Source organism: Poecilia mexicana, unplaced genomic scaffold, assembly GCF_051168715.1.
Source record: "Poecilia mexicana isolate PSO_F unplaced genomic scaffold, ASM5116871v1 scaffold_14, whole genome shotgun sequence".
In the NCBI taxonomy this organism is placed as follows: domain Eukaryota; kingdom Metazoa; phylum Chordata; class Actinopteri; order Cyprinodontiformes; family Poeciliidae; genus Poecilia; species Poecilia mexicana.
Window position 1 is genome coordinate 5,282,874 of NW_028263383.1, and position 52,168 is coordinate 5,335,041.

General features: G+C 38.0%; 3 protein-coding genes across 4 annotated transcripts; all 3 read right to left on the reverse strand.

Moving 5' to 3' along the window:
- Positions 1-373: 373 nt before the first annotated feature.
- On the reverse strand, positions 374-19,026 carry pitpnab (phosphatidylinositol transfer protein, alpha b). Its single transcript, XM_015010848.2, has 12 exons — positions 17,831-19,026; positions 11,868-11,898; positions 9,738-9,883; positions 8,390-8,481; positions 7,611-7,618; positions 7,234-7,308; positions 6,428-6,511; positions 6,257-6,334; positions 5,164-5,274; positions 4,762-4,884; positions 4,093-4,174; positions 374-3,958 (listed from the first exon to the last, which is right to left on the reverse strand). Exons 1-11 carry the CDS (start codon positions 17,845-17,847, stop codon positions 4,127-4,129), a joined length of 813 nt encoding a protein of 270 aa, XP_014866334.1. The 5' UTR covers positions 17,848-19,026; the 3' UTR covers positions 374-3,958; positions 4,093-4,126.
- A 1,769-nt stretch (positions 19,027-20,795) lies between these two features.
- On the reverse strand, positions 20,796-30,607 carry slc43a2b (solute carrier family 43 member 2b). Its single transcript, XM_015010852.2, has 13 exons — positions 30,340-30,607; positions 27,757-28,048; positions 27,518-27,573; positions 27,354-27,430; positions 25,236-25,328; positions 24,720-24,853; positions 24,399-24,595; positions 24,151-24,294; positions 23,391-23,523; positions 22,806-22,938; positions 22,530-22,603; positions 22,263-22,386; positions 20,796-22,183 (listed from the first exon to the last, which is right to left on the reverse strand). Exons 1-13 carry the CDS (start codon positions 30,497-30,499, stop codon positions 22,022-22,024), a joined length of 1,779 nt encoding a protein of 592 aa, XP_014866338.2. The 5' UTR covers positions 30,500-30,607; the 3' UTR covers positions 20,796-22,021.
- Positions 30,608-32,213: 1,606 nt separating this feature from the next.
- hephl1b (hephaestin-like 1b) lies at positions 32,214-49,215 on the reverse strand. 2 transcript variants are annotated; one of them, XM_014970394.2, is made up of 20 exons: positions 48,557-49,214; positions 46,189-46,433; positions 44,649-44,861; positions 44,230-44,421; positions 43,770-44,024; positions 42,214-42,382; positions 40,531-40,661; positions 40,292-40,423; positions 39,696-39,901; positions 39,375-39,519; positions 39,033-39,245; positions 38,552-38,768; positions 38,299-38,429; positions 38,094-38,219; positions 37,899-38,005; positions 37,572-37,806; positions 36,751-36,890; positions 36,473-36,626; positions 36,355-36,375; positions 32,214-34,564 (listed from the first exon to the last, which is right to left on the reverse strand). In XM_014970394.2, exons 1-20 carry the CDS (start codon positions 48,727-48,729, stop codon positions 34,479-34,481), a joined length of 3,291 nt encoding a protein of 1,096 aa, XP_014825880.2. In that variant the 5' UTR covers positions 48,730-49,214; the 3' UTR covers positions 32,214-34,478. The 2 variants fall into 2 exon arrangements, with proteins under 2 accessions (XP_014825880.2, XP_014825881.2); XM_014970395.2 differs by lacking the exon at positions 36,355-36,375 and having other exon boundaries at positions 48,557-49,215.
- Positions 49,216-52,168: the final 2,953 nt, after the last annotated feature.

The window sequence follows — 52,168 nt, forward strand, 5'->3', positions numbered from 1 at the left end:
ACTTAATATGTCTGTTGTATCTGATGCCAGTAACTTTATGTTCTTGAAAGGAAGACTGAGTTAGGTAATAATTGTAATGTCAACTTCAGTCTGGCCTACAAAAGTATTCATGTCCCTTGAACCGTTTTTACATTTTGTCACATTGCAAACACAAATCTTAGATTGATCTACCTCACTTGTTTCCCATGACCTTATTGAATAGTTATTTCACTTTTAGGTCTTTCAACATAACATTTGACAATGTGAATACTGTAAAGAACTTTCCGTTCGTAACCCATGGGGTTTATTACAATACATTGATTTTGTTATGAGTCTGACACCACAGAAACTCTAACAATGCTTCAGGACAAAGTAATCCACATCATGCTCTAAATTTGTATAGTCACTTTGAGTCTTTATTCATTTCGTTATGTCTCTGATGTACAGTAGTGTTATTAGAGAATAAGATGACAAAAAGGCACAAATTCACAATAAAAGAAAAAAAAATAGGAGACAAGGTAACAGGAGTGAGAGAAAAAGAGAGACAGAGAGATTTAAAAACAGTTCAAGATTATGGAATCATTTGGTTTCTTCATACTCCAATTAAAAATCAAGGAATCTAAAAAGAGATATATTAGATTGTCTCTGTTAAAATATGTTCTCTCATAACTTTTGTGTCTTTGAGCTCTTAAAATCACCCTTCTCTCAGCATCTGCTTGGAAACCACATTCCTTATCAGGGTTCTTCTGTGCTTCCGTTGAAGGCCATGTAGGATAATCACCCTTCACGTCTAACGACGGGAGCGCTACAATCCAACATGCATCGGGGATCCACTTCGATGACTTTGCCATGATGTGGATGAATGCACTGACCCAAGCTACAGTAACGTCTACCTTTTCAGTGAGAGAAGAGAGCGTAATCCAGAGACTGACAACAGAGGTACTACAACATTCAGAACAAAAATATATATTTATACACTGTCCTGCCAGTGAGAGGACGTCCCCTCTGAGGGTACAGTGAACGGGGTGCTTGCTTCACTTCAAATGTTCTCCGAATACAAATGGCAAAGCTCAGCTCCTAGCTGCTACTAAATTTTTTTATATGTAAAATTTGTTTTCCTAAATAAATACATTTCATAGTGTTCTTCACAATTTCTTACCTGCCCTAAATTTTAGCTATTATAACTCTACATTTTCACACTCAAATGTTTCTGTAGGAGTCTGTGAGGTTTTTGAATAATGGATCAGGAGTGTCTGAGAGGGTGTTGTGCACACTTGGCAGGACAGTCTCATCTATATATATGTGTTCATCTACATTAATTTATTTACTATTTACAAAGTCAGTACACACAGTACATCCACAAATCTCCATGACCCAGTTGACAAACCCAAACAGAGAGGGATGATGGACACAGACGTGGAGGGGTGGGACATCCATGTTCTCTTCAGAGGAGGTAAAAGACAGTGGGAAGCAATTTGGCTGTTGAGGGCCAAAAGTGCCACAAGTCAATGCATAAAAGAGATGTTAAACAAACATATGTACATGTGATTTAAATGAAATAAAATCCATTAATTTAACACAAAATACTTTATTGAAAATAAGCTAAACAAATAATCAAATATGTTGTTAAATTTGGAAATAATTACTTAAGTTGTCCATTCAATATGTTAAATGGATGCTTGAATGTGTCAGTATTTAATCCCATATTGCATGTCATCAAGAAGGTAAGTGGGCGGGGCTAACTGCCCTGCAGATGGCACTTACAGATGATTGGTCTGTAATTGAGCTGTGTGACTTGTGAGTACATGATTTATTCAACATATAACTGTTGATTTTCACTAGTTTTTTAAAATACATTTGTTTAATAAATAATTATATAAATACAAAACAAAATAACATATGTATATATATTGAATATATTTATTAACATTTTATTTAAAGTCTAACTGATATAGATAATTATTCATCAACTTATTAGTTCATTGGATTGTGTCACTTTTGACCCCTGGTAGGCCTATTGAATTACAGCGCTGTGAAAAAAAAAAGACTTCTAACATAATGAAAGAAGATTCTAAAAAGTATAGATAATAATAATTGTTCTAATGATTTTAACTCATATTGTTTGTTAAATTATTTAAATGATCAGTTCAGTTTCAGGGTTTACTGTGAAACACAACAAAACTAAGAAATGACTGAATTTGTCTAGACCTAATAAACTGGCCTAAACCTAATTTAGGATTAAAATTAAATCTGTGATGATGTGATGATGACTCATCCTTGCTCCAAACAAGCATTCCCGTAAGCACAATTTCTAACAACAGAGGGATCAGTAGAACTTTGTAAAATGTCAAATTAAACCTGTTTTTTTTTTTTAAATAATAAAACTATGACTGTACTTCATGTGGTTTATGTCTAATGAAGGCCAATCGGAAGCCCTTCCACTGAATTTTTTATTATTGCAAATAAATATTTATATAGACTCCACATATGTGTCCAGAATTAAGCCTTTGAAATTGTTGGACCTAAAGTTCCAAAAATAAATATAATTTTGTATTTATTGTCTCCAAAAAGATTGAAATTGATTAAAATCTATACCATTATGTAAGTTTATTGAATCAAACATCTGCTATAGCAACAACAATAACATACGCATGGATTTTTATTTTTTAATTTTGTGGCAGTTTTTTGTAGCGATCCAAATATAATCAATCTAAGCATCAATGTAATTGATTGGCTCCTATATGTGCTCCCTTGCACACTCTCCAGTTAAAGTACACGGAATAATAAAAGTGTATGAAATCTATAAAATAAGAAAAAGAACAATAACATAGGACAAAAGAGACGATAAAAACAGAGAACAATAATGCCGAGTGAGCTGTTCCTCACTTCTTCACCCAGTCGTTCATCAGCTCTCTGCAAACTGTCACACCACTAATCGTTACTCATTCCGTCCTAAGCACAATACCAGAGAAAATGAGTAAGAACAGTGAAATAAATAACAAGATAACACTCTATGGAAAGACTGACACTTAAAACCAGCACTTCTGTTAAACTAATGACATTCAGTTCAGGCTCTGCTTTCCTAAAACTGACCTCACAACAGAAACAAACTAAGGACTAAAACAGATTTGTGATGATAAAAAAGGAGACCAACACATCATGATAGTTATTGCTTTTGCTGGATAAGACCATTTATCCACTGGAAATGACACGTCAAGAAAAAAAAACCCAAAAGCGACAGTCCTCAAATCATTTATGGCTGTTTTCATTTACTGTAGCAACTGTGATTAATATTTTGTGTGCATCTTTTTAGACTATTTCTATCTAAATATTCATAGAGTTAGACATAATCTTCATATTACTGCATGTTCATCCAGAGCTCTTGAAACAATGTTTGAAGAAAAACCTGGCTGGAAACTTTGATGACCTATCAACACACACCGGCACACAACAGAAGCATGTACACACACAGACACACAAACTGACAAAGCAGCAGAAAAACTGACAAACGCCTTGAAGTCGGAAGGCAGGTACTGGGGATAAAACCTTACTGGCTGGTTAGAAGTACACAGCAGACTGCATTACACTCTACTGATGCGCCACTGTGACATTTTGTCTAAAATATGTCCTTAGTTGTAGAAATGAACAACAGTGTCCTCACTGTTCTCTGCAGTTTAGAACAAAAATTGAGAGAAAAAGATCGGAGTAACTCACAATATCAGTAACGGTGCTACTGGAGGCTTTAAAAAGTTTAAGCTAGATGGAAACAGCAAATGAGTAAAAACAACGAAACAAAATAAGACAAGAAGGACTCAAGGAAGGACAGACGATGTAGAGGAGATCAGCTAAAAACTGGGAGTGCACTGGGTCCAGGTCCGAGAAGACCAAAATGTACTGCGGAAAGTAGGATTTGGGCCGTCCAGTCAGACGTATCAGTTGAGACAAAAGGAGGAGTGAATCCGCTGGTTTCAGGTCTAATCTGGTGGGAAAGGGAGACATGAGTGAGAGAGAAAAAAACAAAAGCAAAGTTTGAACCATGAAGAAACAAAGCTAACGTGTAGACATGCTGACAGACATAACTACACATCTGTTTCCATTGCAACTCTGGTTTACCTGATGAGCGGCAGCATTTATGTCCAACAAAGTCTCAGTCCTCTAGAGCCACCATTCCTTTCACAGGATCTTTGACTCTCATCTGACAAGAATATACAACAACATCCTCATTAGAGATACACTGAGAAATCATTGAATGAAGGGTATTGGATGATAGATGTCAGACTAATCACAACCTGTGTTCAACTGCAATGGGGTTGTATCATAAGTGCTATTGTAAAGGTGTTTAAAAATGAAGTGAGGTGAAGCACCAAAAAGTGTGAGAAATTTTTAGAGGAAGCTGCTACCTTTGAATAGAGAGAAACCTCAGCAGATAACAGGAAGGCTCCTTTGCTCTCAGGGTTTCTTAGAAACTTAATTTTAATAAAGTTAAGACGTTTTGAAAAATGTTGTGCTTTAAATCTAAGAAGTTGTAATATTTAAAGTAGAGTAGAACAATCTTTTTAACTACGTCTTTGTGAAATATGAATTTACAAAAATCGCCATTAGCAGATTGGAACTTAAAAAACTGATAATCAGAACCTGGCCCCAAATTCTCAGGTCATCCTGCATCTGAAATGTCAGTCCAGTGGGTTTTAACTGAAGATAATTTAACATCCTGGGTTATAAGGAACAAGTTTTATATAAGTGTAAGAGATTTGGGAGTGTGTGGTATTTCTTTTGGCTTACTTCATCTAGCTCCCTACGAGTCTCCTCCTCCATGCGACGAATATCGTCCATGTTCAGTTCAATCCACTTATCAATCCAGCAAAACAGTTGGCGGTGGAAATTTGTGAACAAGCGCTTCTCTTGCTGTAAGACAACAACGGAAAAAATCAAATAGCTTATTGTGGCCCAAGGATAATAGATGCTTATTTCCTTAGGAATGGATATTAGTAGCATTATCATAATTATTTATGCTTTATTACCACACTTCAAGCTGCTGTACTGCCAGCTATTCTTAGCACATTAAACAAAAATAAGATCTGGAAATTCAGTAAGAAATGTATTTTATTCCCTGACTCGACCACTATCTTGTACAAAAGTTGAAAAGCATAACAATGCAAGAACAAACAACAACAGTCAACAAACCTTTTGGATAAAGTTCTCCACTTTATTCTGCAGACCCCACCACTTGAATTTGACAGTGACCAGTTTGTAGGCACACATGTGTGGGCAGTCTTTCTTGTTAGGAAGCTCCTTCTGCATGTAAACAGAAACACTAGCATTAGGGTTGTCATAGGCAACGGAGACCTACTGATACACTTTTGGACTCAGATTTAATGTTTAAATCAACTGCTTATAGATCTGTAGTAGAAATGAAACAAAGCCTAATATAATTACCACAGCTATTTCGACTGAGGGGCTGATTATCGGCTGTTTATGCATTAGGGTACAAGAAGGCTTTAAAGGTTATTGTTTCAAAAGCACAAAAACATGTTCTCATACTGTTCCCAAGTTGACGAGAAAGAGTCAGAGTAACAATTTTATGCAGCTTTTGGGAGCAATTGGTGCATTTTATTTATACATGGAAGTCATGTTTTCTATGTTCCAAGACAGAAATACGACATGGACATTCAAAGCTGAAATTATGCTTTGGGAAGTTGGAAATTAAAGGTGCAGGTGGTAACTATTACAGAAATGTGTGTCTTCTTCTTGTGTCTGATCCCCTCAGGACAAAATGTTAGCTTAGAGAACGCTCACTAGACGTCATAGCTGCTGGACAACACATGCCAGTGGGAGGGAGATTTTTTTTCATTTGGCAAATTAACAGAGACGAGGTCGCATGTGTGTTTTATGGACGCTAACAATGAGACATGGTCCAACACCAAATTAAAGTATTAAGGAACAGTACACGAAACATAGGAAAATGTATCTTTTTAGGTTAAGTTGCTAATATCTTTTAGAACAAAAAGTTGACAAAAACATGAAAGTACCCTTCCACCTTGAAAGATTTACAAGGGCTTTGTGCAGGATTAATCTTCAGCTGTTTCACAACATGTAAAAACCAAATGCTAGGAAAGCCACCGCAGAGAGTAACAACAAAAAAACATTCCAAAACCCTGTAATGAAACCTCTATGAATCTATTTTTTGACACCAGAATTTATAATATATTAACAGGAGGTAATTCATAATACAAAATGTAACATTTATTGTTAAGATGAAAATGTTGGTATTGTTTACCTTCCAGTCTGGTCCTAGAGGACCTCGTCCTGTCTTTGCTGACTTGAACTTGCAGGGATCCTCCTCTGGTTTGTAGTCCTGATACAGACAAGATGTATGTGGGGCCATGTAACAATACAAACAACATCTGTATTCATAATTCCAGCAGTAAAAATGGGCTGACTGATTTACCTTTGGCTCCACCTGGCTTCTGTCTGCAATATCAATATAGACTACATCCACCTTTTTCCAGGTTTCTGCATCCAAACCATGTACCTAAAACACAACCACAGGGCAAAATCAGAAAAAAATTGTCTACAAATTTAAATTACATGCAGAATTTTTATGCAACGTGTTCCTAATGTCATAGTTATAAGCCTAAGCTCAAGAAAAAATACAATTCAATAAATGTTTACCATGTAAAATGACACAGAAATGAAAGAGTTGATAAAAATCATGTTTGTGATCAACATTTTAAAATAATAAACTTCATGGCCCTTATGATTGTAAGTAATAGACCAGCATAAAATAAATAGATGTGGTGTAGGAGGAAAGTGATAAATGGCTTCGAATTTTTGTTATTAATAAAAATCTAACAATTGTAACATGCATGATATATTACCCTGCGAAGAACTGTCAAACAAAAAAAAAACCCACATTGCTAAACATACTCCAGAAAGATCTGTAGTTCTTATTTCTGTGAAAATAATTGTACACAATGCAAGCCGATGTAACGCCACACTTAACAGTATTTGATTTTATTAAATAACAAAAACTAAGACATTTTGAAAAACATGTATCGTTTTTCTTCCACTATACAATTATGCACTTTGTGTGGCTCTATCATAAAAACATCCCATTTAAACAGGCTTTTATGTAGTGTGACGAAACGTGATTTGTGTTGACAATTTATTAAAGTTCTCTCTTTCATACCTGAATTCATAATTTTGTTCAGACATGAAAATACACTCCCATAGTTTATGATCTTATTCACTAACATTTTCCTGGTGTCCCATGTCAGGTTTGTGCCACGTCTCAATCTTGATCAGGAAGTTATCTTTCATATACTCATTCTGCAAAGAAAAACACAGACAACCCAGAATGAAGGGAGTAAAGCACTTTGAAAGAATCCCTTGTAAAAATCCATAAAAGGTTCAGCTGACAGGGATCGGTATCTTGCTGTCGTTCACTAACACCCAGCTACACAAACACAGTCACAGTGTATTGCTATCCCTGTTACAGACTCACTAAAAAGATCACATTTCTTTCTCGGCTTTCAGGTTAGGCACCTTCTCCTTGTGCACCATAGCTTAGTGTGTCGCATGTGTTGATTTCTGAATTCTTCAAAGCAAACACAAGCAAAGGAAATACTCACAGTGATGACTGCAGAGCCAGGTGGGGAGGGGGGGGGGAGTGCAGCCCCAAACACACAGAGAAAGACACAATTAACGACAGCAAACAATATCTGAGAAAGCTATTAGCATTTGCACAAGCTGGCAATCTCAAAATGATACGAGAGCAGTGTTTGAGATGCAGAGTTGGTTTGTGCCTTTAAATGTGTTTGTGTGACAGATGGCGGTCTGGCAGCTGGCAGTGTGTACGGGTGGCGGGATCTTTGCCTGAACGGCTCAAGTGATTGCGCGGCTCTTCTCACAGGACATGTAGTAAATTATTCAACTACTCCTTGAAAGTGACAGAGACCCAAAGGCACAAGGAAAGAAGAGAGGAAGAGAAGAATCTAGAGCATGAAAGCACTTTTTTTTTACCTGAAGCGATTTAAAACGTTCATAAATACATCTTTTTGAAGACAACAACAAAGAAATCTGCATTGTTTCCTTTAGCTGACAAAGACGTCACACCGAAATGTGCACTGGGCATGTAAACAAAACTGTTAGCATTAGTAATTTAGCCGGGAGGTTAGCTCCATTGCAGGAACTTGTTCACAACTTATTCCCAGAAGGGATTTGGAATGTCCAGGGTCTGATCCAAAAGTAGATCATAATTAAAAAAATTAGGCTCAAATCTTCAATCAAGTCTAGACGAAATGACTGTACTTACTAGAAAAAAAACGCAATCAGGGTTTTGCAGAGCTCTAAAGTATGTTAGTCTGTAAATAGTTGTGTGTGCCCATCCACAGTGTGTAATTATACATACCTGTACGACAATAAGGGTATGCGTTCCAGGCTTTCTCATGGATGTTCAGAGCTGAAGATGGAGCCAACATTCTGACGAATGATGGCACTTTACTACAATAGAATAGAAAACAAACAACATGAGTTTAACTGCTATAATTCCAGCTGCAAGACTTTTGTTGTCCTTGATATACCAAGGTGGTAGAATTTTGGACATCCAGCAAACATAAATCACCAATTTGGGGATGAGAAAGTAGCAAGAAGATAGCCATTGTTGAAAGAAGTTTAAATGGCCACAATCCATGTAAGGGACACTGAAAACATGGAAGAATTAGACCTAAACATGATGTGGGAAGGCATTTTTTGAGCCAGGACAACTGACCTGGACAGAGTGACGGGAACATGGATGGAGCTAAGTACGGGTAAAGATAGGGTGAAAACCTTTTAGACTTGAAACTGGGGCAAAGGTTAATCCTTCAGCAAGATGACATAAAACCAGAACTTTAATCAGATTATTTAGATTGAAACATCTTAGAATGGCCCAGTCAAAGTCCAGACGTAGGTCCAATTGAGAATCAATGGCAAAAATTGAAAGTGTATGATCTGTGGTCTCCATTTAATCTGTTTCAGCCTCAGTTAATTTCTACCCAACAATTGGGGGTAAAAAGCATTTCTACATGTGAATGGCGATTCTATAGCTGAATAAAATAACATTCAAAATCTTTCAAATTAGTTACAGTAAGGAAGATTAAAAACTCTCACTTTTGTGCACTACTTTGTTCTAGTCCACTGGATTGGAATTTCAGGTACAAACTAAACAAAATGCAAACGAGTTATAGAGACATGACTACTTTTATATGGCATTACTAGTACAATAGTATCAATTGCACTATGTTAATGTGTAATTGCACCATCATTAATAGAAAAAAAAGAGTCACTGCAAAAAGGTCAATCATATAAAACTGATCTATGGACACGCAACAATCAAAGTGTTTAATGTTTGGCTTTGTTATTTATTTAACATACTTTTGGTTTGTGTCATCAGAATTTTAATATCTCCACCATTGACACACTAATAATAGGCAGTAGTACTGTAATCTGAATAACTGGAACAATATTATTAACCATAGTATATTTAAAAACTTTTCATTAGAGTCAAATAAAGACCAAACTGCTACACTATCTGGTTCAAATAGTGTAGCTAAAGTATTGAGTTCCTGGTGACTGAAAGATGTGGAAAAGGTCTGAGTGGCTATAAAAAAAAGAGAATGGACTGAAGACAGAAAATTATAAATTCATCCTGTGTGAATGTGATATGTGGACTCTCTACAAGACACATTTTCTGGAACACCTCTTGTGAAAATGCTTACCTCTGCAAATGGTAAATTTTGTGTGTGTACTGGCCCTTCTCTCCATCCTTCTCATAGGGTTCATTTTTTAGCACCTCTACTCCTTCGCCTCCGCCCGTCTCATTCTTACTGGCTTCAGCTACAGAGTACAGCTGGCCCACCTGGTACTGAGAAACACAGAACAATGGATTGGACTGTTAATGAAAATCGAGTAAAACAAAAGTCTATAATCGCAGGTTATATTTAAAATTAATACCTTGTTTTCTCTCTTATTTTTATTTAATGGAGCTCTGAATCATTTAATCTATTGTTGCAAATATCACAAACTCCTTTCTCGTTCTCCTCATTTTACCTCCTTCTCCATCTTAAGGCTTCGGGTTCAAGCGATTTTAAAACAGAAAACAATGGTTTCCTTTTTTTCTTAATTAGCTCTAATCCATCATATAACCTCAACAAATGTGAGCCTTGGCACAATTACAACACAGCAAGCATGGAGTGACTCAATAAAGGCTCATTTACTCTATTGTTTTCACAATTAAGATGTTTGTTTTCATTTTTCTAGCATTTTGAACAGCAAAGTTCAAACTATGTAAGCACAATTGAGTCAATGCTGGAAAAAGATGAAAATGGTAATAGATTATATACTTTTAGTTAGAAGGTGTGAGGTTGAAGGAATTAAAATAACTTTTCACCCATCCCTTTAATTACAGGCAATTCGAACTCAATGGATAATATCTGTTTTCTTTTTTTCACAGAGCAATTCTATTGAGTTTTCTCAAACTCAATCAAACTGTGGACATACACTGAAAGATTGAACTAATGGCAGAATGAATAAAGAGGTTGGGTAATTGGCAACATTTTCCACTTGGTTGCAAATAACAGAAGACAACAGTTTCCATGTCACTTACAAATAAAAGATGTTTCTCCCTGGCTCTTTTCCACTCCTGACTCATTCTAAGAGACTTAGTCTGCTGGAGGACAGACTGATCACTTCCTCTACTAATCTCAAATTAACATTATATGCTGTTATTTGCTGAGATAAATGAGCCCACAACTAAACTCTCTCCCTCCTGATATTGAGTTTTTACTTTTCATTAACATACATATACAGGCAATGAACAAACAAAATTGGAATCTGAAAGGTTGATCAGTTCTTGCTGACCTAGTTAGGCAAGACTTTATACAGTTGTGTGTAAAAAATATTATCACATTTAAGTGTGCAAAATGTAAGTGGTACACCATTCATTAGATCTTGATTGATTCAATCTTACAAACAGTCTTGAAATGTGTGTTTGCTAAAGGTTATGTGTGTTGCAGATAACAAAAATCTTTTTGTTTTCTAATAACTGGAAAAAAAATATCTGACTTAAATATTTAGTTTCTGGCACATTTTTATATTAGTTACTTCTTCTGACTGATGCATTTTAATTGAAATTTTGTGTCAGACATGACTAAATTATGAAAGTCAATATTATGAAGACCAATCAGACATTAGCGAAGCTTTTCTATCGCTAGTGGCATACTTCTAGTAAGTTTCACATGATAATAAAAATACTCAGCAATATAATGACAAAGATTACAAGGAACGAGATTTAATGACAATACAAGACAGCATCAATGGTCTCTGATTTAGAGGTTCCCATGTTGTTGATGTGATGTGGCACACTGCAGCATTTACTGGTGATTCACACTCATGCTTGAGACCACAGTGTGTGTGAGCAGTTTTTCAGATTAAACTGGAATATTTTGCCTCCCTAAAATGACTGTTTTTATACTGTGTATCAAGTGTTCAATTTAAAGTAGCATACATGGGTGGGTGAGCATGTGATGTCATGGAAGTAGTTTCAGATCACTCATCTGCGATGAAGGACTTAATAGAGGGGGAAACTACAGTTGAAATAATAATGGTGGATGATAATAAGCTGTTTGTTTTGAAAAGTCCTATTTAAAAGAACAGCTTTCAGGGTTCCTATACATTTTGCACGTCAACAAGTCCAACACTTGTCCAGTCTCAAATTTCCAGAATTATTACTGTGTTTAAGCTCATGGCCTAAAAGTGGAAGTGAATCGGTCGATGGATAGACGGATGTATGGATGGATGGAGTCAGCTGACTCACACACAGATATTGAAGAGTGTTAAACTGCACTTACCTCTTCCACAGAGATGGGAAGAATCACTCGACTACAAGAAAAAAAAGAAGTTATTCAAACAAGGACTCTGAAATTCTAGTTCTCCTAAACATAAATACCATACAAGAGAGCAAAACAACAAAACAGATATATCCATGTGGTCACATACTGAGCTGCTTTAGTCAAACCAGCAACCCAGATTGGCCTAGATTGCAAGTTTAGCCTTGTGAGAAACATGAAGTTGAATCCTAAAGTGTTGTTTCTCTACAAATTAATTTATGACAGTTATCGACCTAAAACATTACCAAAACTCAGAAACTGAGGAATCAATAGTTCTATCTTAGAACCAAACTGAATAAAAGCAATACATTGATAAATGAATCAGATCACTGCTTTGCAAAAGACAATGAGAATGTTCCTTGCTGAAGCAACATGAGGGTAAAAGAAGCTGAATCTTACAGGCATTTTAATGTTTCAATTAGATTTATGAATAGGTAATATTCACGCTTATGTTTCAGGCCTCATTTAGCAGAAGTCAATAACAAAGCTGTTGATGTGCTGCTTACTTTTTTTTTTAGCTTTTTACGATACGCCTGAAACTGTCAGTAATTCTCTGTTCCGCCTTTGTTTACAAGAGCATGAAGAAGGCTGCTGGCTAACAAATGATCCTAAACGTTACAGATCACCCACAAAATGATGATGTGGCTCTTAGCTAAATGTCCTCGCACAGAAATATATATGCAAAAATTAAGTTTTATGCACAAATGATGAATAACACACCTGCAAACAAAGTACATTGTTGGGTGCAGAATTTCTTTGAGAAGGAACAGGAAGGAAGATATATTTGCAAATCTGAAATGGTCAAAGTTTCAACTGCCACTAAAACAGGTGACTTATGCAGGATAATTTTACTTTGAGAAGCATTAAAACCCCTGTCACACCATTGAATATATGCTTTACATTTTAATAGTAGGGCTGTGTAATAATATTGATTTTGTGATATATATCGATATTTTCTTTCCTAGAAAAAAATCAATATTCATCCATAAGTATTGTAACATCCAACTGTCACCTTGCTCACTCACTGCTTGCTTCGCCGGGAGAGTGATTAGGTCATCAGGCTTAGAGTGATTCCTTCAGATGTTAAGTGTCAAGGTTAAAAAAGGTATCAAACTATTCAGAGCAGGTTACTTGGTGCACTTTATTTACTTTACAAATGCATGTAAGCTACAGTTTGTACTGTTTCAATTAAAAGAAACATGTTTTCTCACCACTTCTTTGATTAATTTTGTCCAGCTGTCGACTTTAAGTCTGTGTCCATGTCCAACCAGAGCCAGGTATTGTGTAGTTGGTGCTTTTAATCAGTTTTCAGTTAAATTAATTCAATCCAAGTCTATAACAGTCACAAAATGTCTCTAAAATCACTCTGACCCTCTAAAATCTTTCAGAAAATCACAAAAGTGTATTGAATTGTATCGTTTGCTGAATAGCGCAATATATATCGTATCGTGAGCAGAATATTGTGTATCATATCGTATCGTGAGATTATTGTATCACTACAGCCCTATTTAATAGTGTGAAGACATGGGTCTTAACATGCTAAATACTCAAGCATTGCCTTTCTATGCATGTTGTGCTGTCAATACTGCTTTGAAATTGTTTATTGCAACAAATAGAATATTGTTGCAATATTCCGATAATTCTTTTTTCTTTTATCACTAATTTAGTTTACCATTAAGATTTTAATAGGAAGACATTAAATGACTTTAAATAATATACATATTTCACAGACATGACAAAACTTGGTGTTTCACAAAATACACTTTAAGGGTGCGCTAGTTTATGGCAAAAGAGAAAACTGTGTGACAGCATGTTAAGTTTGCAAAAAATTGTACAAATGTAAATAATGACAGTTTAATTATGTTTGTCAATGTGTAGTTAGTAGAGTAGACTGTGTCAAACAATCCGTCCATCCATTTTATGTTTCTGCAGGTTCATGGTCACAGTGGGGTTGGAAATCTCTGCAGCCATTGATGACAGAAGCTGATTACAGCCTGGACAAGCTGGCAGGTCATTACATGGTCTGAACATATTTAAAAAAAAATGTCGGTGAGAAGGTACACGTTTTTGTTTTGGGGGTAAAATTTATGCCTCCGTCCATGAAGGTCTGAACTACAGGGAACAAATAGAATAAGAACTATAAATCCCACAGTGCATGGCATCAATGAATTGTTTTTTCTTTCATCTTTTCCTAGTAGGAAAAGATGAAAGAAGTTGGGTGATAACCAGTTGATAACCAGTAACACGTGTTACTGGTTATCACCCAACTTCTTTCAAGTGAGTCTATTGAATAAAGTATTTAAGTAGAAGGCTGGAGTTTTGTTAAATAAACTCTTATGTGCCAACAAACTACAAGAAATAATTACAAGTTTCCTCAATCTGTGTCAAGTTTGCTGTTTAAAAATCCCACTGCTGGACTTAGTCCTTCATTTGTTGTTATTTTAATACCCAAGACTTAATATTTAGTATTAACTGACACTGAACATTTTGGCTTTATTTTATTTTTTTATTTATTTGTTTTTTATTTATTTTATTGTTACGGAATTTTATGTGGCAAAAAGGTGATCTGGTACAGTTTTACACAAAATGTTGAAGGTTTTCTCTGTAAATTTTTTCATATTTTTCTAGTCAAAATTTTAACCCAAACAGAGTTAAGAAAAATGCATCTGTTCATTATAGATCTCAAGGAGAAATGTCAATTGCTATTACAAAAATAGACAATCAAGACAAAGTACGAAAACTCTATAACGCAACACAAGGGATAACCAAAACAAAAAACCCCCCTCTGAATTAAGTTCTTCTTTGAAACAGTTTTAAGATAAATTCCTGTTCAGTTTAGAAAACGTAACTAACTTCAGCAGCCACCACACTTTGGCTGCTGAAGGGAGGGATCTTAGTCTAGAATGGTAGCCCACATATTTACATCTAACAGCAATGAAACATGGATTCATTTATAACAGAATTTGCATTGAGCGTATTTCCAAATTCAGACACCTCATCCGATTATGTTCCTGCAATTCACAATGCTTCCACCGTTAAAACGCACTGCTCTGCTTCTGTTCTCTGACCTGTCTGCATCTCATACTACTGTATGCACGCATACAGTATGCAGCTTTGTTGATTTTGTTCTGTGAGCATGTGAAGTATGCCAAAATTCCCATAATCCTACACCCACCTGCCACTTAATGTAATCTGGGTCCAACAAAGGCACTCACTGAATAGTAGGCCATATGCTGCTGCAGTTTACAACTGTTCATTGCAAAAATATTTTATTGCTCTTTCTTAAAAGATGCACCTCATATAACACTTTTTGCAAAGTATCTGTTTCAAAACTCAGAATTTAATTCTAAAATGAAAAACAGGAACTGAAGATTTTTATTTCCTGCCTTTGGAAGTCTCCTTGGTCCAAAGGTCTTGAAGGATCATGTGTCTCTCTGTGGCTTCAGGAAACAAACACCCCTTCTGCATTGCTCATCTTATATGTCCTTGTAGCTTATTTCTCTTTCTCTTTTCATCCTCTTCCCTCTTTCAGCTTCTACATAATTCGCTTTATTGCTTCACATATTGCAAAGAGGATTATTTATTATTGTATAAGCACCAAAACCTACTGGGAAATAAGGAAATAAAAGGAGATCTTGGTCAGTGTCAGGTAAGGATCACTAGGTCACAAAGCACCTGTAAGACTTGACTCCTGGCCTCCATGATGGTTTCCTGTTATAGTGGATGCACAAGTCTCTTGCCTGTGTGTTGACAGCGTGTAGAAGCTTTTAGCCTTTAATCGTAACCAATTTAATTAATATCCAGGCTTACTGCAGAGGGCCTGACTCTCCCTAATCACTTCAGATCTTTGGCCATGCCACTACTCTGATCTGCGGCTTTTTGCTGACATTCATTGATTAAATACATGTGATAGGAAATCAATACAACGATTGTAGGTGATTAGTCTCCAACGCACGGAGCAGTGTTCACACCCACCGAACTTCCTCGGATTTTCCCACAAACGTCAATGGACTTACTTTGGATTTTGTGAGGGAGCATAAGTCAAAACATTACATGAAGTAGAATGATGATGAAATTATTGGTGTGCATGTGTAGTCAGTTGCAGAGTGAACATTTTGCCCATGGTAACTCGGAAGGAGCTCCAGAGATCCACAGCTCAGGTGGGAAAATCTGTTGCCAGGACAACTACCTGTGATACATCACAAAAATACTCAGTATTATAGAAGACTGACAAGAGGTCATTGTGAAAAACAAATGACTTCTGAACTTTGCCACATAGAAAGCACAAAAAATTTGAGTTAGAAGCTAATCTGGTCAGGTGAAGCCAAAGTCAAACTTGTTTGTCTTCATGCATAAGAAGACAAACAACTGTGTGGGGCGGAACACTATCATCCTGAATAAACCATCCCCACTGTGACACTTTGTGGTGGCAACCTCATGCTGTGGAAATGCCTTTTCAGGAGAAACGGGAAAGAGTTGTTTCCCGAATGGAGCTATTTGCAGGGCAGTACTGGATGAAACGTTGTTAGAAGTTGAAGTGGTGATCCATGCAGCACGCTGACCTTAAGCATCCAGTCAGAACTACAATGGAGTGGTTTAGAAAAAAGCTTATTCGTGTTAGATTGGCCCAGGCAAAGTCCAGACGTAAATACAGTTGAGGATCAGTGTAAAAATTCAGACTGACCTTAACCAATAATTCAAAAAAGAATGAGAAAAGATTGCAGCCTTTATTGACTAAAAATTGTAAAAAGTCTTAAACCATCAAAGTTATGCACAACTTTGTCTTGGTATGTCGCAAAAAAGCCGAATGAAAAACTTTTTGCTTATGAAAGGAGAAAATGTGAAAAGATTCAGAGAGCTTTAATACTTTCCAAGGCATGGTAAGCCTATTGGAAGTGGATTTTTTTTTTGTAGCTTGGTGTTCAGAAAGTAGCTGTGACCTTGCCAAAGTTGCAACGGGAAAAAATATAGTGTTTTAAATACAATATTTAGAAGAAGGTCCTTTATATAAAGGTTATCAGAGTGACATTTTCTTCAGTTGCAAAAAGAATTTGCTGTAATGAAAACATAAATATAATTTTGGATGTCTTCAGTATTAATATCTGAGTATTTTAATTTCAATTCCAGTAACATCCTACTTTGCCAGCATTGCATCCTTCTTGCCCTTCTGATTCTGAGCAAAGGCCTCAATCCGTTCTTCTATAAAGAACAGAAAGTCCTTGTGAGGGGTGGAGGGGTAACATTGTGTTAAAACAATGCAAAACAATGAATTAAAAATATCCTTCCTCTTAGCAGGCACAGATTAATATGCCACTGCTTCCCTTCGGCCCAACATCTGACACACACCTCTCCATTTGCCCTTTACGCCGCCTCCTCTACACCTGCCCACCCCGCACCTTATCCTCTCCAAGCATCCCCTCCACCCCGGGCCATCCAACACCTTCTTCATTCCTCCAGAGCTAAACGCCGGAATGCTCCATCGCTAGTTTCACCTTCACCAGAGCGCATCAATAACATGGCCACAGCGGCGCGGGCACGGCGCAGCGCGGCAGAGCACGGCACGGAGCGGCTTATGCCAGCCATTTCTGCCCCATCACCAGCATCCGTCATTTTAGCAACACTGACAGAGAGAATTAAGAGCTAGAACTTGTGATGAAGGATGTGAAGGGCACAGGGAAGCACCGGCTGCAGTTGCATCAGCTGCCGACACTATTCTATCCCTCAGTTGACTCTGCGTGATGGAAGGAATCTGATCGTGGACATAAAGTCCTTTGGATGTCGACATCCCTCCGGACGCGCTCTCCTAATTCCTCTCCCGGGCTGCTGGCCACAATGTCAGCAGCTCTGCGAAACCGCATCAACGCTCTGTCACGCAAACGCACACGCACGCACAGACTCCATCGTGCACACGCTGTTTTACTTACTATTCCTTTATGAGCATCTTTGTGTTATTTCAGCGGTGCAGTGGAGCTATATCCCAGACAGGCGCCGCTCCCAAACGGATCCAGAAACAGGGTCGGATTCCTCCCTCCGTTTATATAGTCGCCTTTATTTATCCGCTCGATTCTCTCCCACCTCTCTCCCCCCCTCTCTATGTCATTCTACCTCCACAGTCGCTTATTTTCTTCAGATTCACTTCCTGATCGGGGCCGCGGCGCGGCGTTGCTGCTGCTCTGCTGCTGCGGCGCGCAGTTCACCGACAAAAAAAAAAAAAAAAAGGGCGCTGCGTGAGGAAACGAACGCACACTGAAAACGATGGTTCACCCGGAGAATGATCTGCGGTGCACCCGCACGGCCCACAGGTGACAAATGACATGGCTGCACAAATTAAAGCTTTGGACATTTATTTAAAATGTGTTTGTTTTTTTTCCGGTTGGATATGAAATTGCTAAACAGATACATGAGGAATAAAAAGAAAGAAAGAAAGAAAGAAGAAACAAATAATCAAACAAGGAAAGAAAAAAGAAAGGAAGAAGAGAATAAAAAGATCTGTAAATTGGAATTACTAAATTGTCTTAGCTCTGAGCCATTTCTTAATAAAAAAAATAGCCTACTTGTTAATAAAACACACTTTTTATTGAGAAATGACAGCATAAATGCAAGACATCAATATAACCTCTGTCCACGCAGTGGTCACAGGAGCTTTCCTCTTACCTTTTTTACTAAGAGTGTGCAGCTCACTGCGTCATCGTGACAGCGGTGACGTAGAAGCGCGATTCAGCGTCAAAGGATGAAACGGGGACCACCGCTGGCAGGGACCAGACGCTCTCTAAGCCCTTTTAACGAAGTCCTCGCTTCTGATGGGATTATCTCCCACCGCTGTGTATCCTGACATCATTTCTGCTTTACAGACACCTTTATTGCCTTGCATAGGTGGTACGTAAGCCTTGTCACTGAGGCAAAGCTCCAATAAACATCCTAAAATAATTATAAATGAAAGACAAAGACCGAACCATAATTCTTTGGCCGTGCTTTGTTTCCCAACACAGGGGGCCTGTAGTACAGTACAAGGGATTCCAGGTCCCTAATCTCGACCCACTTCCTGAATATCACGGGATGTGGAAGCTATGTGAGTTTAAAATTATGTAACAGCAAGCTGGAGCTGTATTTATAGCTCATGTCTCCGTTTGACAACAACCACATATCCGCTTCTGGCTCTTGTAGTTTGTTTTAAAGATACATCTTTCAGTTTATCCTGTGCCGACATAATCTTGGTTTTATAGCTCATGTCCAATGAGATAATTCTACATGCGAGGTTTTTGTTACACAGTGCCTTGAAAAAGTATTAATAACAGCTTATATATTTTACTTTACAACCACAAACCAGTTTATGTTATTACAATTGTAAGTGACACACAAACACAAAGTAGCATATATGTGTGTACAGTGCAATTAACGTGATGATTCTCAAATGTTTAAATCATTTTTTAAGTCTTATCACGAATTCTCAGATGGATTCCGGTCTGAACTTTTAGCTGGTCATCCTGACAAATAAACATACTTTGATCTAACCATCCTATTGGTTCTTCAGCGGTATTTGGGATGATTAGCAGTGTTAGTCTTCCCACACTGTCTTCCAGAATTTAGACCAAAAAGTTACAGCAGCTCCTCTACAGCTGAATTAAATATATAAATTAAAAAATATAGTCAAACTCTTGGCTGCTTCTCTGCCAAGAGAAAGTGAAGGATGTCCATTGAACAGTTCTCAATGATGAGGTCTTCAAAGTTGTGGATATTGTCTTTTTTATTATTATTATTCTGACTGCTTGAAACACTCCTTAGATCTGCTATAGGACTTGAGAATTTATTTCTATTGTTCACCATGCATATTAGCATTATTATGCTAGATTGTTATGGAGATTTGTAAACCCCCCAAAATATGATCAGTTCAGTCTGAGTCCTTTTACCCAGTTTGAGGAAAATTCTGAATCACATATTTTATGTGCCAAAAAAATAAAAGCAAAACAACAACCTTAAAATTTGTGATGGTGTGTTTGGCAAAATGTGCATTGTCTGTTACCAGTTTGTGGCCGAGCTGTTAATGAAGGTAGCAGTTCAATTTTAACTATAGATTGAGTTCTACATCCTGCGTTTCGGTCGTTTCATGAAAAGCTGAGTTGGAGCAGCCCCTCTTCCTCCGATGTGACTGATGATTTCGCACATCTCGTCTCAGGTGGTGAGAGGTGCAAGCGTCAAGTGATAAAAATCTGCTAAAACGCGATATCAGGTGGCAGCTCAGCGTGACGACAGACTTGCAAACACCAACCACCTAGATGTGAGAAAATAGTTTATGCTCATCACGCCTGAGCATGTTTCCTGAGTGCTGAGACATTTTGTTAACACTTCTTAAAATAGCTTGGTGTTTTAAAGATTTTGATCATTTTCAGGGGCAATGACAGATCATGTGTGCACAAGTACATTCTGACATTTAGCCTACACAGGGGTATCTATTTCTTCATTTCTGTTTTAAAAATTATTCTTCAACTAGTAGTGTATCATAATTTCCAAAATTTTATGGTTTAGTTGCTCCTTGCTAAGAAAAAGCATAACCCGTAGCATGCTGCTGCCACCACCGTGTATGTCTGTTATATTAAGAGTGATGCTCAGGTTTTGTTTGTAGGTCAGCATACAATGACTTTCTTCTAAACACAGATTCCATGTTTCAGGTATTTTCAGGTTACATTTCAGCGTGTTTGAACACATGTGTATTCCAACAAATATACATCATAATCTTTTACATTTTAGTTTTTAATGTTCATCACTGCTATAGTTTGATGGTACTCCAGAATACTCGGTGCTTTGGTCAAACCGAAGATAAACCAAACACTGCCATCTCCTGGTTTGTGTTGGAACAACTTAAAAACAAACAAAATGCAGTAATTAGAGCGATGCAGTGAAAAAAAAGGAAAAAGTCTTTATTAACTTCCACATACAGACACCCATTTACCAAAATATCTCTACTTTAACTTCATTGAGGGCAGAAGGAGCTCCAGGCAGACAAAACAGAACAAACCTACATAAAAGCAGCACGGCACAGTTAAAGTACACCAAGAATTGAAAGTGGAAATGCTAGGAAAAAATAAATACACATATAAAAGGTAAAAGGAAAAGGGGGGACAGAGGTCTGAAGCCAATCATCCAGAAAACGTGCCACCGTGAGCTGGGTTTGTGTGGAATTGGGGTAAAAGTGCTGAATTTCTCTTGAAGGAGACAGACTGGAGGAAAAACTGAGACAAACTAAGACGTCTGACTAATGGCAGCTTTATGGGGAAATGCATTAAGTCACTATTATAATGCCCTCTGCAGTGTAGAACACCTTCACTGATATGTGTGAAAATGCAATCAGTTAATTTTCACTTTTCAATTAAAAATTTGCTCTTTGTACAATATGTTACAATATGTTAATTGTAGAAAAAAAACTAAAGCTGATACATAAGGTAAAATAAATACTCTAAGCATACATTGAGGAAATTTATCCTTTGAAAAAAATGGACATTAGCCTTACAAAAAGACAATGACTCTCTCTTCTGATGACCTGAGAAATATCAGCAAAATGTCTCGGCTTTTACTCCACATTTCCTTTGTACAAACCCCTGGAAGAAATCCCAACAGATGTACTGATAAGTAGCACCATGCAGTAGCACCTGGATGATTTGCATTCAACATATAACAGATCGAAGAAACCCCATAACAATTGGATCGCCCTGTAATTTTAAAGTGGTTAGATGGGAAGGTGATACCGAACCAGGAGGCCGTATATCCCTTTTCTTCTCTTGCGGGGCGAGTTAAAGCAGAGGAAATGCTGGAAAACACTCTGAAGGTCAGGAGAAAGTGGAAGTGAAGAGAGCTCGGAGGATTTGGGGGAATACAGATGGCGGATGCCTCTTTCCTTTCACAGTTTCTCCTCCTATTTGCTCTTCATCTCCCTTGTTGGTTTCACTTTTCTCCTCATTAGCTATCCATTGGACTCATTTCTACGACAACAATCCCATTAGTTTTTCAATTGGGGAATTTGTAAAGATGGGTGTTGTCTTTCTTATGGAGACGTGTCACAATTTTTTGTTTGACACTTCAAGGCGCCTGTTTTGCACGTTGTTTTCTCTATCCGTCTCCGTTTAAACGAAGGCCTCCGGGACCTCTGTGCCGTTGATTTTGATGTATATTTTGGCGTCCTCGGCTTTCTGCTGTAGTTCTCGATGGAGCGTCCATCTGTACCAGATCAGGTAGAGAGGCAGCAAGAAGCCCAGCAAGCTGAGCACAAGCAGTCCGATGTTAACCTGCAGGGTGACACCGGAGTAAGCAAGGTTTTAATCTGGCTTGATAGCTGAATGTGTTTAGGTGGGTGATGATTCCTACCCAGAATGGGTCTCCCTCAAGTGGTCCCATCATTGCCAAAAACAGGGGCTGTTGCAGCAAAGCAAAAACAGCACTGGCGAGAGACTGCATCCCTGTTAAGCTGCCAAACTGAGAGGAGGGATATCTAAAAAAGAAAACATTTTGTTTAGTTAGTCACTTTGCAGCAGCGTCTACCAACATGGAAGTTTGATACGCAAAATGATTAAAAATGACTTGGCAGTTGAAATTAAAATGGGCATGAGAGATTAAAATGACGTTGGTACATACACAGCAGCATAAAGGCCCCCGACGGCAGAGTGAATGAATCCTCTCACCACGGTGTGTAAGATGAAGGAGATGATCTGAGGAAAGAAGAAAAACAGAATCAGTGTTTATTCGCTTTTGCGTCTCATGTGAAGTTAATTCAGTTTCCCTCTAGCCGGATGGTGTTAGTGTGCAATCAGATGCCTACATCAACTGTCAGCTCGATACAGTAAAGTCAGCTTTGCATATGGACACAGATCTGATGAGGACACAGAACAGAAACATCAACGAGACGCTCACCTGTAACTGGAGATTTGGTATCAGACAGGTGACACCAAATCCCACCAGAAGCAGGTTTGTGAGGATGAATGCTCGCAGAGCGTTTGTCACTTTCTGGATCTTTCTGTCTCTGCGCTTTGTCTTGCTTTCACCTCTAAAATGTAAAAAAGAAAAGAAAGTTGGATTACGAGGGAGGGATGCCATGACACACCAACAGCACAATGTTTCCTGGGATGCAAACTCCCTCCCAACGCCCCCTCCTCCCCCCATTTTTTGGTACAAATTTAATGGTAATAATTGTGAAAACCATTTCACATTTGCAAACTGTAGTCTGTTTTAATGTTGCATTTAGAGCAATGGCTTGTCAGCGTGTGTTAAAACAAATTTGTTTCACTGTGGATAATGAAACTTTATTTCCAGCTTTACAAGCAGAAAGAAACAAGGTTTTTAATTCTTTCTTTTTTGGAGTTTACACACACATTTCCCACCAAAACCTGCTTTCTTTGGAACACAGAGCCTTTTAAGTCCATTGAGGAAATAAAGAACCACCAAATAATTGTTTATACTCGTGCATAGTTATTAGAACAGATCAACACTCAGTCTCACTTGCTTAAGGGTTCCTTGTCTTCTTCCCCGTCATCACAGTCCTTCAGCTTCCAGTCCATAATTTGACCAATGACAGGAGTGGTCATCAGACAAAGCAGCTGGAGCACACCAAAGATGGAGGAGTACAGACTCACTGAGGACCAAATGAGGACAACATATTTATTGTTGTTTAATGGAATATAATACAACACTGTTGAAAAAAGATTTTTAAAAAATGGTGTAATCCAGATGATAAAAGTGTGGGGAGAGGTCACTACCTGGTTAGATGGTTAGTCATTGCTGTTAATAAACTGTGTGGGACTGTAGAGTGCAACAAGGTCGTTCAAAAGTCAATGTGTTGCCATTAGGGCAGATATTTGTGGCTCTGGGAGCAGTGACACATGAAATGTGAGTCATGTGAAGCAGTGTAAGATGTTTGTTCTGCTGATTCTTCTAGAAAAGTTGTTAATGAGTCAACTAGTAATACTGGTGGCTTTAGTTTAAAGCTGTGTGATAGTCGAAGGACTTGGTTATTGACAAGGACAACCAAGAAAACAAATGTCGTACTCCACTTGTTGTCAGCTGGATATTTAATAAGCTAACGCTAAGGTAAACTACTGCTAACGCTAAAGTTTTTGTCTTACCAACTTCCATCCTTTCCACTGAAAATGAAAAAGTTACGTTCAGTTGTTTTTAGGTCGTGATACAAGCCAGACGGGTGCTGTCGCTTGAGTCAGTCATTGCACACAGACAGAGATGTCTCAGAAGCAAACAGACTGACCTGTGTCAAGGTTTCCATCACAGAGCACCTCCAAGACGCTGTTCATGGCCCCCATGTAGAACAAGAGACGGAGCTGTGTGATGCACATGGTCAACGCGCTAAGCAGAAAAATAGGGCTCATGATGCTCTTCAGAAAAGACTGAGCTGCAGAAAGCAAAAGCAAGAGATTTAGAACAGGGGTACAAACTAAGTCAGGATTCTTTAAACCTTCATCATTTCAGGAGTTTTATTTTACACTGCACTCTTACATTCCTCCTGGGGCTTGCAGTCCATTTCCAGGTCCATGGTGGATAGGCAGAGAGTACGTCCGTCCTTACCAACCACCTCCTTTTGTTTCACGTTGTTGCTGACGCTCAGGCGGCGGCCCACTGTGGTCACTTGGCGGTAGAACTGCTTCCCTGTGATCTTATGGTCAAAGCCTAGCCAGCTGAACTTTATTTTCACACTGAGAAGGCAGAGAAGCAAATATTTTTATCACATAATTTTTGATCAAACTCTCTCAGTGGGAGTAGGATTTATGTTGGCAGTGTACTTGGGAGCATAAATATGCAACTGTCTTTGGTACTGACGTGTAGTCCATGTCTTCTGGTCCTGGGAATGGCTCCAGCGGCCAGTTGAAGAAGCAGTTGAGGAAGACAAGTGCAGCACAGGAAGCCCACACCACAAGAATGGTAATGAATGGGGCACCGACATCATAGATGACCTGTCCACAATGGAGGAAAATGTCAAACTGAAGTGGAGGTAACTTTTTTAACAACTTATGGCCCAAAAGATCCATAGAGCAAAACCTTTCACATGACCATTAACATGGTTTTGTGCTATCTTCTTTCTAGCTAGATTGTATCTGATATGTATTTGACTGAGATTAGAACATTTCAAAATCTTTTTGTCCTTTGAATACACAGACACAACAGAGAATTTTACATTAAAGTTTCCCAAAAAGTAACAAAGAAAATAAACAAAAAATATTTGTTTGAAGAAAAAAAGTTTGTTCATAGCTTCAAATAATATGTGGAATATTTTTTTTTTAGATTTTGCTTGGACTCATTTAATGTTATTTTTTGAAAAGGAATACTTTTCCATACCTTGACACCAGGGAATGTGACGGCAGACGAAGCATAAGAACCAATCATGAGGGCGATGAAGGTAGAACGAAGGTTTCCAAACATATTAGGGAGCTAAAAGGTAAAGGAAAGAAGGAAAACATCACAGATTAGCATATTCTGTCCATACGGTACCCTACACTAAAACAATGAACAGATGCTAAAAAAATATAAGTTAAATAAGGTCTGTTTCTCAGTGAATGTAAGCATAAAGGTTAAACAAGCATCATAGTTATGTCAGCTGCACTTATTTGGAGATGAGGGAATCGTATGGGGGCGCCATAAAGATGATGCCCAATAACACTCAGGTCAGAGGGCACAGTGGGGACCAATCAGCAAGACTGCATGGTTCAAAATGAGGAGGAGGTAAAAGCACAACAAACTGACATGAAACAAACCAAAGCATAACAGACACACATGAACACGCAGCTGTCGATTACACCAAATAAACTCTTAGAGGAGGGAGCCGACAGCTGAAACAGTCAGGGGGGGAGAACCGGTCCTGGTACCAGAAACAAGATGGACAGGGTAGAGAGTTCATATTTTTTATTTTTTTTGTTTTGTTTACACCCTCTGCTCCAACTGGAAGAGAAGGGTAACAGAGTTGGAGGACAAAACGGGGCGACACAACCAACAAAAAGGCATTCACGAACTGTTCTGTTTTCAAGTGGCTGAACAACAACAAGCACATTCTTTTACATAAGACTGGGGAGGGGATCTGCTATGTTGGGGAACCAGTTTACTGTATTTCTCAGCAGTAACATCGTTCAGAAGTACTTGTCAAACTTAACCAATAGATACTTACTAGTCTTTAACACTGACAGAGAGTTAAACTGGAATTGCACAGTGTTTCCTATGCGATGTGCGGAGAAACTATACTCCAGAAGCCAGTGATGTAGACTGTGTTTAATGATTAACCCAACACTGACGGTTTCTTTTATAGCACTTGAGGTTGTTAAGGTGACGAGGTGAACCAGCGTTCAAGGGTAAAGACGTGTTTCCATGCATACTGTGGAGAATCTTATTCCCATAACTTCAGCTAGTGAGACATTTAGGACGTGCAAAAGATGGTAGAGATGAGTGATTTAGACTGTGTTGTTATTGAGGAATGTTGTTTTACGGAGATTTACTGGTGTAGAGCCACTGTTCGGTGAACAGCATCTCCATGGTAGCAACATGGACTCTTGACTGAGTTATCAAAGGCTAAAAGTGATGGTGAGAGGAAGCAACAGCATGCAGGAGGAAAAACAGAGAGGAAAGAATGCAAATGAATAAAGAGACGTCCACCCAGTGATTCCTTGAATTAATTAAGATCGTGGGTTGTTTTTCTTTGGCTTTGTATCCAAGGCTTCTCTCAGATTTAATGAAAACCATTTGAAATATGTTTCACTTGTCAGTGTGTGAAGTCAGATATTGTTAAATGAAGCTATGTGAGGCCATATTTTGGTCATGTAAACTGTTCTTTAGTATTTCACTCTTATGAACTTGTACACATATATAATGACTTGCAAAAAGAATTAACTTTTGCTTTTGTTTTACAGTGTCACATTTTGTCACCACAACCATTAAAGTATTTCAATTTCAGATTTTATGTGATTGAAAAGCACAGAATAGTGGATAATTTTGAAGAGGTAAACGACACTTGTATTTCACAATTTTCATAAAAAGTGTAGCATATGATTGTATGCTGTCCCTTTCAATTGTGATACTTAAGAACACCATATTCTTTCTTTTTCATGTGACTATTATGTGCTGCTTTGCGTTGCCCAAACACAAAGAATCCCCAACAAAAATAGACTGAAGCTCTTGGGTGTTAATGGCACCGCATTCCTATTTCATGTCACTCAGTGGTCCTTCCTCACATCTGAAGCAGAGCTGAAATACACTTCTGTAAATCTTTTCACAAAAGACCAGAACAAAAGGGGGAATTCAAACAGGAGATGAAACAGAGTGACTAGCCAGGGGTCCAGTAAACAATTCTAGCAGCGTGTTAATGAGGAAGTCTTATAGACACATGCATTGCTCAGACAACAGGCAGCTGGTGCGCCAGCTCTGCAGCAAGAAAAATGCAAAGCACACAAACCTGGCATGCCCACTTACTGTGAGGGAGGTGAAGGTCATGCACATGCCTCCGAAGCCATTGAAAGTGAGTGCAACGAAGATAAGAACGGAGAGCTCTAAAAATGACACATCATTAGGCTGCCGACAATCACTACATCACATGTAGATATGGAAAATGGACAGATTGGATCACATGGACTCACCATTTGGCTTGTAGGCTCCATAGGCAATGAGTAGGCAGGAAAAGCCAAAGCAGGTGCTGAAAGTAGATGACTCTGTCAAGCATTTTTAATGACCAAAACTACTTCTCTTAAATCTTTTTTTGACAACAATATAATATAATCTCAATTAACTCTTTGTGGTTGATTGCCCTTCTGAAAAGCAGTAATCCCCAACAATCCTGTTTCTCTTTTTTTAATTGAGCCAATATTGCTTTGCTCACCTGCCCAGCAGTCGAAGTTTCCGAGGCCCATATTTATCCATGACGATCCCCAGCGGCAGTGTGATGGCTGAGAGCAGGAAGGAGCCAATTGTGAAAGCAAGATTCAGCATCTCATCCTGTTCTTTGCAGATCAGCCAGCCGTTCATCCTCAGCGGACCCTCCGGTGCGACGGGCTTCATCTCCACCCCGTCTCCCGAACTCACTAAGGATTCGTCCGATTCAAAGGCGTCAGCGTAGTCATTGGGGATCGGCGTCGCCGCAGAGTGAGACCGATTGTAGCTGGAGCTGTTACCTGTAGAACATGATGAAATGATGGTCAGATTGATCTTCTATTTTTTTCCCTTCCTTGTTAAAACATGGTGAATATCAGCTTTATAAATCTACTTTCACTTATTATCTGAAATGTAAAGTCTGCACTTTTATTTCATCACAAGATCATGACTCATCATTACACGGTTGTCACACGTGGAGTGAACTCATCCTCAGTTATCTGTGCTGTAAAAATCAGTCTAAAAAAATGCAACATGTCAGCAAAAAATCTGCACAGACAGGATAAATTAAGCAGGAACACAGAGAAACATTTTGACTCAAATCTTGTCAGGCTGTCTGGGTTTTTATTGAGACTTTACAAAGTGTGAGTGGAATAAAAGGTGATCAGCTGGCAGAGGCAATGAACTGAGCCGGGTTATCAGAACCTTTAGGTTATAATGTGAATAGATACAAAGGTTCAAGAAGAGACCAAATGATAGAGAAACTTGAAACATTGCCTCTTTTGTATCCACCAGCCAATAACAGTGTGCCATTGCAAAGAGGAACTTCCCATCATGACACATTTCATAACAGGGCGCCATAGCTTTCTGCAGAACTTTGTATATAATTTTCCAAATATCCTGAAAATGTGTCTTCTTTTATATACTGTTTCATGGTGCAAAGTGGGAAAATTGATCTAACTCAGTATCAAAATTGAGTACTTGGTGTGCTGACAAGTTGCAAATAAATTTTGCTTTTAGTTTGTATGCGTAACTATTGAAAAATGAAGTGAAATTAGCCTAAAATAGAAAATAAAAAATACCTGTTTGTGTAAAAATAAAGAAGAGATGTCCTGTGGCCACATGAACTCAAATAGAGTTCATGGGAGACGTGATTTCCTCCTGTTGCGTAACACATGGTCCCTCTGTGACGCTACTTGCAGAAGGAAAACCAAACTTAAACCACACCACTATCTTGCACATCTGGATTTTATAGCCGTCTCCTGCACAGGTCATCTAACTTCCACCACTCATCACTTTTCTATCAGCCTTTGTCCCCTCCCTGGTCTTTATCAGCACCCTTTAAACTTCCAAATTACTGGTAATAAATGCTGGATGTGGAACTCTCTGTTCTTCATTTCAAAAGTCACATGGCTGAAAAGAGCTGAGATGTTCTTTTTTTCCTCTTTGGTCTTATGTCATCAGAATGAGATAAAACTGTTGTGGCAGATCTCCAACAATCTTTTTTTTATTATTATTATTAAAGTACACATTCTAGTGTACGTTTTTAGATTTCCACATAATTGTGAGGTGTGTAAATGATAGGTAAGTTTTTTTTTCCTCAAATTAAACTCTGAAAAGTGTGTTGTGCATTTCTGTACAGCCCCTTTACATCGCCAATAAACTGTGATCATATATAACTAAATTGTGATTTGCATCTCTGGAGGAGCTGCAAAATACTCAGGTGAGAAATTCCTGTTTGCTGTTTTCATCCAGCCCTTAAAAGGCACAGCAAAAAAGTGAGATGGTTTAATTAAATGACAACACAAGTGAACTTCTTTTAAATATTTAGAAACATAATCTTTGGCAGAAAGCTTTACACCACCACATTACACATGGTGGTGGTGGCATCATGATGTGAGGTTACATTTTTCACACTATTTTTACATTTTCGACCATCATTTTTGCCAAGCCTCATATAAAATAAATGACTTGGTCAAATCAGAGATTGTGTATAAATGTGATCTGTTCTTTAAAACACGAAGCACAACCTGGAATTTTATTAAGATGAGCAATAAGAAAAAAGAAGAAAAAAAAAACTTTAGAAAAAGATTGCTTAATCTTTTACGGGTTATTTAAAAAGGAGCAACAAAGAAGCAGTTCATGTGGTCCATTCTTGGTTGTTGTCTTTTCAGTAGCTCACTGTCTCTGTCCTCAACTAAGCTAACAGAGACAAGAACAGCACAGTAACATACTGTCTCAAGAAACCGTACTCTATTCTTTTGTCCCTTCGGACCACTTTGCCTACCTGCCTGCCTGAATGCTCTAACGTATCTGATCTGTTTAAACCGCCTGAGTCCAACCTGGGACATCTTCACAGATAACATTCTATTTTCAAAGACTGGAGAAGATGGGAAGTGTTGCTTGACATCTCTTGAAAAAAATCTTTCACATCCTTTGATCAAAGTCAAAGCATTACTTTTCCCCCAACCTTAAATTTAAAATACATTTTCAGAGCGAAAACTCACTGCATTAAACCTGAATGACTTGTCAGATATACAAGATGAAAAATGGTAAACGATGATAGGAGTGCAATCTAAACATTCAGACTCACCTTCCTCATTGCAAAGGTAAGAGTAGAAGCCCTCAGACTTCAGCATGATGAGGAGGGAGCCCCATCCCAGCAGCACAGCGGAAAACAGCAGGTTCTCAATGATGGCAGTCACTGCCATCCACCAGCGCCTGGCGAAGGCTGTGGCAAGGGTCGGAGCCATGGCCGAGGGGGAGAGGGAAAGCTTGAGAAAGAGAAAGGACAGAAGAGGAAGAAGGCTGGAAGAGAGCAGAGAGAGCCTCCTCGACTGACGGTCAGAATGAGGAGTGACGGATTTCTTATCTGAAAAGAGAAGTAGAGGAGGGAGGGGAAGTTGTAAATTCAGCCTATCGGTGAAGCCAGAGAAACCCTGGAAGGGCTGGTTTTTCAAATGAGACAAGGTTGCGCATCTAACTTTGCACCATTGGGAGATCATTGATCATGTGAAAGAATTGTAAATGAGCCAGTATTGTAGTGAAAGAGCTATTTTGATGGATTTAACACAAAAGGGAACAAATTATTCTTATGAATTGTGGTGATTTATATACATTCTTGCTTATAGTTGATTAAAAAATAAATAAAAGAACAATAAAATGTTAGCATCACAAAGTTTCTGCAGGCGAACAAACTGGTCCAGACTGGACTGAAGACTGGTCAAGCGATGACTGTCTTGCATTTCTCCTGCGCAGTCCTCCCTCCCCAAATGTCCTCTCATATTCAACCAACCGTCAAAAATGTTTTTCTGCAATTACTTCAGTGCATTCCCAACAAATTAAACAATCTGCTTTGTTTTTTCACTCACACAGAACACACCATCAAATGAGATGCAGAAGCAGCAGATTGAAAAAGTAATGCCCACAGAAGTTACTACTTCTAAGAGTAATGAGTTTGCACAGATTAATTACTTAAATTCCTATTTATGTCAACCTAAACATGTTAATCCTTTTCTTGTTAGATGTCTATAAAAATATAAAACAAATTCTCACCACTCCAGGCTGCAGGTAGTGCTTCAAAGCACCCAGCTCCCTGTATCTGTCTTGGCTCTCTGACCAGGTATCTGTGAAAAACAACATTTATATACTCCAGGGCTCAGAAAAGGGCGCCCCCTATTGAATTTTGACTGCGTACAGTCTGTCCTCTCGTCAACTCCCAATTTCTGAGAAAGACTTCTGTTGAGGGCAGTGATGTGAAAACGAGACTATTAATCTATCTAGTAACCAAATCACCTTAGAATGATAATGTCACGCACCCGTAACAGAGGTCATGGGAAGATTGAGAAAAACCCATTTACAGCGGCGTTTAAGTTTGATCTTATCAGTCGTTGAAGAATGGGACGTGTATAAATGGAGGGGATTAATCGCGCAAAACATTGTCTGAGAAGTTAGAAGACAGCATATCTGCAGGTCAACACTTCTGTGGCTCAGTCGTAACTATTGATTGATCAAGAGAGCGGAAAAAAGCCTTGACGCAGATCCAGTGCTTGTGTGAGCGGTTCTCGGATGTTTACTGTGCTTTGTTTTCGAACTATGGTCAGCAAGCAGTGGTGTTTTTAATAAGGATGTTGGCTTCCTGTCTAAGGCAGCGTGACCAGCGGGTCCAACACGTTTGTATGTCACTTTAGCGGGCGCAAATCTCTGGGAGAAAATATTCCTCGGTTGACCAGGAGGCAGAAGTTGGCATCTGACATACAGCTTCTCACTTGATGGTAACTTAAAGAGCCATTTCATCTTTTTCAGTTATGTTTTTGTACAATTAAAACCTAACCATAGAAGATAATTATCAAAACAAGATATATTTGAAATAATAATAATAATAAAAAATTAGACAGTTGAAGGATGGGGTGGAGTTTGGGCCACAGGATGATGCCCACGTTTTGAAGATCAAAGACTCAGAAGCTGTTTTATATAGTTTATTTTATTAATTTATGCAATAAACACATTCTTGGATGCTGAACACTAGGCTTACTCATGTTGACCCGTTTTGCAACTAAAAAATATATAAAACAGTCATCAGTAATTCTCCATATACATGCATACATTAATATTCATGCATAAAGATATAGAAATTTAAATGAATTGCACAAAAGTTTGAAGGGTTACAAATACATGATGGTTAAAAGTTGTTTTTCAGTTTGGGACGTGTTTGTCTTGACTTGCAGTGGACTCTGGATCTGATGTGATCAATATGCAAATCAATCACTGAGTGAGCATCAGCAATCACAGGGACGTAAACACTGATATGCTAATTTCTGCTGGTACACAGGTCAAACTGTTAGATTGAAAGGTAAAGAAACACTCCTCTATCACATCCTGGATTTGTGATTTAGGAAATGATGATGGACCGTCTCCGAGAGCTGTTACTGTGAGAGCCCATGAGAGGCTTAATAATTACTCAGTCTTATCACACACCCTGCATACACAAATAGACCACAATTAGAATTAACCAACAGTGCATCATTTTTACTTCATAGGGTGTATCCATCTCATGATGTATCTGGTTCATTGCGGAAGATACCAGAGGAGGGATGTGGGGATTTCATTTTGTAAAAGTTCTGATTTGTAATAAAAGAAAATTCAGTTTTAAAATTTCAAGGCACTGGTTTTTCCCAGCTTTCAGGCTCTGTGGGCTCCATGGAGCCATAAAGCTGTTATATGCAGACAGATCTCCAAGTTCAGATCCCCTCAATCTTTATTTTCTCGAACAAGCTGTGAAATATTGTAAATTTTTCCAGAATCTGTCACATATTTTCAGCCTTATTGTTTTGAACAATAAGATGTCTGGCATCTGGAAATCCATCTGCCACAAATACAAATAACTACAGGCCTGTTTGAAAATGTTATGTGACCAACTAATGGATTTCTTGAGGAAAAATTTATTATTTTTGAGCAACATTAAGACTTAGAAAACACACTATAATCACTTTTGTAAAACTGATTAATTCCATTTTTTGCCAGTAGATTTGTAAATAACTGCTGTGCTGATATTTTCCTTAAGTTGCCAAGACCCTTTGACACAAATGGGCACAATCTACTGTATTTAAAATTACTGGTCAGCTCAAAATTTGCTGTCATTTTTCTCTTTCCCCTTGCGTTCAAAGCATGGGGGGAATTCAGCCATTTGATTCTTGTGCTATAAGATAAACATATTGAAAATAAATTTGGTCTTTTTTAAATTTTAATGTTTTTGTCAAAGAGCAACATGAACGAGAAATAATTTTCTTTCTTATAATGTTTTCTTTTAAAGTTTAAAGGCAAAAATCAAAAAATCTTTTCAGTTCATATTGATGTGATTGAAGTGAAAGTGTTTTTTGTATTTTAAAGTAAGACGTTTATTTTGTGCTGAATTTCGACAGCACACTGCAGCGGGTCCACCAGACCCACAAACAGTCGCTGTGTAACCAAAAATATGAGCACTTTACCAAGGTTAAAATGTAATGTCAGTTAATAACTAAATCAGAAACAAAATCCACCTTATGAAAAAACAATAAATGGTTTGAATGAAGTTTGACTTAAACTACACCACTGCTTTCTTGTTCCCAATTTAAACTAAACTTACCATGAAAAACTAAGCTCTTGCTAATGGACTGAATCCATCTGGTGAACTCAACATCATTTCACAAAATCTACAACCTTCACACCATTTTACATCATGACAGTCTCCATTAAAAAAAATCCATAAATCTTTGAACAGTGATGCAGACTCTGTTGACTGCAAAAAGACTTGACGACCTGCTCTTTGTATAGCTTTCCGTTTGTTTCCAGACTGAATGGATGCATGAATGATCACCACCTTGTGGTAGTAAGAGATGCTCACATGCAGAAGTAAGAAAAGAAAAAAAAAACAGTGGTCTTGCTTCTCGTCAAAAACAAATCGAGAGAACACAAAACAGCTAGAAGAAATAGATTTATCCATACATTCAAAACCAACTTAAAATATTTGGTTCAACATCTCTCCCTTTTTTAAAAAAAATAATAGATTGACAGTGCACAATTCAAAAATACCATCAAGTCATTGAAGTAGGCATGACCATCCAGTGGTTGACATAACAAACACAATACAATCTATTGCATATTATCTTACATAGTTTGGATTACATTAGGTAATCAAAAGAAAGGTGCATCATTGACCATAATTGTGCTTACACACATACAATCATCTGTCCCTCATCTATACATTCTTCTTGCTAGTAGACTGAATCCAGATGCGAACAGCAGCATCTTGAAACTGACTTTGTGTTCTGGTGCTGCAGCTGTGAGGAACACAAGAAAGTTAGTTCTCTGACCACACAAGGAACAAGCTTAAAGTAACTCCAGAAATGCTTTTTCTAAATATTCCTTTTTAATATGTTCATGAACATGACTGCACGCGTACTGTCAGCGCCACAGGGTTACCTGACCCAGATGATAAAATGTTCCTTTACTTAATGCTAACCAAACAGAATCAGATTGTGAAAAACATTCCAGTTGCTTTGCATAACACTGCAACCTGCACCACTCTCCAACTGCTGCTGGATAGAGTTAAATGAGCGGCGATCTTCTACCAGGCTGAATATAAAATATTGACAGTAGCTAAAGAATACCTTAGTGTTTAAATATACTAAAGTTTGTTTTATTTCACACTACATTGGACTGTTGTAAATAACTATTAGAAAATAGGGGCATAATCACATTGTGTAAACTTTTCCTATTTCCTTTGGGACAATCAGAAAAGCAACAGTATTGTTTACAGTATTGTTCTGTCTTTGCTGCAGCCTTGTTCCCTCTTCCCAGACAAATTTCTCCCATCGGAGACAAATAAATAATCCTATCTTATAATTACAACTGTATACATTCTAGGCTTCAATTATATTCTCATTTTCTGTTTTCTATTTTTAGCCCCTTGACGTGGTTTTGTGTGGCGTAGTTATGAATGCTTTGTTTCAAATAGTTCATATTTCTAAAACAAATGAAGCTATCATTAAGCCTAACATTGCTCTCACCTTTGTTAGATTTAGATTTTAAAAGAAAATGAACATAACTAATAGTTTATGATAGGAAATGGAATAGACAGCACTTAAAACAAAAGGCTGGAAGGCCTTCTTTTGATTACCCTAATCTTTAGCTTCCCTTATAGAAAGGAAATAAGTGGGGGGGTTTTTTCATAAACTCCTTAATTCAACAGTTATTAGCACTCCTTTTCTGTCTAAATTTTACTTGGTGTTAGGAGAATGCATGCTTTAATGTGTCCAAATTAACGACAACGATCCTGCAGTGGTTGGAACGCTTGGTAGTCTTAAAATTTGTTTCAATGGGATGAAATTTTGTACTGTATATAGAGGCACATTTCTCTTTCACACTCACTGCAGTGAAAGGAAAAAAAGGGGACATATGTCATTCAAATGAACCGACTGCGTTTTGAATTTCCCAACTTAGGGGATGGCCACAAGAAGGTAGCTATTTCCACACAATTTATTCATATCTGCTTCAATAATACAACTGAAACTTTGGCAAACAAGTCCAGAAGAAGGCCTACGTTTGAACTAATCCAAAAACAAGAATAGGGAAATAGTTCAACAAACATAAAATGAAACTTCCTCTGTCTATCTCAGTTCCAAGACCTAAATCTTATATAAAATTCGCTGTTTGTTCTGAAGAGAAAAGTGTAGAAAAGATTACTTAAACAAATATTCAAAGATCCCTCTCTGAGTATACTCCGACTATCCCATATTACGGTATGCAATTCAATACTTTCCTATTTACAAGAGAGAATGGCACTGGCACTGTAATATGACCCACATGACAGTTTTACCCTCTCAAAAAGTTTTTCCGAAATTTTTTTGTGTTAAATTACAAAGCTGCATATTTTTACATTTTTTTATTTTTTTTATTTTACCAGAGGTCCCTCATGCCTTAACAAATGTAGAGGGTGCGGCAGCTCATTATTTACTCAAAGCAAACTTTTTAAACTCCTTCTACAAAGCAGGACAGCACTTGCACTGAGATTCATTTTCTACTGAATGTATATATATATATAAAAAAAATCCTTCTATAATTTGCTCACCTGGCAAGTGGCTCTCTGTTGCTGTAAAGACACATAGCAAATGTAGGAGGGACAGTTCAACAGCTTGAATATGTGTATGTTTAATAAGAGGCACAAACAGAATGCCTTAAATACAAACCTCTTATTGTGTAAGTGGTCTCCATGCCTGAATGGATGTGGTCAAAGACGTGACAATGGAGCAGCCATGTCCCTGGGTTTGCCGCCACCATCTCAACAGTCTGGAACGTCCCAGGGAACAGATCGAAAACATCTGCACGATGCACATGGTCCATCTAACACACACACACACACACACGCATACACACACACACACATATCAGCACTGAAAAAGAAAACAAAGAAGAGGAAATATGCAAAATAACACAACAGAGGAACTGAGAGTGTCCTGGAACAAACCCTGTAGATGAAGGTTTCGGCATGAAAGTGAACTGTGTGCATGTCTATTTCGTTGCCCATGCCAAGCAGATACCAGTCGACTCTCTCATTCTCCTTCATCACCAGTCCATGGAGGTTACCGTACAGTCTACCATTTATTCCTGTAACACACACATTTATAAATCACACAACCAGCCGTGACGGGAAACCATCTGAACATAAAATTAAACCTTTTTACCATAACACTACACTGTTTTGACTATAAATGATGTAAGCTGGAAAAGAGTAGTTTTCTACTTTGTTGCGCCATCTTTTATAGACTTGTTATTGTACTTGTGCAAGATTTTTCTTTTTTTGATCTTAGGATTTTACCAAATTTCTCAAGCTGTTTGTTTCAGGATGTAACATTTACTTTGACTGGATGACCACACTGGACCGCTGGAAATGTAAACGCTTCTGCTGCTGTAATTTGTGCAGAATGTTGTTTTGGCATTGTCTTGACCATATAGGTCAGTTGCTGCAAAGCGTCTCACAGAGATCTCTTAAACGGTCCGTGCTTGCCAAAAATAGATGGTCATTTTTTTTAAGCGGACGACACTGTGACCATGATGTGCCGACAGAATATGATTCATAAGACCACAGGGAAATGTTTTTAGTCCATGTCGCCATGTTTCATAAGTAAGTCTAACTGAGACAAAGTCCCCAAATGTTATATTCAAGGCACGTCTCATCCACACAGTATTTCCACTTGTTTATTTCCACTCTCTTTTATATGTGACTGAAGTTTGCAAATCATTTAATTAAAAAGTAAAAGTTTCCACACCGCCCTCTTTTGTTCGTACCGTGCATCAAATTACTCTCCTCAAAGTCTTCGTCTTTTTTAAATGTTCCAGGATCAACGCCAAGGTATGTCTTAATGTTGTCATCCAAGTACCAGGACTGGTTTTCATCATACACCAAAAACAGCAGCGCGAACTCCCTGTCTATGTCCTGCCTTTGTCTGTCGACCAACGCGCCACGGCCCAGAGTCCCAGGCCTGCATATCACCAGGGGCCCAAGAAGACCACTGAAGAGATCCTGAGGATGGACACACGAGTGCTTTAGCTACATGAAAATTAAACTGCAAATTATGTATTTATAAGTTAATGTTTCTGTAAGGAGGGATGTACCTTGATGTAGTCAACAGATGAGAAGTAAGCATAGGTAATGCAGTTAGGATCTGAAATCGTTGGGCCAGAGCTTACAGGAATATCCCAAGTCAACTCAACAATGTGGCCTGAAGGACAGATAGAATATAAGAACTCCATAAAGTCAATCCAGAGAAAGCAGCTTCTGTTATACAGATTTGTTTTCCTTATTCTCACCAGGTTGAACAGTAGTGTGTGAACCGCTGGCCTTGACTCCGTGTGGTGTGATGGAATAAGGCCGACTGGCTTTGTTTTTGAATACAATCAGAATCTGCTCTCCCACCTCTCCGTGGATTATCGGACCTACAAATGGAAGAAAGATATTATTTGACATTCTCTGTGTTTATTTAGCAATGCTGATGCAAGGAGGTGCTAATCTCACCCAAGATGCTCAAGTGTTCCTCGCGTGCCTTCTGAGTTTTGAAGGTTTCGTCTGTGTATTCACGATACACTACCTTCTTATAACGGGAGCCAATCCTGTTCTCCCCTTTACCCACAAATATGTTGCCTGGACTGGGAGACATGTACCAATTAGCTTCCATCAACAAACAGTAATAAGTTCCACCACTAATTACAGGCTCCAGGTGCAACACGTAGACACATCATCCCACAGACGTCCTGCCTTACTCACACACCTCTCCTCTGGATTTGTGTTGTGTTTCTCCAGCTCCCAGTCTCTTGTAGGTGAGTAGTCCCATTCAATTTCCTCTGCACTGATATAATACTTCACAATCCTGGTAGGGTCAGAGTGTGGGGCATGTGTTCTTTTGCCCTTGCAAGGTTTGACTTTGTAAAGGTGCCTCATGCCAGCTGAGAAGTGATCTGTTGTTCTGCAGTCCACCTCAAACAGACCTGAGAGGGTCAATGAACAAATTATTTCATCAAATTTTACTATCACGATTCAATGACAAAACCTGAAAAACTCCATCCTGCATTTGTTATTATTATGCCTAAGTATAAAAGTCTTAATTAGTTCTTTGCTATTTTTGCCAGCAATATTAACAACTATTGTGGAAGGTCCAAAGAGCCACTGGGTTTTGGTGTCCAAACATTATCCTCCCTTAGATCACATTTTATAATACTTTTGCAGTTGCAGAAAATGAATGCATGACTAACCATGATTATTTGGCTGCATGAAGAGAGCTGCAGTGGTGTGGGGAAACAGGCTGACTGTATCGCGTGTAGTGCTTTGTTTCTTGAAGGTGTTTCCCTCAAAATACACTCCGTGTATGTCTGCCTCTGTGCCGAGCCCAAAGGTGTACCACATGACATTGTCCCCGGCACACATTTCCAGCCCTGGAAGGTTCCCATACATGAGTCCATTTATAGCTGAAAGAGAAAGGGACAAAATAATTAGCGGGAGAACAACCTGGATCTCGAAAGATAGAACTATGATCTCCATTCATAAAAGACTCATTAAGACAAAACTGTGCAGCCTTTTTCAAACAAACTGATTACCGTGCATTTTGTTGCTCTCCACAAAGTTCTCGTCTTCTTCATCTGTCTCAGCAGTGCCGAAAAGCTTGATGTTTTCATTCAAGTACCAGCTCAAGTTTTCGTCCATGACAGAGAAGAGGAGGAAGAACTCCTTGTCAATACCCTTCTGTTAAACAATAAACACTTACAATTCAGGAAACAGAAGGGCGTTTAGAAATTACAGCATGTGTTTATGTATGGCTTTGTAGCAGTGCACCTATAATTAGAGGATACATAACACAGTAGGTAGAATTCTCTTATCGTGGGAAAAGTGTGTGTGCAAAGAGATTATAAAACCCCTACCTGGATTCCTTTCTCCCCCAGCGCTCCTCGTTTACACACAAGCAGAGGTCCGACTAATCCGGAGTTGGTATCCTTGACAGGATCAGTGGCGGAGTAGTACAGGTAGGGAATACAGGGAGAATCGGACGACGACGGGCCTTCCAGCACCCGCCAAGTGTAGACGAATTCCTTACCCGGGTCAACATGCGACCCTGGATTGTCAGAACCTGAAACATTACAAACAAAGCAATGAAAGTTCAAATAATACACCTCCACAGACTCATTATATTTTTGTTAGTTCAAATATAGTTTACATTTTTTTTAGTATTGTTACTATTTTCTTTTATTATTTTCTTAATTCCCTGAGTCAATATTGTTTTGAATTTTTTGTAAATCCAACTAATCTTTCTCTGTGATTTGGAACAAATTAGCAAAACAGTGTGAAAATAAAAAAGTTTAACTTTAAAAAAGAGTGGAGATATTTTTTGACAAAGGCACAACAAAGTTTTTTTTTTTTTCATTTCATAAGACAGACTGAAAGAAAAACCTCCAGAAGCAGTAATGTTTTAGCCTCTAAAGTTGGCAGTGAGCAGGATTGTCACTGACCGCTTCCTCACCATCTTCGTAGCTGGTTCCCTGGGAATGTTTCTCATAGTGGAGTCCATGAGGATGAATGCTGTAGCTTCTATTGGCCTTGTTCTGGAATGTCACTCTGAGAATATCTCCCTCCTCTGCCCTCAGAACAGGACCTGGCCAAAAGTTAGAAAAAGGAAATTAACAGCAGGCTGCTGCAAGACGAGCAACTTTAACATTAAACAAGACATTTGGAGAAAAAGCCAGAGAGAAAAACAAGTACCCAAGAGTCCATGATGGGATGGTGATGGTTTGACGTGGGTGAAGGTATTGTCTGTGTACTCTTTGTATATTACTTTTACATAGGTACCTCCGATTGCTCCGTTATTTCGGCTAAAAAACACCTCTGATGCCCTACAGAGGAAAGGACAACACAAATCAACCAGATCAATAGATCCATTATTCTGTTCCTGACAGACACAGAAAACTTGATTCAACAAAACATAATCAGCTCAGAACAAACCAGAGCCCAGATGCAGACAGACAATGCTTCCTATGTGATGTCAGTTTTCATAGGATGATATAAAGCCAGAACAAGTGAAGCATATGTATTAAATGCAATAACAAGGATTACATTTCCAACAAAATTAGTATAAAAATGAGAAAACTTCATGACAGACATTTCTTACTTCTACTACCTCTACTGGCAGTTTTTAAGTAAAATATTACCAGGTGAAAAAGCAATCAAACTTTTTTACAACTGCTAGCCAGCTTTTTTCTGTTTGTATTTCTATGCAAGGAAGATCTCTTAGTTCACAGTTTTTTCTGCTAGTTCTGCTAGAATAACTAAGCTAAAAGCTTAACTTAGTTATTCTTCCTCTTCCTATTAAACTAGTGTTTTTCCCTCATGCAATGTTTATTTCTCCTTTAGCTCCTTTTTACTTATAGATTTATTTACCCAGTTATTCTCACATTTCAGCTGTTATTTTTACTCCTCTGTTGTTTTCATTGTCACTTCTTGTAAATAGCCTGTTGGTTTTTTTAATGCTGAAATACACATGCACATGTTGTACATTTTTAAAATTATCCCACTATGTTGGACATGCCTTTGAATCGGAGTACACCATTTTTAATAATGACGTATTTATCGAGATTATTGTGTGAATCTTGATGATTCAATTGCCTGTCTCTTTGCTGCTGTTGCTCTGGAATTTCCCTACTGTGGGCTAATAAAGGATATTCTATTCTATTCTATTCTATTCTATTCTATTCTATTCTATTCTATTCTATTCTATTCTATTCTATTTCATTCTATTCTATTCTAGTCTAGTCTGGTTTAGTCTAGTCCGGTCTATTCTTCCCACAGCCTGCCCGGGTTAGGGTTGACTGGTAACCTCTTCACTCCTCCAGATGATGTTGCTTCCTAAGTTTCCTTTCCTACCTCTTCCTAAGGAGATCCAATCAGTGCCTCTGTTTCCTCTCAGGGGACCTGGCCAAGATTTCCACTCTTAATCCTGTATCTCTCACAGCGTCCTCTGCTCCTTTCATACCAGTGTTAACAGCGGTGTCTCCACCCTCAGTAGACGGTCCTCAACTCATATCCTGGGGATGTTTGGATTACTTTGGTGTTTCTTTTTTTGGTTGTTGTGACTCAATGACAAGTCTAGTTGTCTTACAATTGGAAAGTTACCTGTCAATCCATTCTGGTGTGTGCATTTGTGAATAGCTGTAGTGTAAAATGCTTTGAGGTGTTAGCGTGACAAGACGTGGGCCATTTAAGTTCAGACCTTTCATTATTTGTTGGAATTGAGCCGGGACTCTGGCTCAATCACTTTAAAACTCATACGCCATTACACTGAAAGTCCACATTTTCAGAGCACAAATCTCACCAATGGGCCTTGGTTCTGGATTATTCAAAACATTACACTAGACCTCACATGAGGCAATGCTAAGCATGATTACTCACCTGCCCTCTTCAGTAAGCGATGTGTTTTTAATCAGATTCTTTTCTGAAGGGGCATAGTTCCACTGGACTTCCTCTGCTGCCAGGTAGAAATCCCTGACAACACCAGGTGTTGTTGTGCTGCCAGACGAAGAGTCACATGACATCACTTCGTAGAAGGCCTGCATACCAGCTGAGAAAAAAATCAAATAGGCACAAAATATGAGTTTGTTTACAAAAATAACTTGCTTATCTTTAAATGAACATCAAAAAGGGTTATGGTTGCCACAAATTTAAACAACTCCAACACCACTTATAGACTTTAACAATTAATGCCTTGCAAAACATTTTACGCACTTTCAACATTTTCACAATTTGTCATGATCCAACCAAAACATTCACTGTATTTTTTTCATAACTAATGTCACACACAAGCACATATTGGTGCATACTGGTGAAGTAAAAGAAAGAATACATGCTTGTCTAAATGTTTTAAATGTTCAAATAAAAAAACTGACATCCTGAATCAGTTCTTTCCAATCAATTTTGGTGTAATTAACACTGGACTTTTACCTACTATGGAAATAAGACTGAATCTTTGTTCTTTGCAGAATAGTTAAAGCTCAGTCAGACTGGGTGGAATATGGGATGACCATTTAATTCCATGTTTTGACACATTTTTTCCACCCACGCTGATGATTTTTGCAGCACCTCCTGAACTACCAAGGGACTCTTTTCTGTTGCACCGTTTAAAGCTCTTCTTGCAAGACTGGCTTTTCCTTAAGAGTAACAGAGTAGTAAAGCGGAGTAAATACAAATGGTAATGGCATTCTTCACACCTCATTCTCCATATCATCTTGATCCGTCATGCCTTGGAAAATAAAACTTTCGCTTATTTACTGGGAAGAATGAACTGATAATGGAGGTTGCTGAGCGAGTGTTATAATTATGGAACTGATACCGGAGGTTTCAGTGAAGATGTTTTTTCTTCTTTGTCCAACCTAAACCTGTTTAACCAGGTTTGATTTAGGGACAGAGATACCGATTAGCCAGAGATGGGAGAAACAGAGAGAAACTCCCTAGAGGAGAGAGACGGGTCGAAGGCACCGTGTACGTGACTGATAAGATATAAAACATTGTTATGTGTTAAGTTTCACTACTTCTTCCTTCTTCTCTCTTCCTATCTTTTCTCACTCGCTAAAACTTACTCTGATTTTCTAAATAGAATATATAAAGACAAATGTGCATTTCTCTGACTGATTCAGTGTCTCGCTCTCTCCCAAAACAAAAATAGTTTTTCCTAAACAGTCACATGAAAATGTGAACAACATTTTCAAGGAACTGTATTTGCTGTATTTTGAGAGAGTACAATTCTTTGAGGCGGAGGTTCACAGGACTTTGGACACCAATAAAACACATCACGGCCCGATTTGGACAGAAACACACCCCTCTGCTATGTGAATGCTGGTAACACAAAACAGCAGCACCCCACAGACACACATTCTCCCCTGTCAGCAACTCTTGGCAGCCAGTTAGAGGGGGCAGAGGCGAAACAAAGGTTAAAGGGCAAGTAGTCCTACCTTGTAAGTGGTCGTTAACCTGGCAGCTCAGCAGCCACTTTCCTCTCATTTTTGGGACCATTGCAGCAGTAGCGAACGTGGCTGGAAACAGGTTGATTGTGTCAGTGCGGTGGCCTCGGTCCAGCAGAGTGTTTCCATGGAAAAAAGCACTGTGGATGTCCACTTCATTACCCATCCCAAATAAATGCCAGGCTACAGGCCGGTGCTGGCAGAGCTTAATACCAGGCAGATTACCAAACGTGTACCCGTTTATAGCTGTAGTACAAAAGAAAACATATTTAAATGAACAGCAAATAAAAACAAAAAAAACTAGTGTATTTACAGAATTTAGTGTTATTACAATTAACTTTTCCACAAAAGTGAAGCAGAAAAGGATTACGATCGGAAAACTAATTTACCAGTAAAAAGTATTCTTTTGTTTTAAATAAGGACAGTCTTAAAATGGGAAAAAGGTTCTCACCATGCATCAAGTTTGACTCCTCAAACTCTGGATCGTCTGAAGAGACCCGATCTGGTTCCAAGCATCTCTTAATGTTGTCTTCCAGGTACCAGCTCAGGTTTTCGTCCACCACACTGAACAACAAGTAGATGTCCTGATCGACATCCTTGCGGGCCGACTCGGAAACCTGTCTTCCAGGATTCTTCAGAATACCTTAGAGAACAATTAACAGATTCTTCTTTAATGTCTTTTCAGATATTTTTATTTAATTGGAGAACTTCTCCTACAATTATTATTTTTTTTTCAAATTAATGCTGGGTTCAGATAATTTAATATTAAAGACATGTATAGTGCAGATAAGGACAATGCAGTTCTTCTATAGTATATACACAATGAAACTCTCCAGAGAAGCTGACAATGTTTCATATACTTTTTTGTACCTTTCTTGCATGTGATGAGAGGTCCAATGAGGCCTGAAGCAATATCCTTTGGAGTATCAATGTGGGAGTGATAGATCCAGGTCAGGCAGTTGGCGTCATCGTTTGTGGGGACAAACCTCGGTCTTACCTCCCAACGGTAAGTGTAGCTGCACCCTGGAGGGACAGAGTCATCCTCCTTCCAATCATTGTGTGTCTTGTCTGGATACAGAGCTCCTGAAAAAACAAAGCCCATTATTAGTGCTCTCATTATTCGCGTTCAGATCAATTTTACAGAAGAGGCACAATAATATACTTTCACTTCCTCAGATTTACCACATCATTCAGTTACTTTAGGTTCTCTTGAGTTTCTTTACGTGATTTTGTGGTCTTTTTACTTAAAATTGGTCAAGAACTTAATGAAATAGCAACCTTCTTTTCCTTAGCATTCCATCTTTTGAGCGCAATAATTTTAAGTGAATTTAATGGGTTTAAAGTTTTGATTTACAACAAATTCTACAAATCCAACAGATCCAGTTTTTACAGAAGCATATAGTCATCTTAGTTCAATCATACAGAAGACTAAAAGATGATTAAGTACATTCAAACTTGATTCCAGCAGGGCAACAAGGCAGTAAAGTTCACAACCAACTGTATTAATTAACTGACTTTGCAGCAAACACTTCTCCTGATCAAGAGCAAGAAAATAATGAAAAGATGATGTTAATATCTTTCCAGCATTTCCTCAAACTGAGGATGAATTTGGCAAAAGTGGAAAACTTCCTACTGTGATATGTCTGTGCATTTTACATAATTTTAGAACTGTTTTTGTAGTTTATAGAATGAATGTAACTGCTTACTCTATATTTCTCACTCAAAAAGCTTAATCACACTGTGCATTTGAAGTTGAAGCACTTTGCACTGGTGAACCTTAAACCAAAAGCATTGCCCTCACATGACAGTGGTTAATAACTAAATGTATTAGTTTTATGTATCAGATGACAGCCTTTATAGTTCCTCTTTCAAGCACATCTTCTTCTGTTCCTGAGCCGTTTCAGTTTGGTATATCTGCAGAAATTTAACAGAAAAGCTTCGTGCAGATAAAAACATAAATCAGTGGTTTGTATTTTGACTGTGATTCAAAGAAAATCTTCCTCAGGATGGCGGTGTGATTAAAGGGGGTGGTGGAGAGCAGGAAATGCTCAACAGAAACTAAAGCCTCTCAGAGCTGTCAGGGTAATCTTACTCTTGTGTAATGTAGCAGCTGGAAGAGACCACTGAACACATTCCACTAGAGTCTGTGACGATCAGGGAGTAATGGAGCTTAAAACGGGGCTTCCCAGTCATTTTATACTGGAGAACTAACTGAGCAGAGACACTTTCACTTTCTAAAATAACACCATGACAACAATGCTTATATGTACTGTATATAAGCAACTGTAGTTGACATATTTAGTGTAAATTAATGTTCCACATTTTCAGACATGGCTATCCAACACATGTTCTTTATAAGAACTTGTGATTCCTCTCCAACTGTGAGTTTGTTCACTGTGTGATACTTTACCTTCTGAGTTCTTCTTGTAGAAAAGTCCATGGGGATGTATGGAGTAGCTCCTGTTAGCAAAGTTTTTTAGGTGAATGATGATGACATCATCAAGCTCAGCTCGCAATATGGGGCCCAGAAAACCAAGCCAATCTGGCCTGGCCGCCAGGTGGCTGTAGGTGGCGTCTGTGTACTCTCTGTACATTGCTTTCTTGTAGGTACTGCCAATGCGGTCTTTCCCTCTTTCCAGGAAAATAGATGCATGTCTGAAATAGAAAGAGAAGGAAGTAGTTACATGTAAAATAGAGGAACTATACAAAAGAGATACATCTCAGACCATAAGGCCATGTTGAACACATATATTTGTTCTGCATGGAGAGCAAACCAATTCCGTTGTGTTGCACATAGTAAAATTTTACTCAAGTAGTTGAAAAAATTGTAGGTCTTATAGAAGCTGATTTTGACTAATTATGCAGCATAGTTTAAAACTACAATTTGAGATGTTTTTGAGATGTTTTTGTTATGATTACATGTTTTTCAAGGATAATAAGCTATTTCTGAACCTGTGACAAATGCAGTTTTGCTACTATGTATCCACCTCAAAACTACAGCAATCAGAAAAGAAGAACAATGCATACTTGTAACTTCTATTTTGATCTTTTGCAAGGTCGCGGGGCTTTCTGGCTTGTTGTGCAATAAAAAAAACTTCATGTCTGTGTGGTAATAAGATGTTTTATAATTGTTCATGTTTTTCTGTTTTCTCTGGCAATGTTCAGGCGAAGTATTAATTAAATGTTTGGCTTTTTATGAAAAAAATAAATAAAGTATTCTCTTCGATTTACTGTGACCAATATTTTTTTTATTTTTTTTTTACAAGAAATAAGTAACTGAAAAAGAGAGAACATAAGAGCAAAATATTTTTCCACAAATCCTGCATGTTAAAAAGCTCTTTGTTGCATTCAAGTACACAACAACCTATTCCTTCACTTTTATTTATTGTTTAAGAAATTGCTGATGCTTGTTTTTAAATGTCAGATCAGCTGTTGAAATATCCTCTGTCAAATATTTAAAAAATCTGTAAAATACAACCTGCCTAACAACATGAGGCAGACTGTTGTCAGTTTGCGCCACGTTAAAGCAGTTTCTTGTTGCTTTTTCTTATTTCAAAAAGCAGCAAGAAATTCAAGAAGCAAAAAAAAAATTAAAGAAGTAATGAGAAACAGTGACACAAATTGATAGCATTGGCTAAATTAAGCCAAGAGCACCGCGATAACTCATCCAGGGGGGTCACAAAAGAATATGACATTAATGCCTGAGGCAGAAAAATTATTCATAGGAGAGATCCAAAGTAGAAACAACTGTGAGATCCATCTAATATTTGTCACAATACTTCTTGATGTTCCTTAAGTATTTTTGGTGTATGAACAGATGAAACAAAGATTAAACTTTTTGGAAAGTGTCTGTCCTATTACATTTGACATAAAACTGACATAACATTTCAGAAAAAATATATCATACTGATAGTCAAACATGGTAGTGGTGTGATGGACCTTTAATAATGGAATATTCCACTCTCTAAGTGAAAGTTTTGCAGAAAGTCTGGAACTGGGTCTTGAAAAGTGAAAATGATCCAAACTATGAAATGAAGCAAATTAGCAAGTTAATCTGGGAATTGCTTAGAAATGTCAAAAAGTCAAAAATAGGCACTTCATCTGATTGAGATCCTGTGGCATGACCATAAACAGGCCACCAGTGGTCAAAAATCCTTGAAGCTGCCACCGTTAGATTTGGAGGGTAATTCATTGTTTTTCACACTGGGCCATGTGTCCGGTTTAGTTTAAAATCATAATTTGAGATTTTGAAATACGTCTGTATTCACTCAACTACAGTTGGTCTGAAAGAAAAAACTTTCTTTTGTGCTCTGAAGCAAAAATAAAATAAAATTGAGAGGTACCAAACACCTTTTCATCTCACTTTATATATAGCGTCACCATAACTTAACTTTTAGACCTTCTCTTTCCTGTTCTGACTGGTGTGAAAACACGTAGTAAGTGCATTGATGCGTCAGAAGAGCATCGCGTTTTTCTCCGTTAACATCAGTCAGACCTCTAGCCACTCACAACAGTCCGGTCAGAGGTCTAAGCTCCGTCACACCTTGATAACGTGCTCTAATAACCCGAAACAGAATATTTCCCATCTAGAAACAGTAAATCCTTTCTCCATTCATTTTCAGTTTCTTCTTGTCTCTTCATTATTAAGCACATGTGTATACTTTCACACCTCATGTGGGCTGGTCACAGAACGGGATCAAATGAATGAAGATGGAAGCGTAACGATCACCACTAAAAACGCCTCTCCAACAAGCCCGAATAAACTCATAAAAACTTACTCGTCATCTGCGATGTTTTGGCCGTTCAGGAGGTTTTTTTCACTTGGTGCGTAAGACCAGTCGTCCTCTATGATCCCGATATAGTAAATTCTCTCCCTGCTGTATGCTCCTTCCGCGCCAAACGAGAGAATAAACAACAAATTACTTAGCAAGAGCCAGAATCTCCGAGCCATGTTAGGACGTGACCTCTGTCCGCTGACGGGAAGGAAGCTCCGAGGAACAAGTGAAACCTCCGCAGAGAGACTGAAGTGCGTCCAGGGTGCAGCAGCACTTACGAAACCCTGCAAATGAAAACAGTTAGTCCATTCAGCCGGAGAGCCCCGGTGATATGACCGCCTCCTCTGGTACCAGATGGGCAGGCGTAACAAGCACTCGTTCTGGCACGTCAAAATATAACTAAATTCCTCTGCAGAAACATTAAGATAATCGATGAATTTTACGGACTCAAGCACACAAGAGAGCTCTAATCTCAGTTAGCTGTTTTTTTTTGTTTTTGTTTCTATGAATAAGCACCTTGTTATTTTCTTTCTCTTTCACATTGCTACCAATATACAGCAGTGGTTCTCAAACTTTTTTTTTTTTATAAATACAAGCTCAGTAAATTTACAGATTTTCAAGAACTTACAACTTTATGACTAATATTTTAAAATAGACATTTCTCAGTTAAATGAAAATAAAGAAAATAATAATAACCAAAGGTTTCTCTGAGAAACTATACTCAGAGATCTAAATTCAATTGAAAATCAGATAATTAAACGAATATGCATTCGCAAACCATTGCTGAGATAAGCCTTGTCATACATGATATTAGAACATTATCATGACTTCTGACTCAGTCATGCAATAACACACACACACACACGCACACACACACACACACACACACACCTATACGGGTTTATATGTATTAGCAGGACAATTTTTTCAAACCAGTTTTTTGCAACATTAAACGGACACCCCTTTCCACTTATGCTAGAAAGACGTAGTAAGTTGTCAAAAATCTTGTTTGAGCTACACAACATAGATCTCACTTAAAAATTTAGATACACACATCAGAACTCAAAATATGAGAACCTGATGCAATGCTGTATTAAAAGGACAAAAGATAATGAGGTGCTTGGCTCCGCCCATGACACCAACAGTAATTATCAGGGCCAATTTTATTTATCAGGACCACAGCATACACATACAAAAAACATACAATTTATGTCCATTAAGAAGTCCAAACATGGAAATATGGACTATAACTGGTCCATATTTCTGTGCAGTGCATCTGTCATCCCATGAGATGTCTGAATCATCTAGGGAATCAGGAACATACTCCTCTTCTGATGATGTCACCTCACTTGAACTTTGTTCTGGACAGACCTGTTGATTAAAAACATATTTTGTATACATTGAAAGCATTTCAGCAAGAATATTTCGGTAACACTTTATTTGAAGGGGGGTGAATAAGACTGTCATGACACTGTCATAAACATGACAACACATGTCATGAACATGAATAAGCCTTCATGAATATTTATGACTGTTGTCATAAAGCGTCATTCGGTAAATTATGACACTTTTAATACAAAGTTGACATTATTCAAAATGTCTTTGTTATGACAACTTGACATTAACTAAGAAATCATTACTGTTTAAACTTACCTTTAATAACATGAAGATACCTAATTTTTAAAGTGTAATCAGTAATTCTTTGATAACAAATTTATATCAGTATATGAATACTGAATGATTGTTTCTAAAAAAAAATTAAAATAAACAATGTCTACCTAATGTATGAACCTGTCAAGTTGAGTATTACACAGGATCCATGTGTCTGTGTGCATCTAAATTTAACTTTCATTCTTTTCTACCTCTAATTTCAAAACTCAGTCTTCCACATTTCTACATCTTACATGATAAGTATTATACAAGACCTGTGTGTTTGAAGAGTACTTCATATTATTTTAGTGACTTTATATAAGAATCTAAGTTGGTTGTTGGAGAGCAAAATTACCTCAGGAGGGTTGGTTGAACAGGATCCGCATACATCCATGTCACCAACCTGACACAGTTCATCTTTGGAAATTTGAAATGTAAAGAACACTCAATAAATGTGAGTTTGTTGAAAATGTAGAAAACAGTCCTCCCTATTTCTGCACCTTACATTTTGAGTATTACACAGGACCTGTGTGTATGTGCGTTTCTAAGTGTAATTTTCTATCTTTTCTACTAGTAATGTCAAAACTCAGTTTTCCAAATTTCTGCAACTTACATGATGAGCATTACAAAAGACCTGTGTGTATGTGCCCTCCTAAATGTGACTTTCATTCTTCTTTACTTGTAATTTCAATACTCAGTCCTCCCTATTCCTGCACCTTACATTTTGAGTATTACACAGGACTTGTGTGTATGTGCGCTTCTAAAAGTAATTTTCATTCTTTTCTACCTGTAATTTCAAAACTCAGTTTTTGAAATTTCTGCAACATACCTGATGAGCATTACACAAGACCTTTTTGTATGCATGCTTCTCAATGTACCTTTCATTCTTCTGTACTAGTAATTTCAAAACTCAGTCCTCCTTATTCCTGCACCTTACATTTTGAGTATTACACAGGACTTGTGTGTATGTGCGCTTCTAAAAGTAATTTTCATTCTTTTCTACCTGTAATTTCAAAACTCAGTTTTTGAAATTTCTGCAACATACCTGATGAGCATTACACAAGACCTTTTTGTATGCATGCTTCTCAATGTACCTTTCATTCTTCTGTACTAGTAATTTCAAAACTCAGTCCTCCTTATTCCTGCACCTTACATTTTGAGTATTACACAGGACCTGTGTGTATGTGCGCTTCTAAATGTAGCTTTCATTCTTTTATATGTGTAATTTCAAACCTCAGTTCCCCCCTTTTATGCAGCTTACATATCAAGTGTTACACAAGACTTGTGTGTTTGAACAGTACTTAATATCATATCAAAAACTCTATTTTAGAAAATAAGTTGGTCGTTGGAGACCAAAATTACCTCATGAGGGTTGGTTGAACAGGATCCGCATGAATTCACGTCACCAACCTGACACGGTTCATCTTTGGAAATCTGAAATGTAAAGAACACTTACTGAATATGAGTTTGTTCCCAATTTAGAAAACAGTCCTCCCTATTCCTGCCCATTACATTTTGAGTATTACACAGGACCTGTGTGTATGAGCGCTTCTTTATGCAACTTTCATTCTTCTGTACTTGTAATTTCAAAACGTAGTCCTCCTTATTCCTTCCCCTTACATTTTGAGTATTACACAGGACCTGTGTGTATGAGCGCTTCTAAATGTAACTTTCATTCTTTTGTACATGTAATTTCAAAACTCAGTCCTCCCTTTTTATGTGGCTTACATATCAAGTATTACACAAGACCTGTGTGTTTGAACCGTACTTAACAGTCATCCCCAACCACAGGACCGCGGAGTAGTACGAGTCTGTGGACCAATTGGTACTGGGTCGCACAAGAAAAATATTTACATGTTACGTATTGTCTGAGTCTGGAGGATCCATTATTTTGAAAACCCTTTAACTGGATTCTCTCGGTTACGTCTTGTGCGGCAACATTGAGCCCACAATGAGTAAGAAAGC

Bases quoted from the DNA above. Each gene is read 5' to 3' on its own strand.
- slc43a2b (XM_015010852.2), bottom strand. From the start codon at position 30,499: ATGGCTCCGACCCTTGCCACAGCCTTCGCCAGGCGCTGGTGGATGGCA. The intron at 28,049-30,339 runs GTGAGTCTGAAT...CATGTTCTACAG, and splicing joins TTACCTTTGCAATGAGGAAG to GTAACAGCTCCAGCTACAAT. The intron at 27,574-27,756 runs GTGAGCAAAGCA...ATCTACTTTCAG, and splicing joins AAACTTCGACTGCTGGGCAG to CACCTGCTTTGGCTTTTCCT.
- pitpnab (XM_015010848.2), bottom strand. The intron at 8,482-9,737 runs GTAAGCATTTTC...ATTCTATTGTAG, and splicing joins AAAATTTACCATTTGCAGAG to TAAAGTGCCATCATTCGTCA. The intron at 5,275-6,256 runs GTAAACAATACC...GTTTACATGCAG, and splicing joins CTCTAGGACCAGACTGGAAG to AAGGAGCTTCCTAACAAGAA.
- hephl1b (XM_014970394.2), bottom strand. From the start codon at position 48,729: ATGGCTCGGAGATTCTGGCTCTTGCTAAGTAATTTGTTGTTTATTCTC. The intron at 36,627-36,750 runs GTTTGTTCCAGG...TGTGTGTGTTAG, and splicing joins CCGAAACCTTCATCTACAGG to ATGGACCATGTGCATCGTGC. The intron at 36,376-36,472 runs GTTTGTATTTAA...GTGTCTTTACAG, and splicing joins GACCACTTACACAATAAGAG to CAACAGAGAGCCACTTGCCA.